The following is a 72,089-nucleotide window of genomic DNA, read 5'->3' on the forward strand; positions in this document are numbered from 1 at the left end:
GTGAGGTCTTAGACTACTCACAAGCGTTACGAGTAATTCTAGCCACGAAAACAGTAATTTTCAAGTTAAAATAGACGTGATAAAAATAATAAGAAGTTAAACCTAGAATTCAGTCATTATATTTTGCATAGTTTTTGCTAAGGTAAGCACTGCTTTCCTTGCTTTCCCTCACCGATCGTCACTGAAGGTTTATAATAACTATATAGGCTAATAAGGATATAATAACCTATCAAGGTTTTGTGAGTCCGAGGATAAAGATTCAAAATTAACCGACCAATTAATTAATCGTAAAATTCTTTATGCACAAAGTTAAGGTCCTAGATATGATTTTTTGGCTTTTGCACACTTGCAATCTTTTTATCGCCACGTCCGCTACAATAGCTCAGTTGGTTAACGCGTCACTTCTAGAACAAAGAAGCTTCAAGACCAAGCGGCGCTGGTTCGACTCTCTGGGTGTGCGCTTGAGCAACGCACGTCAAGGACTGCTCTCCATTCAGCGGCATCTAATGGATAGAATAGTTCCTCAGCAACAAGACTTCAACAATCGGAAACTTCACTCTGTCAATCTTGGTGACCGGGCCTGCGTCAGTGATTCAAAGCCTCTACAAGTAGGCTATGCGAAACTACTAGGATGAAGCTCTGCAAGAAGCTTTCCCAGTCCGAGGATAAGTTAAAGATTCAATCAATCTATTGGAAAAATAATTGAATGTTATTTTGCTTGATCAAAAAAATGAAATATCTTCTGACAGGTGTCAAACCCACAACAATGCTTGATATGAACGACTCGGTTACATGTCTTGTAATTATTTTGTTGTTATTTTGTTATTTTGTTTGAAAAACTATTTTGCTTTAATCTTCTAGCTTCTTCACTTAACTATCATACTGTATTGGCTGTGTTGTACATGCAACTGTGTGATTTTTGTTCTTTTTTATGTAAATTTTTGCTATTGCTATTACTTTTCTAACGTATTTTTAGGAGAAAATTTAGGGCGTTGGTGTAATTCTAGTTGAAATGGTGTAATTTGGAGGTTGAAATCGTGTAGTGAGCAAACTGAGTCTGGCAACACTGTTTTAGAGCTTTCTCAGTAACAAATTAACAACTTTTGAAAAAGCGACTTTTGTTCGGAACAAGAAAAAATTAATTTGTTTGGTATTTTAACTGTATTGTTGGTTGTGTAGTAAATTATCTTCAACATACCGAAAGTGTGCTGGTATAGTACGACGGTATTTCACTATGTCTAATTTTGCAATTGGGGAATTTGTATGGTAAGTTCAGTTCAATTTTTATTTTATTGTACAGTAAGTGATTTTATTTTCAACTTTGGGGACCAGTCATCATTTAAAATATGTTGTACAGGAGAATTTGCATAAAGTACATGCATATATAACAGGTATCTGGTGGGCTTGTTTGTGTAGGTTTACACGACCCGTGTTTGTTTTATTTGAACTCTTTTTTTACAGATTTATTATGGATAAGTTTTCCAGTCTCTTTGAGGCTACCTTGTATATAACTCATTTACGTACATATTTACAACTGCTGTTGCCATATGACAAAAAGGCATTATTTTTACAGTCAGCATATAGAAAATGGGAGCTGGTATACAAGTCCCCCCCCCCCCCCCCCTGGTAACTCATGACAAAGACAGGACTCGGCCAAACATATAGGGTGAAACTACTTTATCGTTGCTTTACTGTTCACACACTTCAATCCACATGTTTTGGTCAATTCCTTTTTGTCATGAGTTACCAAGCGGGGAGACTTGTATACCAGATCCAGAAAATGTGGCAATTGCTTTTTTATTTGAAAATGCTTTATGAATAACTTACGATGCATATGGTAAGAGCAGGAGAGCCAGTGGGGTGTGCCAAAGGTATTTTTTGTATTTGACAGACATTGCGTGTTCTACAATTGATGAAAATTATTTGACAGTCCTTGACTTGTAAGTTTTAAGCTGCTCGTGATTTTATTTCTTCTCTTCTCTCTTTTTTCCTCTCACACTTGACGTATGTCTCGCTTTCGTTTTTAACGGTTCATGCTGGAGGTAACCTACCGGCTTGCAGTCTGGTCTTTGTTCCATTTCCTCAAAAACATAAAGGAGATGAAACAGATATTTTAAAAGTTTTTCACTGCAAGATTCAAAGGCCTACAACTTTAATGCAAATATTCATAAAAAAATCAAATTTTGTATTTACAATTGAATAAGATGTGCATTCTAATTTACCTGTTTATTATTTGCAGGGCAAAGATGACAGGTTATCCATACTGGCCAGCAAAAGTGAGACTTTAGTTTTCTTTGCATGAACATCAATTGTTGTTTTGATGTGATACAAATATCTGTTTACAATTATATAATTATTTATTTGGTTTTAGATACAATTGTAGACTTTATATGAGTATCATATAAAAAATTAATTATAGGTTTTCTTTATACAGTATGTTTGAGATAATGCTTATGTCAAATCTTTCACTGTGTATTGCAACACATATACTTATTCATTTTGCTTTTTTTAGGTTGTTAAGCCCAGCAAAGGTGTGAAAAAGCCGAGCACGAAATCAGAGACGTTCTTTATTAAATTTTATGGAACTGGTGACTAGTAAGTATCTTCGGATCATATGCCAAATTACTAAGCCACTGAATACCTTGCATAGAAATTTGGCCAACTGGTGTAAATATCAGTTTGTATGAATTAGTTGTAAGGCCTACAGCTTGTTCCTCAATCAACTTAAAATTTTGACTACATCTAGTTAGGTTATCCAGATATAGATAATTTTGTGGACTATTGATTATTATTAGTGTTAACAAATAACAACCCTTGTTGCTCAATAAATGTGCCAATAAACATCTTTTGTTCGATATCCTGAAATTTATGTTGCATCTTGTGGCATCTAGACATTTTTAAACTAAGAGCATATGCCAGATCGTGATAATGAACTTTAAGATGTGGCACAATGGTGTACTAAATTTTTTAAAAGCTTTCACATGTTTTTAAGAAGCAGTAGCGAAGTAGTTATACTATATTCTCTTACAAGCGTACTCTCAGAGTGTCACCCTTTCATATACTTTTGGTGCTAAAAATAGGCTATTCATGTATTTTCACATATTTTAGCTATTTCATAAAATCTTTCCATACTAATTGTAAATGCAGGATTGGCTTCTGTATAACGTTTTTGTGTAATCTCAGTTCATATTTCAATGTTTCACTCAATTCATTTGAACAAACATCTCACTGATTTGCCATCACAGCGCTTGGACCAAAGCAGATCTCATTCACAAATATGAAGAAAACAAAGAAAAGTATTCACAAGCAAGCAAAAGGTCGATATTTATTGATGCTGTAAAGAGCATCGAGGAGGCAGTGCAGAGACAGAAGGAAGGTGTGCATTATTGTTGTTTTGTAATGATAAGATTAGAGATGTGAGTTGTTTTTTTAAAACAAAAATAAAAATAAATCGTTTTTTTTTTTGCACCAACAATCTGTTTAAAATTGAAATGTTGGAACAAAATTTGTACTTTTGCTTCCCTGAAAGATTTTTTCTGAAATAATTAAATCATCAATAAGTTACCATTTACCAAAATACAATTCTGTCTTTAAACTTTTCATTAAAATCTCCTTTTGGCTTCACCGATGATCCAAAAGGATTCGTAGTGTGATAAAATAATCAAAAAAAGTATAGCGTATCACACTAAAATTGGAAAATTCAAGTCTGTTACATTTAAATTAAAAGCAGTTGAATTTGCCAAGGTACTGTCTACTTTTTTTATCAATAAGTTAACATGTATCCGTTGACTAAACTTAGAATCACCGATTAGACTTTGAAAAACATTATAATATGCTATAAAATAGGCTATGTAAACGATGCAATCAAAGAAATAAACGAAGTGATAAAAGAAATTAAGACAGGCAACCAAGGAGGTTGGCTGTTAACATGATAACCGCTGGGTCCGAACAGTCCTCATCTTCGATGGCACTTGAAGTTGAGTGGTCCATTGGTATCATTTGCTCTGCATGTGACCACACTTCTGACTTACAGAACTTGTCAAAACTGCAGCAAACTAAATTATAATAAGTTATTAAGCAGCTGTAATTCAACACTTTCTTTTGCAGTTTTTTGTTATGATAAATAAAAACAATTGTTACTTGATAAAAAATGTATGAAACGATAGGAAATACAGGTAGTACAAAAAAACGAAAAAACACACAATTAAATAAAACGGATAAAAAAAACGATCAAAAAAGCGACGACTAAAAAGCCGTTTTTAACTATCTCTAGGTAAGATTAGAGATTTACGTATTGTAATCCCAAGGTGTGATCAGGCAAACACCTTGGAGAGTTGTATTGTAAGGTTATAATATACACATTTTATTATCAAAAACAATAAAAACTATTAATACAACAAAAAATATTTGATTTACATTTTATTATCAGTACTTCACATAAACCTGCAAAGTTTTTTGCTTTTTAGGCAAACCGTCTGATGCTGAAGATGGAGCATCATCAGATGTTGATTCTGATGAAAGCGACGATCAGCCCTTGGCCACAAAGGCAAAGACTTGTAGAACAGGTCCAACTGATGTAAGACATTTGCGATTTTATAGCCTTATGTTGTGGAATAGATAAAGCTTGATAAGTTATAGAGCTAACCATGCTGGTTTAAATTGAAAAACTGTCTATTTTTTGTGTAGCATATGCTGTACTTTGTACTGGATACCCTCCCTGTGATCAAAACATCTAATTGTGGCACCTGAAATGTTTTTTGATAATCAAGTTAATTTTATTTGTAATAAAACTTGTGTGTCTGCACTCTGCAATTGCAACAAAGTCGGTGCAAACACTGTGTCAAGTTTGGCCATCATTCTTAAGCTTGTAACATAAAATATGTTTTACTTCAATTCATGCTACTATTTGCCTGCAACTAAACTAATTTATTAGTTGTTGCCGATGCAATAATAATATAATAATTTATTTGCATCAGACAAAGCTGTCCATATCCAAAACAAAACAACAAAATAATACACAAACTGCAAATGCACAAATAACGAACAACAACAACGAAATAACATCAAAAAATAACAAAATAATACACAAACTGCAAATGCACAAAATCTCAATAAATAGGCTATCTACTGTTACAAGTTTACAGACAATGGTACGGTAGCGTTACAAGTTAGAAGAACTGAAAGTATTGAGAACGATAAAAACAATCAGATGACATGGCAGCCATCAAAACTAGTTAATAGCATACATAGAATTATTATAATGAAGACGGTAATTTGATATACGATGGCAATCAGACCTCATCAGGGAGGCAACAATAGAGTTAGACGATACTTCGCATCTTCCAACAAAAGAAAAAACATATTTACATGAAAACATTAATAAATCAAGCTTGTGGTATCAACCTCACGAGTTTGGTTATTGTGTTGCTGGCCTCCATATGATTTACCTTTATGTTGCAGTCCGTTACTTCGCCACTACCCCCTATGAAGAAAAGAAGGAAAATTGCACAGAGACCTTTACCTACCAGAGAAGAAGTGAGTGGTCCTAGCATGTATGTTAACGGCAGAAGTCAGCTTTGATTGTAGAACTGATTTTCCTGGTGTAACTTCAAAATGCAGAAACGTTCAACATGTGCAGGTTTTTTTTTGCTTTCTTACTTCAGTTGTTCAAGTTTAACTGATTTGTTCTATTCGTTATCGGATTATGTACCGTTCAGTGCTATTTCAACACCACTCCAAAATAAGGGGATCGCAGTTCGACATGTCATTTGCTTTCTTGGCAATTTACGCATGATTGTTGTAGCTACAGTATTGTGGATGAGAGACAATTTTCTTGAATGGAAAAAGTGGTATAGCTATAAAATTAGGTTAAACTGGAATTGGTTTTACAAGAATCAGAAGCATCAAATTTCTATTTGCTTCCGAGTATATGTTTAGTAGCAAAACTAACAAAATAAACTTATGCAAGAGTATAATGATAATCCAAAATTTATTTCACACCGCATTTTTGAAAGTTTTGGTTTGAACAAAATGTCATCATTTTAATTCTAAGTTTCCGCAAACCTGGAGCTTTTAAACTTTTGTTTAACAGCTTTCAATTGTATTGGATTTACATAAAATATGTTTTCAATCTTGGATAGAAAGTCGACACCTTTGATGATTACGTTAAGTCGAGTTTCATCTCTTCTATATCAAAAGTTACAATAACATATAAAAAGGTATATATGACCGGTTTGATTCCATTTCACGCCAATGCAGGGGCTACTATGCACAACTGCACACCCTGTTTTTATCTATACGGAGGTTTTAAAACAATTTTTCAATTTCCACAGAAGCTTTTTTCAGCCCACCCTTTTTCAGTATTTATTACTTGACTTGGTTAGGTCAAACGTTTGTTAACATGCGTCATGTTTAGTTAACTCTGAAGCATCAGAACATGTCTCACTATCTTCTTACTCAAACCACGCTTTCATCAACTACCTCACAATCTATTAGATCAGTGAGTACCTGTAAAACCTTGCTTCAGCGTCACTGTATCGAGATTATGCAAGAACTTTTTACATGGTGAATATTTTTCACTATACCCGAGGAAAGTGCCGTTGTTTGGACTTGGTCTTTTGCATAACTAGTATGTATAGAGTATACAACATTTTTGCTTTTATTCTTGTGGCGAGACTTCTGCCCAACCATTTTTAAGGAATATAGGGTTTGTAAATTGAAATATTTTTTCCTACTTACAAAACTTGCCTGTATTATTGATGCTTGTTGTCACTTTATCAGCACTTTTTTTTTGTCGTATCCAGGCTTACACACGGTGGTTAAAGATTTAGATTAAGTGGACGGGAAGGCAAGGAAGCCAATCTTCGTGTCCACCTTCAGGCATGCCTTTAGGTGTCCTGCCAAAGACACTGCCGCATGCTCTTGAGCGGTGTCGAACCGGCGCCCTTTCGATTGCCGTTCCAGGGTTCTCACCACTCGGCTATGCAGCCGACATAATATCAGCACTGAATTACGTTTATTGTGAAAATGGGAAACTCCGTACGTAGGAAAAGCGCATATTTAACATCGACACAACAGATTTTGTTTCGCTTTGATTTTAAGTTGCTGCATCAACAATTTTGTTTCGATCAAAACGTTTCGTATGGCCCTGTTGATCGTAGCCGCTTGGTGGTTCAATATTCGGTAACTTGACGGAAGTCATACGTATCGTGTAGCATACGAACTGCATTACCACTCACGCCTTGATTCATTATTACAAAAAAATGCGCTTGGAATCTTGAGTTAATGCGGATGTTAAGCGCTAAGAGCCCAAATTATTTTTTTCCATGCAGATACCCACGGCTGAAGATCAGCAGCCATCTTCAATACCTCATTCACGGCTATCTCCCGATACAACTGCAGATGCCGACAGCACCACTAACATCATCACCAGAGACATAATTCCCACTGATAAAAAGTAAGTACCGTACTTTATGTTATGATATAACTTAACGTTGTCATTTTCATGGCGTCATTGGTCATGGATCGGGATTGGGTAACTAGTTTTAATGAAAAAGACGATTTTTTTTAGTTTGTGAGCAATCTTTTAACCCATGTATAAGACTAATATGCAACCCTTCTTATAGATAATTTACAAAATTCTTGACAGTCCGGGTCTGTCCTTAAATACCTTACCAACAAAACAATAATTCCACTTCCCGAAAATGACTCAACAGAGTATTTAGTTTTTGTAGGGTACACACATGTGCAATACCAGTATTGTTATCTTTGGAACGTAATGTCCTGGTCATTTTTTCTAAGTTTTTCCGAATAGACCAAGGGTTTGAAGGTGGTCCCATACTTTATTCAAGTGTTGGGTATGAGAAGATAAGGTTCTCATTGTACTAAGCCTTCGGCACTAACGAGAGTAGGGTGGACAGTTTCTTTCTCTCGGCTGCCTTTCCTGCATCAATTATGCCCACCCAATTTATTACACCCTAGGTGGAGGTGAGTGGTGTTTTCAACAACCAGCTGAAGCCGGGAGTCAGACCAAGGGTATCAACCTCAAATTGCTCTGAGCGCCAAATGAACACTTGTGAATCAAGCCGAAGGCCGCAATAGGCCTACACAATAAGAAATCAATAATCAAAATAACAACACAGTTAAAACGCAATAAAAATGGTAGTAAGAACATATAAAGAACGTTAGATTGCAAGAAAAAGTAGTAAAAACAAAGAGATGGAAAAACATTGTACGAACGCAGAAGAACTTAAATGAAACGACGGACCTGGGGAGTAAAAATCTAGCAATCAACTTTCGAAAGCTCGGAAAAACTAAACTCTTGAAGAACTGACTTCAGCAAATACCAAGGTTACTGTTGTGATAAGGACACTATAAGTGAATAGGCAATGCGATTGTGATGTAACAATACGAGTTTCTCGCAAGCAATAAAATGGCGCGACTGTAATGCTAAAAGGTCTTGTAAAGTTTGATGGGGATTTTCAGCTTTTTTGAGCAATTTTAAAGTGAATTTTATCTTTCTAAATTTATAGAAAAAATGTGTACCGTACTCTAATTATTTCAAAGTTTAAAAATGCATCGCTGGCCGCGTGTTTGAAAGCCTTGATACAGACCGACGAAATATTGAATCAGCAAAGTTTATAGTCGACTAAGTTTTTTGTTATTTTTATGGATACCCGTAACCACCTTCATTTGTTGTTTTAACCGATGAAACATTAAATTCAACTTATGTTTTTGCTTTTTACAGAATCGGGTTTCTAGGTCTAGGAATTATGGGAGTTCCGATGGCTTTCAACCTTCTCAAAGTCGGCCATGACGTCACTGTGTGGAATAGAAATCAACAAAGGTGGTGTTTGTCTTTTTGGCATTTCTCTTTTCTCCAGATGCAACCAATCTTTGCCTAGCCAAAGAAAAGCTATATTTCTTTTGAGTACAGTGTGTGAGTCTGTCACAGCAGACAACTGCTTTGGTAGCGATTTAATTCCACTTTTAGTAAACGTGAAAACATGGAATTGGAGACACTTTAAAAGTGCCTTTTAACCATACCAATTTTCGTCACCCAAATTTTCTTAGTCTAATGGGTAAGGTTACGTGGACAGCTATATGGTAACATAGTAGGTCCATGTTTGTGTGTGGCTTCAATCAAGTTTCTAGCATTTCTGTTATCGATGAGATCCTCCAGCTATCCCACGTTTTGTCTTCTAGAAGTTCCAATGATTTGAGCTCGAACTAAATTTATGCTAAGCAATTCTTTTAACAATCAGGTGCAAAGCGTTGGTAGAAGCCGGTGCGAAGCAGGGCATATCACCTGTCGATGTTGTGCAACAATGTGATATCACATTTTCGTGCGTTTCTGATTCAGATGCTGTCAGAGATGTAAGTTTGCAAACGTTTTTGATAAGAATGAAATTAATCAATGGCTTCCCCTAATTACTGTGGAATGCAATACGTTTTATAAAAAACAGCTCTCTAGCTGAATTATTTATAAACATACTTTTTGTTGAATTTCTAGCTGGTGGTGGGAAACAGCGGCGTATTACAAGGCATTTGTGCTGGAAAGGGTTACGTTGAAATGTCAACAGTGGACACAGAAACCATCACAGAAATATCTGAAGTACGTTCTGATAAATGAATCCATTTGCCGATGCCTTGACAATGTACACTTGCTGTGTGATCAAACTCTTCCATTTAGCAAACAGACCTAAAGTTTTATTGGTATTTTAAAGTATGATTGTTTAAGGAAGTTTGAGACATCACAAAATCTGATAGCTCGAATATGTTTAAATGAAGAGTTTGTGCGGTAAAATAAGTGAAATTTTATTTGGTATTACACGTTGGAAATCTTGCTGTTTACAGGCATATTTATTTAAGGCTATTACCATGCGTGGAGGGAGATTTTTAGAAGCGCCTGTATCAGGGAATAAGAAATCTGCGGAACTCGGAAAAATATTGATTTTAGCTGCTGGTGACAGATCTCTTTACATGGATGCTCATTCTTGCTTTGAAGCAATGGGAAAGAAAACTTTTTTTCTTGGTAGGTAATGGTTCATTCGCAATTCTAAATGCTGCCAGTCTTTGTCAGTCCTGCCCATAGAAGACGATTGGTACTTATTGCTTCCAGGTGAGCTTGGAAGTGGAAGTCATACCAAACTAATTGTGAACATGCTTATGGGAACATTCATGACGTCGTTAGCCGAAGGCTTGTCATTGGCGGAGAAAGCCGGTCTTGACCAGTACATGCTACTTGACGTTCTTAATCTCAGTGATCTTTCTTGCGCTTTGGTTAAAACAAAAGGAGCGGCCATATTGGAGGTAGGAAAGTGTTTAATGTTTGTGCACTGCTAGAATTCTCATAAGCGAACCACAAATTTATAAATTTGTGTATGGTACGACAAAGGTGTGAATCTTGAAATATTGTATGACGCCCTGTGTGTGGAGGATCAAATTTATCTTTTTCCATGTCTTCACAGGTTGATCTAATGTACCGCAGTGTTTTACATAATCAATCTAGTTTGATCCAGATGAAAAATATTTTAATCGTGTTCAACAAGTCGCTAAATAGATTAAATTTCTTAGGGCCATTTCCCGGCGAATTTTCCACTAAAGCATCAACAGAAAGACATGCAGCTCAGTTTACAAATGGGTGAAACTCTGGAACAGCCGCTACATGTCGCTGGCGCTGCAAACGAGGTAGGCTAGGATAAGATTGATCGGTTTTATCTTTATCCTCGAACTGGGAAAGCTTCTTTGAGAGCTTAACCCTGGTAGTTCGCATACTTGTAGAGGCCTTGAACCAATGACGCAGGCCCGATTGCGAATCTTTTCCCATGAACTTTCTGTCTCATTTACATCTTTCGGTAAGTGTAGCCATTATTGGTTACTGCATGCGGTAAATTTATCTGTCGGTTACTTCGCATAGAATTTGTATTACATCCTGTAAATGCAAACATTGGCATGTTTGGTTCAGTGGTTTCGTTTTGTGCCTAATGTTCGTGAGAACAACGGTTCGACGCCCATCGAAGTCATTTTTTTTCTTTAAATTTATTTTTGCGGTACACAAAAGTTTTTCAAAAAACGTAGGGCTAGAGTTAATTCTTAATCAATTCGGAAAATCTTACTTTTAGAGTGACCTGAATCAATTTCTTAACTTTTTTAAACTTGACGACTAGGTGTGTCTTCAGGCTTCGTTTTTTTTTTTCAAGTTCACTGTTTAGATTTGGACCTGGAGGGCAAAAATAGGCTGCTGACTATGAAAATCGCACGAAAAAAATGAATCGGTAAAAACAGTTACCGCGCGCGGCAACTGGTACTGGTAGGCCTAACACTTATAGAAATAGGCTATGCAAATGAAACAGAAGGTTCATGAAGAAAAAAGTTTTGCGACCCCGTCACCGAGTGTGTTCAGATTGGACACGTGTGTTTTTTACTGATACATAACTTCTACATTCTACAAATTAAACTATGTAGAATGTTTTCCCGCACCCTATTGTCTAAAGTAAACTCTATAAATCACAAAATTGAACATTTTATCTTCGCCTTCTAGCTTGCATTTCACACATTGGTGATCCATACCGAACAGTGCGTCGCCTAATCATTCTGAATTTTATATTTTCAGCTGTTCAAAAGGACGAAGGCGATCGGATTTGGTGATCGTGACATGTCGTGCGTATACAGAGCAGTCAATCCCTGACAAAATTACAATCATGTTTTTCAACTTCTGTACCCGCTCCAAGAGAATGCAAATCAATCGTGATGTCACTTTAATATGCGGTGATGCAAGCTGAAATTTTCTTTTGTTGAAATACAAAGAAATTGAATTTCGCAGTAAATTATTTTACACGATATGAAAAGTACCCAACCAAGACAAAATATGAAAGAGTAATCTACAAGGCACAAAGTAACAACCAATACTGCACAACTTGAACCGTACACATAATTAAATACACAGCATAGTAAAAAAATGGGATGGAAATGTCTCCTGCATATTGAAGTCATCACCTATATTCGTCGAATCGGTAAAATGATGATGGTCGCTGGGGAGGGGCGGGGGCAGACCGGTGCTGAAAATGGAACAGGGTGTAAACTTAAGTTAGTGCCGCAATAAAGTCTTGACTACTTGGTAATATTACGATCAAAGGAAAAACGCGATTCTGTACTCACAGGTTTCACTTTCAGTTGGGGGCTCATTGATGGCGAGGGAGCGGATTTGGCCCTTTCATGGTGAACCTCGTACGTTCGCAAAATAGAATTCCCATTGACGGCTGTGTTGGCTTCATATGTGCCTCCCCAAGATGTATTTCGGGGCAATCCCAAATTAGGACGTTTCGTTGTTCCATCAGTGGGTGGTGGTGGGGGTCGTATGCTTGGGGGAGGAGGGGTACACGTCGGTGATTCGTCGTTGGAATTATCATCCTAAACATGCGGTTTGTTTCAATGTAAGTTAATGACAGAACTACACTACAGTAAACGACGAAATAAAGCACAATCAAGATATGAGCGTCAGAAGTAAGCCTAGTGCATTCATACCGTTTGTTTTCACAAAAATTATACCGGCTACGGTATGAAAGGAATGATGTGGAAACAAAACAATTCTTGTCCTGTATGAGGTCTATGCATTCTGATAAACAAATGTTATAGGCTACTGCGTGCTTTGCACCGCGTGTATAAAAATCAGGTGCGATACACTACTTTACAATAAAGGTTAACCAATAGAACCATTCAAATTGACACTTTAAGCATGATGCCATTCTTGAAGAGATGCATCATAACATTTTTAAGAAATGTATAGTGTATACCAGTGTTGAATTTGCTTGGTTGACTTGGGCATCGAATGCTTCCACGACCAAGCCTGGAAAGACACCGACATTTCCATTCAGCTCGCCTTTCCACCAGCCATCGTCGACACCACCGTCATCTTTTGTCAGCACATTAATAATCGCACCCTCCGGAAAAGACAGTTCCTCTTCAGTGCAAGCTTCATATTCGTAGATAGCTTTGGCAAGACAAACTGTACAAGAAATAAATTCATGTTTTAAACGATTGTAACGAAAAATAATGACGTCTTATGAGGTCATGGCGCGAGATAATTCCAAGCATTTGCTTTGTTATGCTGAATCATTGCAGGAGTATTGAGGCCTACTGACTAAATGCGAAAGCTAGCCGAATTTAAAGATAATGTAAAAAATCAGACCACATTTTAAAGCATTGGCTACGATCGTGACTATTGGAAATATTGAACATGTTTCTGTCATCAAGTGGCAAGATTGATCGGCATCAAAGTGTTCGTGCAGCTCGCACTGCAGTCTGTTTCTTTCAGAGCCGTTTCAGCCATTAACTGGGCTAATTATCCCCAGTTTCTGGTCATGTATAAAAATAAATTCTTCATCTCACGAAGTGCGTTGCACATGTAAACGAATATGGTGTGATGATCAAACATTCCAGTCAGCAAATCAGTCCTTATTTATATGGTTTCAACGCCTGACATTGAAAATGACGTCTTTTACAGACGCCGTGTGATATTGCAAAGTATGAGACGACGACGAAATATCGGACTGAGACGTTCACACAAACGAATATGCTTTAGTAGTCTGCAGAAGTTGAACCCATGCAAAATGGGACCGATTTGCGAGCGTTGAAACGATAACAATTGGTTATGGGACGTAGGCCATCAATGCAATTACTATAAATTGCAGTAGACTGTGTTCATGAGTCACACAGTACTTCGCTTAACCGTTTTTCCACACACCGCTCACATTGAAAGGTTTATTTTTGTTGCTACTTTACTTACTTTATTTTAAAAGTGGGTGGGGAGAATGTTAATTTTCTAAGATAAGATATTTCGTAAGATATAATTTTTGATATTAAATTAACTTAGTAATATATTAATTTTCTAGGATCTTATACTAGAAAATTAACATTCCCCCACCCACTTTTAGAATAAAGTGAGAAAAGTAGCAACAAAAATAAACCTTTCAATAAGTCATTGCTAATCTTCAACGACTTACAATACACAGATCATTCGCTTCAGAATAAGTAAGGTTCCAGTTTCACAGAATGTTTGATAAGATTCCCTACTGGTAAGCTTAAAATGTTCCAAAGTATAAGCAGAATTGCTGGAATACTGTTGGCTAATTGAAAATATCCACAGTAGGATTGTTCAATTATTCTTTTATTCGTACTGATTTCATCATTTATATAATAGAAATTCGCTTAAAAGTTTTAAACAACTTCACAACAATGCAAAAGAATCATTCCTGGAATTCTATTCGAGGTAAACGAAGCCTAACAACAGTATGGCCGTAAACGACCTTTGGTAAGCCCCAACCAACAACGTGAGATGACATCAAAACATTAATTAAATAGTTCACCAGATAAAAGCATTTTAAACTTCGACACATTAAAAAATCTAAGGTTCACTTTCAGATTATTTAACATTCCTGATGGAAAGTAATGAACCGAAAACAGGAACTTACTTCCATGTTGAACAGGGGCATTGGTTTCACGAGCTGGATCAACATTATTAGTTTCTGCACCGTGTAGGGATGTTGTAGATGACGAATCCAAAGAACTAAGGTAATCCTCTCCTGGAGGTTGAGCGTAGTGGTGGTGGGACACATTTGATGAGTTCACGGGGAATTCGAGATAATATTCCGGGACGTAACCGACTTTTCCGTTCTCATCTTTCGCCTTCACCCACTGGTCTAAGTCCCCGTCTTCAATCACTTCTATTTGAGCACCGACTTCTATGGTTAGTTCGTCAGCACGTGCTGCCTGAAATTGACAATGCTATGATGTCGGAGGGAAGCCGAAAACAAGAAGCTCCAAAGAAAAGTGTACACTGTACAGTCAGAAAACTAAGAGTGTGTAAGAGAAATATACATACACGAGAAATAAACACATTGCACATATGTCCAGTGATCACTGCACATGCACAACTACAGTATGTCCAATAATCACTTTTACTTTGGTCTAAATATGAATGCAAGTTTCGAGTAAGCAACAAACTATCGAGCGCAAATTACCTGGTAAGCATAATTGACAGTACAAGTGACAGGGTAAGTCCGGCTATGATCGCTGGATGGGATGGATAAGTTATCTTTCTCTATTTCAATGGGGTCTTCGTCGAACGTTTCTTCAAAATCATCGCCGGAATCTTCTATAAAACTGTTTTCATCCGCACTGGCAATGAAACTTCCTCCGTTCACGCGAGGAACCTCACTACTGGGTGTACGAGATTTCCTTCTGGACGAAAAACCACCAGAAACTGATAGCGTTGCTGCAGTTTCCTTGGCAATCTGAGCTTGTGCGCTTTCCACCCAAGTGTCAACATCCACGTTGGCTGAACGCAGCAAAGCTAGTCGTGCTTCGCCTTGCGCGCGACAAGTCTCTAGTTTCCTCATGTCTTGTTTGCACTTTTCCAATCGCACTTCGGTTTCTTGTGCAGTGACATCCGATCGCTCACGGTTCTAGAAGAGTGAATACAAAGCAGGGTGAGTACAGAAATAAAACAACAAGTGGGAAGTTTTTCAAGAGTATTTAAAGCCACCCACCTGTGTGTTCTTCGACGTTAAAGTTTCTAAGCCTTCTCGAATTTTGCGGAGTCGAATTAATATTTTAGCGTCTCTTTCAACGCGATATGTCCATCTGGAAAAAGAGTATTTTGTGTTTAGAATAAGGTTAGACTAACAACTCCATTAGACTAAGTGGTAGCCTAACTGAAATATATAAGCAAGTTATCACACGTTTGATTTTGAGTGTATCAAAAGTTTCTTATAGTTTACAGACTAAGTTTCTAATTAAAATGCTACAAAAGGTACAAAAATTTGTCCCTAAAATTCCATGACACGTCATCGCAAGTCAGGCTTGCTGGACTCGATCGACGTGAAAAAAACGTCTTCAACTATTATAACCAAAAAGATAGAGAAAATATTCATTATAACTTAAAAGGTGTTTTTACACACGTTGACATTAAATTTCCGTGCAGAACTAACATGGGCCTCGTTCAATGCAGCCATTCTTTAAAGTTAGGTTTGTCAACGCCAGAAAAATCGAAAGATATCAATGTTAGATTTATCTAGTGGGCTGTGAATCCAACATCTTACTTTCTTGCCTCCCTGTTAAGAGAGTTGTCGTTTCCGGGTTGCTCTTCGATCAGTTCGCCTCCGTGTTTGTCTTCACCACAAGCCTCGAACTCATATCGAGAGCTCCCTTCAAAAATGGGATTTTCTCTTAAAAAACATTGGGTGTTGTATTCGCGAGATATCTGAAAAAATAAAGAAAAGATGAAAAACAAAATTAATAACGTGGCCACTTCAAACGGTTATGCTTCCAACCAAGCTAGAAAGCGTTTAAACGCAAAATACTACTAATACACATGACTTTTCAGCGTTTATGCTGCGTAATCAACTTGGCAGTAGCAAGAAATGGAATGAAACTGTTTACCAGACGTATGATATATAGTTCCGTTCCGTAATACGCTCTTCTGGTGTAAAACAAGCTAAACTATCACAAAGTGTTTCGGAATAAATGCAGATTACTATCCGAAACCCCGAAACACTTTGGGATAGTTTAACATATTTTACACCAGAAGAGCGTATCAGTCATGTTATTGAATTTACAGTTGCAAACATTAATTTCATTCCGTAACAAAAAACGATAGAAAAAACATAACTGGTAGTTTTTTCGAAGTTAATCACCGCAAAAAATAAACCAAAGAACAACAAACTGGTACCCCAACCGCATTGATTTAATGTCTGCAGACGTTGAATCAATGTAAAAACAACCAATTTTGCTAGTTGGAAAACAACTGCCATAAGACTTCGACCAAGACGTAACGTCAGTGTCATTCTAAGAAATCGTGCTATCTTACATGTGTGATTTGTTGCGAAGGATATACGAAGGCTTCTTCAGTGGCCCGGCAACCATCAAGTTCGTACTGGCTCAATAACGTCAGATATTCTTGAAACTTGCTGAATATGTTGCCATCCAAAACCTTTAAATTAATCATTCACTAGATATTGAAGACAGACCAGAATATACCAAGGAAGCTAAATCATGCTTTTGCACACTTCAGTAGTCTACCAAGACGGAATGAACAACATGTCACACAAAAGGTTTATGCCAACACTGCATGTTACGGAAGTAGGTATTGCATGGTACAATGTTAAAAAGCATTTTACATTGTGAATTTACTGATATACATGAAAATACAGCTCCATCAGCCTTAACAAGCAACGTATACACAACTGTGCAATGTGCGTGTGTTAAACTGTACAGGCCCAATTTTCATACGCGTATTTTGAGCTCGTGTATCCTTTGAATGGTGAATTACAACAAATACGATATAACTATGAGGCCTGACAGGACTTATTAACGAACACTTTCTATTTGATGCAACGGTACAACACAGGAAGTAATAAAGATGGAATGAGGAGCAGTTCGGGAAATGACAGGTAAATTCTAAGGACCATGTAAGAGCCATACCAATACCCTTCAGGCGTACTAAGTTGGCTAAGCGTAGTTTAATTTAAACGTATTTTCAACAATTGGTGACATGCTACCACCAATGTCATTATACAGTAGATTTAATTAGCTGGTTCTGGGTACAGTAGTGCTCTTAGTATTTTCTACTATAACCTAGATAGCAAAATCCGTCATTTCTAGATTGCTTCAACGTTCTAGATTCAACGTCTGCAGACGTTGAATCTATGCAAAAATGACGGATTTTGCTGTCAGGGAAAGTATGTTCGGTTTGTGCGATGTCATACTGAACATAATAATCACCCCTATTTACTCATGCTCGTATTATTATTACGTATGCGTCAACACGAAAGCAAAGCTAAAGCGATGATGCAATATCACAACATTACTGCATTGGACACATAACAAAAGTACAGTTTTGCTAATCAGCGAGCAAATGTGCTACACAAATCATTCAAACTTATTCCTCATTTAAGAAAAGTACTTAATCACCCAAAAAAGGCAATCCAGAAACCATCACTTCACTCACTCGCATTGCTTCAGGCATGTCCACGTAGTGGTATCTCCGCTGATGTGAATTGGCGGCGCTTAGCATCAATATATATTCGTTTCTGGCTATCGTTGAGGCTTTGTTGCTTTCATCGCATTTTAATTGAAGCTGAAACGACAAGGCGGCGACTAAGTAAACAAAATATCTGCACAGCCAACCGCATAAATAATTTGTTGAAGATAAATCGGTAAAAAACAATAACAGCCTATCAGAGCTGTCATTTCAATAGACAGCTGGCTTTGCTTAGCCAGTTTTGCGAACAGCAACACATTCAATACGTATGCATATCACTTTAGGTATTTCTGTCGTTCCAGATGACGAATCATTCATTCATCACATGATGCAAATCCAGGTAATGGTCAGCTAAAAATAAGTTGCCAATGTTGAAAAATATCAGGTGACTTACACTTTTATATCAAGAAATTGTTCGTTGTCGTGCACAGTCTGACCACCTCACGAATATAGTCACGTGATGTAAATTAAAGGCAACATCGTCACAAAGAAAGGGTGTGTCGCCACAATCGTGCTCAAAGCCACGCCCACAACAAAGTTAAAAGTAAACATTCATAACCAAGACACTGGAAATGGTTCGAATAAAGTGATAAAAATAAGCAACGCTTCTATCTATGATCGCAAAATAGTTTTAAAAAAATGCTATGAAAGGAACTGACAAAGCATATCATTCAATCCAGACTATGATTTCAAAAGGTGATTTTAACTGTCGTTAGTAACACTCTATTAATAGTATTCGTGCCTGTGTAGACATACTACATCAGTGGAAAACTACTAAATGTTGAATTTTATGAGAAAATCTTACAAAAAAATATTGAATGTTTTGCGCCAACGCTAGAATAAGCTATAAGAACGGCCACTGTGTACAAATCGCCAATGTCATAGTGTGCTTAGGTAGACAATAACTTACTTTATAGTTTATACCAAACAAGAAACATCAAAAATAGATTTACAAGCCTTCATTAAATATTCAATTTTGCTTCTCAAATGTAAACATTTGACTAAGTTTCAGTCGCACCACGAACTGCTAACTAACAACTTTCTTTTCTAATCTTTGAAGCACAAGATTAAAAAACAAAATAAAGTAAACAAAGTCTGAAAACTAGTCACAAGCTGAATGCATAGATTCAATGACAAACAAGCCATAAAGCTTGTGGGATTCAGTTGGGTCGGTAAGTAGCTATGAAGCACATTGTTTTTACAACGAACATATTTTTGTACCACGCAATAATTGATATGCAGTAAGAACTTTGCAATGGGACTTCCGAAAGCTCTTTATATGAACAAAATCTCAATTACCCACCAGGCCATATTGAAATAGTAATGTTGTTGAAACATATTTTTATCAACAAGGATTATATTAGAGTATTTTTTCAGATGCAAGTTATTACTTCATGAAACGAGAAGGTATTAGTTTCCAAGTACCTATGAAAACCTAGTATTTATGAAAGCGAGATTTACTGTTGTTTTACATATTCTTCTGCTCACCTTTTGAAAAGCCTTTTCAAGACCTGCTTTCGACTTGAAGATGCTGGTTTGGTTTTTCCGTAATCTAAAGCACACATTTATAGTGAAGTACAATATGTAATAAGTTGCAATACAACGACTCTTAACAATTCTGAACAAATGTGGAGTCGCTTCTTTGCAATTTGCACAGTTTTTCAGGAAAAAAATTGAAGGAGCAAATTTTGTAATTAATTTCCAATGTAAATGTTTTATAGAAGAAATTTAAATAAAATTTTAAGTCCAAAAATTTGTAACTCATTAGACACTTTGTTGTGACGTGTCAAACGACACAAAAATACAAAATTCATAGTTGCAAAACTCAAAACATATAGCGTCCAAAAAAATCCCTTTTGTATCCTTCACGGTAAGATCCTATTCGTGTAATACTAATAGCCGCATTATTCGCATTCCTTTTAACATATCTGATGTTGTACCCAGCTAGCATAATCCGTACTTTTAACCCGCGTTTTAATTAAGAGATATAGTTTCTCAGTAAACTATGCCTACCACCCACACTTCCGAAAGTGCACGCCACACATTACAAAACTACAGTGTAGAAAAGTAACGAAAACGATTGGTGAACTCAATTCAAAACATTCATCAGTGTTTTTCTAGTGGCCGAATGGTGACTATTTTTCGAAGATTTTAAAGTTTGCGCAAACTGTTTTTCTTTCTGTTTTCGAAACAAAATTAACAAGACTTGCCAATCATAGGAACATAAAACGTCAAGTTTCACCAATACGAAATGCTGTGAGATTCTGTTTCCTTCAAATTGGCCTCCACCATGCTGCCAAATGCTAGAAACTGGCCTGACGTCACCTTAATGGTTATTACGAAACTTGACACGGAGTCACGGACTACAGTTACAAAGTTTCGTATTTATAGCTTTAGTGGGCTGAAAAAATGTATGCGTTGTAAAAATAGCTCACATTGTTCCCCTGTCTTTGTTAAATCAAGGAGCTATGAAAGATCCCCCAGATGATCAGCCTGTGCTTATCCCAAAAAGGGAATTTTTAACTGAGATCGTTGCACAAATCAGACAAATTTGATTCAAGCGATAACCACCATTTCAGAAATGTTAATTGCACTTTTGTGGTAAAGCCAACTTTTTAATGATGAAAAGGCTTTGGTATGCAATGAATACAAGCACAGTTTATTTTACTTACAACAGTATTTTAATTTAAGATTGAATAAAAATTTTCCAAGGACATAGCAGCACAAACCTGTCATCAACGTCTTGGTATTTATCTCGTGCCATAGTCGCAATTTGTTCCAACTCAAAGTATTTCTTCTTTGCCTTTGTCAATTCTTTTATGGTTTCCGTCGTTTCATTGTGTAAAGTATTGAGAAGTTCTTGGCACTGGAAATAATGAACTTCAAATTACGGGACGTTAAATGATTTAGCATACGTATATTATACACATTATACAGTAAGCTAGTGAAAAGACGTAAAGTCTGACACATCTAAGAATCCCCTGTGGGTGAAGAACAAGGGCAACAGGAATTACATTGCTCTGCACGAGACATCTCTAATCTCTATTTATGAAGTACTTTCGGTACATGTTTCACTAAAAGATGTAAAAATGGTAAATCACACAATGAAAACAAAATCAGCAGCCAGGTTCTTACTTTCTTAAGCTGCATATCTTTCTGAGTTCTGCAATACTTGGCCGCTTCGTAAATATTGTTTTTGTAATTTTCTGCTCCAGATATTCTTGCTTGAGCAGTTTTTTCAGTTGCATCTAGAACTGATTTCCAAACTGCCAAGACGTGCCTGTAAACACAAACACAGGAACAGTAAATTCTAAGCTTCTGACAAACATGATGTAGCAACTGCCGATGCTTCGCTTTACAAATTACAAAATGATAACTTTTTGTGAGAATGGTAAACTACAGCAACTACACAACTGAAAACGGAAAATAATTGTGCGTATTTTGATACCCAATCAACAAATCCCATTGAGTAACTCAACTGGAAACGTAAAATATATACGTCATGGCGGTTTGTAAACCGTTTGGTTGGTTCACAATCACATCAACAAAAACATGAATCACAGTTTCGACCTAACATGCATGCAAATAGGCTAGTGCAGACAAAACTGTTTATCAAGCAGGCAATTTTGAAACTAATTTTGAAAAGCATATAGGCCTACGTCTACGTGAAGGGGCAATGGGGCATGCTTTTAGAAACGCTTTTTATTCATTTTTTCTTCAAGTTAATCCAACCACATGTGGTTCAGAGAACATGTTGCGTTCTAACTAGCCTATTGGAGTGCGTTCCATAGAATGTAGCAAAACTTTAACAAAAAGAAAAGCTATTCATGAGATAAATATAGTTGCTCACAATAAAAACATAATGACAAGAAAACGAGTGCGTTGGAAAAACACGATTTCTCTGATCACAAGAACCACGTGTTACAAAATTGTCAACTTGGCCATACAGTATCACGAATTTTACACTCCATCTCACATGGCGTCTGACCCAGCCGGCAACAACTAAATCATACCAAGGTGGCTTGAGTAGCCTACCACGCGTTACGGCTTCGCGTTAATGATCATGAAACTATCGCAAAGGTGTGACGAAGCACTTTCACCGCATCTTATCTCAGCCAATAATTTACATTGGTTCAACGTCTGCAGATGTTGAATCTGTGTAAAAAGGACTGATTTAATGGTTAGGATGGCGCTTAACACAGGCGCACCCAATAATTGCATGCAAGGCCATGAAGTGCGTGGTTTAGCGGTTGGCTAAGCGAGTGGCAATTTGGCAACTGAGCCGTAACGAAAACAATTGATATAAATTCCATTCTTTCATCAGGAACCAATGATCCAGCTAAAACAAGACTACTGCTACTGCCGCTACAAAAAGCAAGCAACTCAGTTCAATTGTTTTCATTTCTGATCATCTCAGCAAAAACAATACACAAGTCAACATAGCAAAGGTGAAGAAAAAGGTAGAAGCGAAAAAAACGCGAACGCTAAAACGTGCTTGAGACCGAAATTAATAAGTTATTAAGTTGAAATTTGGTACGATCGCAACATCTTCAGAAAATTTTAAGAAAAAAAAGGATATAATATAGCTTTGGTAGAGAGGTATATACTTTTTAAAAACCATAGACAGACAATCGATAACAACTTAATAATATTGAATTGCATAATTCAAAATTAATACAGAAATGAAACAGATACATAATTTCAAACGTTTTCGGCAAAACTTTCTGCCCTCTTCAGGAAAATATCTTAATTCATCTAAACAAAACAAAATTATTCGTGAAATGTTAATAATAAATGACTGAAATTCAATAAAACTGCACTGACCTGCGTACAAGCAACAACTGACGAACAAACACAAAAGGTGGTAGCAATCTGTCATAATTATGCGGGAGTGTGGTCATGAGACAAGATAGTGAGCGGACAACATAACATAAAATAAACGTAAGCTAATACAAATTCAACAAAAAAGATGCCCCTTTAGCGAATAATTGTTTGTTGAGCCTGGGGTTGTGCTGCTTTATTTGGAGTGCCGCAGAAAGTTTTGCCGAAAACGTTTGAAATTATGTATCTGTTTCATTTCTGTATTAATTTTGAATTATGCAATTCAATGTTATTAAAAGGATATAAAATAAAGAAAAAGTTACAAACAAAAATAAAAACAACAACATTCATTCAGGCAATAGCTTTATTCACCCCATAAGCTGTAGCGATTTGTATAATGAGTTACCGCTTTACTGCTTTACCGCTTTACGCGTTAGACTAAAATAAATTATTATTTCTCATTGACAAGGTTGGAATAATAATCATGTACATTTGCAAAACAAAATCAACAAATACCGCAGTGTCTCACAAAGACAAGTTGAGTAATTATCCTCCTTTTCCGCAAGTCTATATTTCCTGGCGCTAAGAACATTGAACATGTTTTATTCCTCTACTCTACATGATTTTTTTACCTTTGCGAGTGGTAATCTAACAAATGGAGCAATTTGGTGATTTCACTTTGCAATGACAACCCAATAAACTGGACCTGGTCAAAACCACAGTTTCAATCAAGGGAGCAAGTCTTTTAGGCGCAGGCAGTTAGGCGCGCACTCTGTGGCGTTTGGATATTTAGGTACGGAGCACTTTGGCTGTGTGGCGCCCGTTCATTTAGGTGCTACTCCTAGTAAGGTCTGCAGATTGTATCAGCTTGGCAGGTAGGGCAATGCTTTTCACACAAAATGTTATATTATATTGAACAAAAAAATATGTCATGGCTTCCGTGAGTGAAGCTGCTTAAACCGGCAATGCTTTTAACACAAAATGTTATATTGAACAGAAAAATATATTGTGTTTTAATGCGGGTGTTCGGCATTTATTTGTTGCTAGTCCAGGTTTGCGTCGGCGAAAGATTTATCAATAAATTATTCAAGTTTCCGAACATGACTAAGTTAACTTTTAGTGAGTTAAATAATGACTACACAAAACATCAGTAAAAAATATACCGTAGCCTATATTCAAGGAAGCGGGAAGTAAGCTTGAGTGAAGAGTAACTTAGTTTTCCGTCAAAACCCCGACTAGGTTTAATAACGAGCAAAGTCGCACGATTATGCTTGCAACTTGTAGCCAGGGTTCTATGCCCTATAGAAATGTATTCATGTAGTAGAGCGTTGTTTCATACGTACTCGCCACACGACCAATCCATCCCGAGTAGAAGTAATTGCGAAAGATAACAGATTAAGCAAGGTTCCATCTGGCTGCAACCTGTGTTCAGGATGCATAGCAAATGTCCTACGGAGATGTGGTAGTATCAAGAGTAGTAGAACGTTGTCTCGCACCTCATCTCCACACACGCATTAACAAACCAACATATGTTTCAGTTCAATATAACATTTTGTGAGAAAAACATTGCCCTACCTGCCAAGCTGATACAATCTGCAGACTTTACTAGGAATAGCACCTAAATGAACAGGCGCCACAATGCTCCGCACCTAAATATCCAGACGCCACAAAGTGCGCGCCTATTTGACCAGCGCCTAACTGTCTGCGCCTAAAAGACGTGGACAACGATGTTGGTTTAATTTCTAAAAAGCCTGTAAGCAGATACTATACAAGTCTCCTACAACTCAGCAGTTGTGAACTCAGCACATTGTTGCGAGCTGAATTGTTGCGCTGATTTGTTGCTGAATTGTTGCGCAACAGCTGAATTGTTGCGAGCTCAATTATCACTTGCAGTTGAGCAAGTGATAATTGAGCTCGCAACAATTCAGCAAGTGGCTGAAATAGGTAAATGATGAACCTAAGCAAGCAAAAGGGACCAAGACGATATTTGGTTTGGTTGGCATGAAACAAGTCAGCAAATTCAGTTTAGAAAGCTATGACCAAGAAAGTCCGATGCTAGATGAAAATTTAATTAGCTGTTTTGGGCAGTAACTGAAATGTACTTGCTGAGTTGTCGCATGCCCAGTGGTTCGACTACCAACTATAAATACAGAAAATATTATACGTCCTTCACTCCTTGGCACTCCTCCTTCAAACTGTTTTTTGATTTTAATACTATCTCTCTGACCAGTTCCAATATGGCAAACTAGAATAACGATGTCAATACATTTATATTTTGATTCTAGGTCTAGTCTAGACAAAACAAATTAAAATATACAATAACTTGTCATGTACTTACACTTGCCCTGTATCTTCGGTATTTGGCAAAGAAGGCCAGTCTTTCTTTTGGTATTGTAATATTAACTTTTGCAGTGCTTGCCCATAGTCTTTTTCAATTTGTGATCTTTGCTTCCCAAAATTTCTGCAAACAAAACAATGCTGAACAAAATTTCCATTTTCCATACAATCTGAGATATCAATGTCACAACCAGATTTAATATTACTGTACTTTACATATGGGCACTTGGGCAGTGATGTAAAAAGAACAAAATGTTGCAAGTTCAAAGTAAGGCGGGCAACCACAATAGATCCTTTAACTGGTTTCAGTGAAAAGATCTTAAAACTTGGTCGCAAAAGTTGTAAATATTTATTGTTGTGACTATATCTGTCTATACAATTTAACGTCTCTTGTTTTCCATGTTGGCTGTTGCGGGGATTGTCAAGATCATTAAATATTCAAGCAAGGAGTCTATCAAGTTTCTGTTGTTTGTTTGACAACCATAACATAGGTTACCACAAGGTGTTCATAAACTGTACTGAGGCTTCTTTACAACAATGGTATAAGATGGGTCTGCTATTCGGTGAGTCCGATTCGGTGAGTCTGATTCGGTGAGTTCCTAACCTCTAACCCTAGCCCCAAACCCCTAACCCTAAAACGGCAATGATAATTAGGCTACAGTACCCAATAATTAAAAAAAAAATTGAAAAAATCCCCCGTTAAGGGATCGGACTCACCGAATCGGACTCACCGAAACGGGCCATTCCGGTATAAGATATGCTGCTAATTATTGTGATTTATGAACCAGGAGATGACTGCAAGTGTAATAGATTTTTTTGACACTTGACAAACCTGATGTCATCCAACAGATCACACTCTTGCTGATGTTTGTTTTGAAGCTTCAAAAGCTGTTCAAGTTGAGTTGTTTTCAATACTTGTGTCAACTTTGTCTGCAAACAATACAATTATATATATAGTTTTACACTAAGACTATGCTTGGCATGTATTGGCATAGACCTTTTCTCTATGTATAACTTGTATATATATATAATTATATAGTTTTTGTTGTGATGGTCAGAAAGCAAAATAAATCGAACTGATATCCTCTTTCTACAATATTATTGATTTTTAAGTGAATTAAATCAACTCTCATGTTCCAGAATAATAATAATACATTTTTACTAATGGAAAACTTTTTGTATTTCTTGGGAATAACTCGACTGCAGTATAAGCATCAGTCAAATAAAGCACATAAAATGGCTGTTTGACAATTGCAAGAATAAAACATTTAAAGCCAGTGGTGCTAATTTTGCTGCAATGCATAACATATAATTTATTCAATTCATAGTTTAACAATAACTTACTAATTAGATTTATCATACTAATATGCATGGACACTTGGACAGCTAGATAGTAATAATACATTTTTATAGGCTAGCTTACAAAAAACTCACTGATTAGATTCATCACACTAATATTCATGAACAGCTAGACGGTAATAATACAATATTTTGATACGCTACCGTACAAAAAATAATACTTCACTTATATATTAGAGATGATTAACACAATAACACTGATTAAATATTATATATATATACCTTTCTTGGAGGTGGTTCACGCATTGCTAAATAAGAAAATACTCAACATGTATCGGAATATATGAATTCAGAAATAACTAGATCTTTACTTGAATTCAGAAATAAATATTTAAAATTTAGAAAAATATTGTGATACAAAATAGACACCTAAAACGACAGGTCTGTATCAAGAGATGTGATTTTTCTATGTGAGTACATGCTACCTACTGTTGATAGTATGCTGCACAATGCCAACGAGTAGACTAAGGTTTTTGAGTACTGTACAAATAGAAATATTTAAGGTGTAGATTTCATAATGCAAGCAACCTGGTTGTTAATAATATATTAAACATTTTACACAGTTTGACTGTCACCATTGATAGGGCAATTAAGTTTTTCTTAACAAAACTAATGTGAAAAAATAGAAGCTTTGACTTTCAATGATTAGCCTACAGCAGACAAAACACTCAATAATTAATTTAAGGGGATCATGTTTGACATAACTTGCAAGGCAACCTAGAGTAAGATGGTATGGACATGTGTTAAGGTTTGACAAACTGTACGCCTACTAGCCTATTTGAATAACAATTGATACCGTTTCAAAGTGGGAGAAATTGCGTTTCTCAGTTGGATAGTTATTATTTCCTATAAGATTTAGTCTTTGTAACAAAAGTTTAATAGCAACCTTATCTGCTGGAATGAGACTTCCAGCAGACAGCTTGCTTCAGTTGAACTCTGAGTACCAAGAAAGCTTTTATTGGGCCATCAAATAAACCAAAGTTTAAAACAAACGTAATCTGTTTGCGGCAATAAACATTAAAAATTATTAGCCTAAGTTGGTAAACACTTGACTGCCTAAGTGTTGGCACACAAGACTGCAACAGTAAATTTAAGTTAACTTCATAAACTTCTGCTGACAGTATCTTTTGCTGAAGCCAATGAATTCTCAGGCTTTGTTGTTTGAGAACAGAGTTAAGGGAATGTGAGGATTTGTAAAGTCATAAAAACCACAATCAAACAAAAAAGGAATATGCCATACTCATTACTCAAGCATGTTAAAGCATTGTGTATGTATTTTTCGTGTACATATGATCGTATTTTTTTCATTTTCTGCTCCCACTAATATGTCTTCTAAAAGTTTATATATGTTATCAGATGTTATTATTGATGGTTAGAGTTATTAGTTATGAAACTTGCTGTTAACCTAATTAACAGCAAATGCGTTATGTATATCAGAATGATGAAAAAGCACCTCCTCGGTGCTTACAACATCAAATATTTATTATTATATTATTATTATGTTACAACAAAGTTGTATATAAATGAATTTTTTTTTTCTTCCTCTAAGAACTAGACACAAAACTGCAGCACTATATTATAAACAGTAACATAACCACTTTAAGTTTACAGGGGGGAAAGGCTTTTGCTAGAAAGGGCAACATTTTTAGTATCGTCATAAACGAAGGCGATATACAGTCGCGCTCAAAAGTTTAAGACCATCTGTCAAACTTTTGGATTCATACAATAATCTATGGAAATCATTTTCAATGTTATGTCATATTGGGTTTTATGCCATTATTGCAGTGTTATGTAACAGAGCCTTCTGTTTAAGCCATTCTGAATGAGCTATTTCTTTCAGAAATAAAAAATTTAAACTCTTTTTCAAGATTTTTTGCTAAAAAAATGGGCAAAAAAAGGAGCTTTTCAGCTGTGGAGAGGTCAAAAATTGTTATGTTAAAGGAAGAAGGGTACTCAGAAAGAAAAATATCCGAAAGACTAAAGTTCAGCAAGACAGCAGTCCATCACGCAATAGTTAAATTTAAAAAATTTGGAAGTTCAGTGGACTTGAAAAAGGGTGGTAGACCCAGGGTTACCAGTCCAAGAGATGACCATGTGATGAGGAGGATGGTAGTGCGCTCACCCACGTGTTCCAGTAAAAAAATTAGATCGTCTTTGTTGTGTAAAGGTACAAATATAAGTACATCTACCATAAAACGCCGTCTTAGCAATGAATTTGGCCTCAAAGCACGTGGGTGAGTGCACTACCATCCTCCTCATCACATGGTCATCTCTTGGACTGGTAACCCTGGGTCTACCACTCTTTTTCAAGTCCACTAAACTTCCAAATTTTTTAAATTTAACTATTGCCTGATGGACTGCTGTCTTGCTGAACTTTAGTCTTTCGGATATTTTTCTTTCTGAGTACCCTTCTTCCTTTAATATAACAATTTTTGACCTCTCCACAGCTGAAAAGCTCCTTTTTTTGCCCATTTTTTTAGCAAAAAATCTTGAAAAAGAGTTTAAATTTTTTATTTCTGAAAGAAATAGCTCATTCAGAATGGCTTAAACAGAAGGCTCTGTTACATAACACTGCAATAATGGCATAAAACCCAATATGACATAACATTGAAAATGATTTCCATAGATTATTGTAAGAATCCAAAATTTTGACAGGTGGTCTTAAACTTTTGAGCGCGACTGTAAGTTAATTTAATATTGAGGTTAACATTAAGCTTTAATTGATGATGGAAGCTTCACTTTAGAAGGCCTTTTTGACTCATAATGTGTAGGGTAGCCAGCAAAAAATCCTAGTTAGGGCAAATGAGTAGCCATGATGGTCTGTCCTCGTGAAGTTTTTCAAAAAAATGTCTTAAAATTCCGCATTCTAAAGGTAATTTCAAAATGTCAAGCAACAAAATTGTATATCACTGCCTCTGACTAACTGTTAGCAACAAAAGTGTTACATGACTAAATGATGAATAAATTTGATAAAAGAAATACCTACCGGTATATCTTTTTTAACAAAATTTTCTACAGCTTTTAAATGGCTTACAAGTTTGTTGGTCGAAAATAATATTTAAGGGGAGCAATGCCAATTACCCCATATCTGGTTATACTATACTGATATATATCTGATTCAAGATAACACATCATCAATTGTGACATATATGCTACAATAAGCTACTGTTTTCAGCTGGATCAAAGAAAACGAATGTGTTCAACTGAATCTGGGTAAATTAGGCGAGTCACGGCGTGGGCAAGTTAATGTAAGATGCTGCACTATGAGATTACAGAAATCCAATCAAAAACTGTTTACCTTGATTAACGTTTTATTAGCTGCATATTTACAGTGAGGGCAAGAAGTTTTGGGGCAATTGCCCCTCCCCCCTTGGTTGTGCCACTGACTATAAACCTAGCCTACTTGTTTTGCTTTCACTAATCTGGGTTGAGAATCTATGTCAAGCAAGCAGTAATATTTTAGAGTTAGGATTACATTTTAATATACTTCATTAAAAACTTTATGACAAATTTAGAAACATGACAAGATTTTGCAAACATGACCGATCTTTTCGTGCGTTTGTCAGCCCTATTATGAGTGTTTTGGAAAAAAATCATGAGCCAAACCAATGACCACAAGGATGTCATTAAAGCTGTTTTCATGCACTTTATGAAAAATGTCAACTTCACGATATACTACCGTATGCCACATCAGTGACGATCGGTGAGGGAAAGCAAGGAAAGCAGTGCTTACCTGAGAGAAAACTATGCAAAGTAGGTTATAATGATTGAATTCTAGGTTTAACTTCTTATTATTTTTATCATGTCTATTTTAACTTGAAAATTACTGTATTCGTGACTAGAATTACTCGTAACGCTTGTGAGTAGTCTAAATCCTCACCAAACCGCATGTCTTGCCTATAAATGCCAATTAACGCAAACGCTTCTGTCAGAAACAATCACTGAGGCTCTAGGTAAGCAACTATCAAACTTGCTTACCCAGATTCAAAAATGTCAAAAAACGCCTTCGTTTTATCCAATCATCACTCGTTTTGCAAAACGTCACCAGCTGCTTAGCCAATCAGATGTGTTATGGTGAGACCAGGTGAGTCTTGCTTTCCCAGTGACGTCAATGCATACATTCGCTAGAGCGGCTAGACTAACTCGTCAGAATGGTGCTCGTCACGGTACACAGCACAAGCATCATAATGCCGAAATAATTGTTGCTGTTTTTTGATGTCTCCTCTCCATGTACTGTACTTTAGCCTACTAACTTTCATAGTCATGCCTTTGCCCTTTTTACAGCGTTGATATAACGTTACTTCGCCAATGAACGTTCAGGTGCGGCTGCAATATTTAGTTTGTTAAGCTTCTATACTCAGGAGGCAAACTTATCCAGCTTTTTGTACAAATTGCTTGCGGTTGTAATGTTTAGACCTAAGTGTTAGTTTTTGTAGTGTAGGCCTAACTGAATATCTGAGAATGAATGAACATTCATGACGAATTAAATATTTAGACAACTATTATTCCATGTTTAACACTGGATTTTGGTCCTGCAATGCTAAAATTAAGATTGTTCATGACTTCTAAACATTAAATGGATGTATGATCACGACATAGGCGAAGCACAATTTGACAGATTTTTATGTTTGATTTGTTTTGAAAATGCTCTCAGAGCGCACCAAATTGGAAGTGTTTTTCAAAAATTTCTGGGGGAGGCCCCCCAGACCCCCCGCTGGAGGTGTTGCCTTCGGCAACACGCCTTCGGGCTTCGCCCGACGGTTACGCCCTTCGTGCCTAGGCCTAGCCTACTACCTTGCTGCAGCATATTTACAAGTTGCTTTCCCAACGGTTTAAGCCACCGAACGTCACTGCCACATATAAAGAGAAAGTAAACCTATTCCACCTAGACTACGATTCCACTAACAGCACGCCAGCAACCTGCTGCGCTGTAAGGCTGTAACGACAACTTCATAGTTTTACAATGACAACAAACCACAGCTTCTCACGCTTTTAAAGCGATTATTTTTTCTCTGCTCATGAGCAATCGCTTAGTTTCTTTTATTATTACGCCCCCATTCACAAATGGATTGGGCGCTCAACTCGGTAGGCACTTTTACGTATTACACTGCCTGAAGAGGCAACCGCAACCATGCGTATCGTATATGACATTACTAGTACGCAAAAAGGTCCGAAGTCATTTTGCGGTAGCTGTATGTTTGTCATATATTGTTTTTTCGTTGTGATGGTCAGAAATAAAAACAAACTGAACTGAACTGGTGTTTTAGTCACAACTTTTCTCATAAACTCCATTGTTTGCAGTCACTACGATTCTTCTTGCACTCAGTTCAGTTGAAGAAAAAATAGCATTAGCAGAGGGTGGGAATCGAACCCATGCAATCGAATTTACTACTCCTCTGTCCTAACCATTAGGCAACGTTGGTTGTGGCGATGCATTCAGTTAAATTTCTTTGTATCAAAATCTTTCGATAAAGACGACCAGTTAATCACGTGTTGAGTCATGTCACGCATGATAGCGCTACCAACATCAGCGATGTCGTATGTCACGCATGGTTGCGGTTACCTTTTCGGGCAGTGTAATACGTAAAAGTGCCTACCGCTCAACTCAAGCGTTTAGTGCAAAAAATAGCTAGATCGCTGTTCATCAGTTCAGTTTGCTTTTGTTTCTGACTTCCACAACGAAAAACAATGTACAGTTAGATTGTACTGTACCACCGAAACCAGTCGGTAGTGGCCGAGTGGTTAGCGCGTTTGGCTCGCAGTCGAGAGCCTGCATGTTCGACTCCAGCCACCCGCACTTGCTGTTGTTTCTCTGGGCAAGAAACTTTACGATAATTGCCTCTACCCAGTGATCGATTTCGAGTAATGGGTAGTACCAAATTTAAGTCAAAAGTAGAGTAGACAACCGGAAACAGACATTGCAGTCGGCTGCAGCGTGGGTCAGGTGTACGTCGGAAGGCGTACACCGATGCATAGCGCTCAAGTCCGCTTTCCCGCAATGCAGGATAAAGATAATAATAAAAAAATAAAAAAATTAACAAACGGAAGAGCAGAAAAAAGAGCAATTTTGGTAACATTGACTTGTAGTTGGTCGATTGCCTACTACTCGAGTCGTTTGATTTAGGCTACACTATTTATCGCGTTTCATCTCTGAACATCGCAGTAAAAAAATGCATGCCAAAACAGCAACTGACACTCTGACAGAGAAACAAAAACAAGGGGACTAAAAAAAGTAGAAACGACAAAACGCAAACGTTTGAAAAAATGTTCCCGTTCAGTTGTTTTTTTTCTTACAAAAATGTTCCAGACGCAAAGGTGGCAGATCTTAGATTTTATTTGGATTCTGATCTAATCCGGTTTTTGCTTTTTGAGATCCGGATCTGACTATTTTTCAATGCTTCAGATTAGGATCGAAAAAAGACCGAATTAGTTTTCCTCTAAAAATTCATCAAAAAACGTTTTACTGCATGACAGTTAACACAGAATATGGCATCGCTGTGAAATAGCAAAGTGCAAATATTTTGAAAACTTCATGGGCTCAAGGAAAAAACGAGCGTAGATTTGGAATCATCGCAGAAAATTCATCAACAAAAGTTTTCTTGTTTGTAGCCTATCTCTGATTTAAAAAAATAGTTTGAATTTGTTGACCAGTGTAGGCTAATAGGCTACTTAGCGTACCGTTGTTGAACAGCTACAGCTGTTGAACAACAATAAGTTGAACAATCTGGCCCAGGGATTTCTGAAGATTTCTTCAGAGATCTCTGATCTGGCCAAGCATTTTTCACCGATCGAAAGGGTCTATAACTTACAAAACCTTCTTTAATTGTCTCAAAAGTCAAAATGATATGGTTCTTTTGAGGTAAAAATGGAAATCCGCTGTTTGTAAGAAACGGAAGAAAATTTTGGCTGTAGTCCTACCATGGTCCTACTTATCCTAATAGATCTAAACGAAATTTTTGAACAAATCTTTAAATTGAATAATGATAATTTATGTTGCAACAGCCTATTTCTGACAAAACTGACATCGAAAAGTTTCTACCATGTAACCTCTGATGTAACAGTGGGAGTTTTATTTCAATAAAAGCTTTTCGGCTAAAATAAAATTTATTTGGAGGCTCTAAAACGTTATAGCCTAGGTCTATCATCTGATACGAGAAGAAGATCTGATACCCAACGATGTTTACTTTTGTAAACGCATTTATAGCTGCCTAACATATCCTACTTGCTTCAGTTTGACTGTAGGCTATTAGCCTAAAATAATTGTGATGGCGAAGTTATTTTTTCAATCATTTTTTTAAATTTACGATTTTTCCAAATTTATTTTGTTTAACTTAATTTCGTCTCTAACAAACGTTATCCCAATATTGGCGTGTTATGGAAAAAAAACAAGATCAAAGGATCTAGTTTTTAACAGTCCTCTTTTCACAAAGTTCATTGACAGCAGTGATGTACGCGCATACAAAAAATATTGACGCCGTCAGCGTAAACGCAAACGTTCGAAAAAACATACGCCGTATGCGTCAACGCAACTTGTAAAAAAAAGTTGGCGGCGTCAACGTCAGCGCATACTCTAGCGTAAACTAATTTTGTTTGCTAGGTGCCAAACATTCACACGGTACAAACCACTCGAAACAAACAAGTTTTATTTCGAATTTCCACGAAGAAACACAAGCATCTGAAAGTGTTCATCTGACATTTTGCTGTGTTGTAGTTCCAATATGTCTTTTCCCATTGAAAACATTCTTTCAGCTGCAGTGCTGGAAGGTATTGGCGTGTTGTAGAGAAAAAAAAAATACATTAAAAAGTATGCGTTGACGCTATGCGCTAAAAAACGCGAAAACTTTACGGCGTAGCCTCAAGCGCAAACCATCCAAAAAAATGTGGCCGCAAAGCGTTAGCAAACAATAAGTCTACGCCGCAAGTATACGACGTAAAATTAGCGGCGTATACGTACATCTCTGATTGACGGTAACTTGCAACGAATCCTTTACATTTCTTTCTTCGATTGGATTTGTTGCCAAATGGGGTTTGTGAACTTTGAAACAAAACTTTGATACGTGTGTAAAATAGGCTATTGTCATCTTTAATGATTCTATTGTCATGAGATCACCCATGTCTTAAAGGGGGGGAAGTGAAATTTCAGTCAAGTTCATAAGCCACATTCCGGCGACGCTAGCCTACTGACCGCATATAAGCGACCATGATAAATGTCCACATAAATTTATTTTAACAACTGCTTCAACTGAAATAATTTCAACGTAGGGCCTATGAGCTTCGTGAGGTTTGTTTTTAGTAGTCTATCTCGCTGCGGGTTTCGAATCAGGTTTTCATGATTGGAAGCCAAGTGCTTTTTTAATCATTAATTGTTAATGTGGGTCGCTACTCGCATGTGACAGTGATCCAATTTGATAAACGGGTCTTCTTAACTCTGACACTTGCTGCGACAGCAAAGTAGCCTACTCTAATTAAAAATGAAGAAAATTGAACTAACAGGATGTAGTCGACGAGTGATTTATTACTTCCCATTCGCAACTAAGTATACGAAGGGTTTGCAAGTTTTCTGCCAAACACGTCTATAGTGCAAATTATTATTTCTGGAAATCACCACACCACCACATTGCTTGCATAATATTACATACCCTCAATTAAACTTTCGATTACTTTACTTTGATGACCCCAGAACAATCAACTTGTGTAGGAAAACTGTAATTTTTTTTTGCTTTCTTTTGGTGAATGTGGCCTAAAAACAGAGGACAATAAGTTATATTAAAATGGGCATTATTTCAAATGATTTGTCAGTCATTTATTTTGAACGTTTTTTGACGAGAAAAAGCAGGTAAAGGTTTTTAGCAGTAGTCTATCTTTTGCATAAAATTTTAAGCAGTGACTTCATTGGCAAGGCAGGCTATTTGTTGCTAGGCATTAATTCCTGACTGGGTTACGGGTTAACCAAGCCCTAGGTAATTTATATTTCACTCGCATCATCAACCAGAAACGACATGAGCCCAATTTAAAAATAGCCTATGGATGCTTTTCACTTTTGTACATTGTTATTCTTGTACAAGTTTTGTGGATTTTGCACATTTGCAGCGTAAATATTCGTAAATCGTAATCATTAGAATAAATTGATAAATTAATCAGCGTCATAACATCCCTAAAATAGATAACATTTTATAAATGAATTTAGTATCGGCCTTCGTTGGTGAAATGGAATGACCAAATAAAGCAACTTTTATTTATCTGAAACGTTGCTGTTGCTTTGACGGAAGCAATTACTTAACACATGCCATTATAGTCAAATATGTGTTAAAAAAAATTTATTCATGCAAGAAGTTCCAAATTTGAAAAACAATACAGTATTTACAAATGATGAATTCAAAAGTCAAAACAATTTGTAGCGAAAATCTAAATTGAAATAGATTTGACCAATTTCACTACGGAGGCCAAATATTTCCACTGTGCAACTGTAGTTTATACAGGGATATCTATAACTACGGGATTGGAAACTCTATAGAACTGTAAACCATCTTATACACCAGTAGGGTCATTTTTCTTTGTGCGCTGCTGTGATAAACAATCACATAAACTGACCTCAAAGGGCAGCAAGTAGTAGGCTAAACGAACAACCAAAAGTGTAACAATCAATTCATCTTGTGGAAACTGTAAGGTCTACGCTTGCTTGGTTTGTTTATTTGTTTGTATTCTATTAGTGCAGTCATGTTGTATTTTGTTCGCTCCTTAAAAAATTTTCCAGAATGACTATTGGTGTAGTTCTGATGACATCGTGAACGGATTGGTTTCGTACTGGATTGGTATGTGAACAAGTTGTAGATACAACAGCATATTTTACTGATTGCTGAACACTCCTCATTTACTTGTGATCCGATTTGCAGTACGCAAATTGCTAAAGAGCAACAGTAGGCGGTTTTTGGACTTGTTACATTCATTCATTTTTCGGATTTGTTGTTTTTTTTCTAACAGCGTAAATGTACTTTTAGTTTTATACATCAATTAAATTTCAATGTGAGTGTACATTTTGTATTATTATTGTAAAATCGAATTTTGTATATCTTTTTGTCGGTGTTTTGTTAATCTTTGTATAGTCATAGTAATGTGATGACCCTACTGATGTATAGCACTGAATAGAGCTTCCAATCCCGTAGTTATAGATATCCCTGAGTTTATAGCCTATTCGTTTTGAAAGACCCTTTTCTATTTTACTAACACTATGTGACGTCTAGTCCATGTGTTAATTTATTTCATTGTGATTTGCGTTGACCACCTGTATTTCTAATAAACTACAGACATGCGAATTAATTACACTCAGTAGCGGATCTAGAAAAATATTTTTTGGTAGCCACCAAAGTTTTAATGAAGCAAAGTTTTGTAATAGACTGGGGTAAAAGAGGATGGGCAATGCGCTATTCAAAATGAAATTTCAATACTTTGTGTTTTGCTTCATGCTGTCACCATGCGGAAATGTTTGAAACTGTTTTCTTTGTTGTCATCTATGGGCAGCAAATTATTATTTTTCTAGACAGAATTTCCGTGCCGGCCACAGGGCCACACCACAAGTGTGCTGTGAAAATCTGGTAATTTGAATGTTGCAGCCGTAGCACAAAGCTACAAAGTGTCAAATTAGTTTGCAGGGATCATTTGCTTTCGTGTTAAGCTGCAGTATGCGAGGCTACGATAAATTGTAGTCGACAACTAACTGTGTAAATCTCTTGATCAACAGACCACCTCCAACTCTGAGGTGCGTTATAAAAGTTTTTGTGTAACTTCTTTCGATAATAGATGACATATCAATAATTCTATCTGACTAAGGACCTTCTGATGATCCCCCTTTTAGGGTGAAACAGGTTGTAGAAGTTTTAGAAAGTAGGCTAATAACTATCCTATATTTGATGACATGGCATGTCAATAATATACGTTCAATGGCGGATCCATGGGAGCGCTTGGTCATGTACTCTCCCAAAAATCGAGAAAAAACGTGCTAATTTTCTTTTTTGATGCGAAATTTTTCCGCTCGCTTTTCTTGTCTTAATCACATTTCATTGACCTAACTAGCGGCGTAAGAGCACGCGTGTTTTCCGCAGTGGCAAGGAAAGGAGTAGAATTATGCGTATGTTTCTTAAAAAGTAATAAAACAACACAATCTTCCAACGCAAACACAATTATTCTGGAAGCATAACACAATAGGCAGCACCTAGACTGGGAAACCGTAAGGTATTTGGCCCTCATAGAGAAAAGCTTTGACACCCCTGGCCTACACCAAAATTTTAAGAGAAGTTTTACTGTAACATTGATTGATTAAATCTTTATCCTCGGACTGGGAAAGCTTCTTGCAGAGCTTAATCCTGGCAGTTTCGCATACTTGTAGAGGCTTTGAATCACTGACGCAGGCCCGGTCGCGAATTTTTTTTTTCCACGAGATTTCTGTCTCATTGATTCTAGTCACTCTAAAAGTAAGATTTTTCGAAAGTGTTTTGATTTATAGGGGGGGGACTTAGACCAAAAGTTCTGCTCTAACCCCCTGAAAATATGGAGAAACATGTAAAAACACCAACCATCTTGCTTTTAACGCTTAAAAATAACGTTTACCCCCTTGATCATAGGGGTTGAAAGTTTTGGAATTTTTTAAAATTTTTACTGTTTGTGGTACGTAAACACTACTTTTTTGATTCAGTCACAATTGTTGTGATTGCTTCACTGAAGTCTTCCATTGTCACATCAGTCTTTGATACAATATTTTCAAGGTATAGTTTCAAGTTTGTTACGTATGTGTGAAGTGGAAGCTTCTTGTGTCCTTTTTTCAGCTTAAAAATATCGCTAGTTTTGGGAATGGATAACGATGTGTCCCTGGCGTAACGTATTTTCCTGTACAATCTGTCTGTCTTGGTTCTTTCTGCTTGAATTGAATTTGCGTAATTGTAGAGTTCCATTGGTGAAGTAAACGGTCCACCTAAGGATTTGAGAGCTGCAAGATCTTTGTGGCGTCTTTGGTCTAGTGCAATATTAGCGGACATTTTGTTTTCTGATATCGTTTTCTGCAAGTTATCTTGAAGTTTTCTCCACTCTAGCTGCAATTCGGGAATAAGGATGGTTTTTTTGGTATAACTTTTGAAAGATCCAGAAGGCATATACTTTCAATTAGATCTTGGGATTTATGTTTTACTTGTCATGAAGAGGTTGCTGGTAGTTCTCTGGCCCCTCTGCGAGATAGTTCATAGTTAATGAAGCCAACACTTCTCTCAGAGTCAATGTTGTGGATAGGCACTTTTTCCAGTTTTTCCTCATCCATGTGGGCTAAGGATATATTTGCCTTTGGGTTATGATCTCCGAATCCAAAAATGTTTCCTTTTTGTCTCTGGAATGCTTCAGCGATAGCTGGAAGAAGAACTTGTAACATGCTTTTAAGTTGTGCTTTGTATGTGGATGTCACTTGTGCAATGCTTGCACATATTTCTGGGCTGTACTTAGTGGCATGAAAACGATCGGATGACACGAATTGAAATACAGGGTTATCAAGATCGAATAGCTTTTCAGGATTTGTGTTGTTCAGATCCTCATAAAGTTGATGGAATGCAGGTGTTAGTTTGGGACAGAGTGAGTGACAAAAAAGGTTCAACCAGATGTAAACCCAGAAGAGCTCCAATACAAAACATAACCTCTAAAAATTTGATGTCAAGGAAAGACCTAACAATGCATGCTAGCTGATTTGAAACATGACAAAATTTACACAAAAAATCAGCTACGTCTTCCATATGATACAATACAATAGCGCAGGACAAAGTCAAACGATTAAATCTTTCATCTTTGAGGCTTACTGATAGATTTTTTCTTGGGGCAATGTGAAGGTCAAAGTCTCTGGCTTTATTCCATGGTTTGTGATCAAAATCATGATTAATTAGCCTTGTTATGCAATTAAGAGCTTGTTCAGTGACACTTCTTGCTGATGAGGTTGCATTAACAAGAAAGTTTGCATAAATTTTGTCTCTTCCAATTGCGTTTTCCAAACTTGCCCAGTGCTTACTTATTTCACGATTGAACATCAAGCTTGGATGAACATTGCAGAAGACATGATCTGGTAGTTTTTTTGTTTGAAACTTTTCAGTCCACTTGAAAATTATGTGAAGTTTGATCAGTCAACACAAGTCAATCTTTTCATATATATCTTTAGCCTCCACATCACTAGCCACAGAGAGGATTCGTAGTGTATTCATTTTCAAGTCTGCCAAATTAGCTCTGCTTTCTGAAACAATGGACAAGGTAGGCAGTGCTCTATATTTTCCATTTATTATTATTCCCAGTAGGCTACAATGAAAGAACCAGCTCCTTGTTTTTTTGATCCGTCATTAGCATATGTAATGGCTGCAGTATTCTCAGAAGACATAATTTCTTGAACAATGGAATCAAGAGCCATTGTTTCGATGCTTTTGCCGGTTTTCCTTGTAATATGTCTGTCCGGCAAAGTGTCCAAATCGAGTTGATCCGTGTCACTACCATGAAACTTCCAAGTTTTTCCAAACATCTTGTTTGCTGTTTCCGTGATAGTTGCCTCTGCTTGGAGCTGAGGCATATGATAAACACTTTTTAGTTTGTCCAAGGTTTCATAAAATTCACTGCGAACATTTCGCAAAGTAAGTCGAACATGCTGGTATTGCTTGCCATAGTGTCATCAACCACATGATTAATAGCTACTTTCCTCCTCTTTGGCTTAGGCTCTTCATCATCAGTTGGAATGTCGTCTGAAGTGACCTCAACAGCACTAGATTGTTCAGAGTCTGAAAGCATCTCATTTAATTCAGTTAAACCTTCATTATATTTTTCCGTGATTCTTTTTTCGGAGCACCTCAATCGTTCAAGAGCATGAAGATCTTGCTTTCGCCTTTCCATTGTTTTACACCACTGTTTGTCAATGTAATCCTCACAATACATTTTTCGTTCTGAGCGTTGATCTTTCAGAAAGTCCCATTCCATACTGGTCATCGTTACTCCATGGAGAGCTTCAAGTTTTTTTCTTTGTACGTTATTTTCACAAAATATATCAAAAACACCACTGGACCTGTCAATGAAGTCATTCACTCGTTTCTGATGCCGATTGTTTTGACGAGATTTTCTTATTCTCAAAAGATACATAAATTCATCATAAATCTTAACAACACGATTTTTAATTGCAATAGTGGAAACTGTATACAAATTGCAGAACAACCAATGTTCTTGCAACATCATTGCTATCATACCAGCAGCATCCAATTTACTTCTCTCATGTGCACCTGCTCTCTTAGGCTGTAACAAGTAGGCCTACAACATATTTTCAAGGACTGCCTTTTCTACAGGAAGGGTTCCTGCTGGAAAGCCAGCTGCTTCAGTGTAAACAACATCACCCAATTTCTTTTTTGCTTTGGACCGAGTTTCAAAAGCAGACATTATTAGGTGAAAGTAGACTGCTAACTGTCCAAAGGGTATAATAGTACACTTTCAGATTTCTGTATCTTCAATATGATATAGGTTTATAGTACATCTGAAAAACAATAAAAATCAATGCTTGCTCTGGGTCTGTTTTTGTTATGGTATACTTGACTGCAATATTACAACACACCATCAAGGTGTTGGCAAAACAAAAGTTGTTTCAAAGAGCAAATTAAAACTTATCCGCAAAATAAATCAAAAAATCCAAATAAGGTTAAGGGGCAGTGGCCCCTGCTCCATCCCTCTCTACACCATAGTAAAACTCTGTAGATTTGAAACTGAACCAAAATAATCATTTCATTGCAACTATTGTACTGATAGTCACCAATGGCTAGGTTGGTTTCGCCACAAGCTATAGCCTAGTCTTCTACAAGATTGTAGGCTAAGAACTGTCAGGTATTAGCCTAATATTGCCTACTACAACTTTGAATTGTATCTAAATCAGTACTCTCTTCTCAATTGGAAAGGCTTTATACTCATTGATCAGGCAATATTCCAATATAAAGTAGCCTAGCTGCCTTGCACTATCACTCATACTAACGTGTACCAACAATCAAAAGGCACACGCTTTTATTACATAGTCTCCAAAGCAGAACACATGTTGCCATTCACAAAAAAAACAAACTATTTTTTAACTTAAATTCAATAAAGTGTGTCACTAAACAATTAAAATATCTTTCTACATACTGGTAAATTATCAAAAACTGCTTAAAACTACAAAAAAACAAGTTTTGCGAGATAAAATGTGTTAAGACTTGATCGTATTGTTTTATATGGCAACACTGCAAGAAAATATCCAAAATCTCAAAGTGGTCATCTTCAAGGGGTATGTTCAAGGGGGTAAACGATCTTCCAGAGGCATAAATTTGGGCTTGTTGGAGTTTTTAGATCTCGGTCCATATTTTTAGCCCATTAGAGAACCTTTTTTCGCCAAAAAGCGTTCTAAGTCCCCCCCCCTATTTTGAAAGATTGGTTGATTCAGATTGTGAAATAACTATTTGCCAATGAAACTCTGCAATGATAATAAAATATAAGCTTTCCCTAACCCTACTTTTTTTGAAAAGCTTTTGTGCACCGCAAAAATTAATTTAAAGAAGAAAACAAAGTTTGACTTCGACGGGCGTCGAACCCTTGTTTTCAGGATCACTAGGCAGAGGTGAAACCACTGAACCAATAGTGCCAACGAGAAAATGTTGCATTCACACGGTTTTAATACAAACTTTTACCAAAATATGTAAATGAGACAGAAATCTCGTGGGAAAAAAAATTGGCGGCCCGGTCACCGAGATTGGCAGAGTGAAGATTCCGATTGTTGAAGTCTTGTTGCCGGGTAACTATTCCATCCATTAGATGCCGCTGAATGGAGAGCAGTCCTTAACGTGCGTTGCTCAAGCGCACACCCAGAGAGTCGAACCAGCGCCGCTTGATCTTGAAGCTTTTTCGTTACAGAATTCACGCGCTAACCAACTGAGCTATCGAGATTGGACTCCAATAGCACAGCCTGGATTGCTAAAATGCTTCTACCAGTGTCGTAGCTTAAGCCAGACTTGCGGTGAATTTCCGTTAGAATGAAAAGTTTTGGTCTTGATAGGATAAGTTCATTCAGTGCCGGTCTTTGGGGTGTGCAAACCGTGCGATCGCACAGGGCCCGCAAATTAGGGGGCCCGCAATTTACTCAGAAAATGCAGTAATTTTGTCATTTCCAATGGAAAAATTCAACAAGTGAATTCAACAAAGGAATTTAGCAACAAAAAAAACATGGAGACTCAACGGGTGCAACCTATTTCGTCCCCTGAACATTTCGTACCCTGAAAACATCAAGAAATAAACAACAGATCCGAAGTCATTGATCGGAGTTGCTGCAAACATTTCAAAATTTCTCTCGATCTTTTCAAGGGACGAAATAGGTCGAAATTTGATTTTGTTACTCTGATTTGAGGGTACGAATTTTTCAGGGGACGAAATAGGTTGCATCCAGACTCAACATAGAGACATAGCTTTATTTCCGAAAAATACCTAAAAGCATGATCTTATCCTTTTGCTATGCCACCGGACAGCACCATTTTACAGTAATATTCATACCCAAATTTTTGTTGAACATGCTCTCAGAATGCCCCAAATTCAAAGTAATTTTTCAAAATTTTGTGGGGGAGGTCCCCCAGACCCCGGCCGCTGGGTGTCGCCTTCGCCGATTACGCTGGCAGGCTTCGCCCGCCGACCGTCAAACCCCCCTCCTCTTTCAAAATACCTAGCTATACGCTGTACTGAATTGGATCATTTACATTGGGGCCCGCAAAAGCATATTCCGCACAGGGCCCGAAATACCCTAAGACCGGCACCAGTTCATTGAACACAGTTTGTACGAATATTATGCCACCTACATTTTACGCAAAACATATAAACTTTCACAAAACGTGGTTCAAGTTTTTAATTTGGCTTGCCTCACTACACCAGCTGATATCCCTAACTTTAGCATCTTTTCAATAGATACTGCCAGTCTTACCATACGGTATTGTAATTAAAATTTAACTGACCTTGTCTGGTGCCGCTTTGCTTGGTAGAGTCCATGTTCGTTCGTCGAAGCTAACACTCCACATGCTTTTCGAGCGACCCAAATTTGAACCGGATGAAGACAAAGTCGATTTTTTCATAGCTACTTCTTCTTGTGAAACATATGCAAGCTATATTCCAAGTTTTCTTTACCAATCTTGTTATTCAATAGAGACCGATATCTTGTTGATCTGTTGTTTCGACTTCTTCTACGATTTGCTTTCCTAATAAAGGCATTTTAAACTACCATACATTTAAAAATGCTTTCACCAGCAGTTACATTTCTGGTATTGGAACCATTGATTTATTTTACTTTATTGCCTATTTGTAACCAAACAGATTAATTCAGCAAATTGAATTGCAACATGCATGGTTGACTATTGCCATTTAATAAAAAAAGATTTTGAATCAAATCAACACAGACACTATATATAGCCTACTGCAGGGCTACTCAACTGGCGGACCGCGGTCCAAGTCCGGACCTTCCGGGTGTTGATGGTGGACCTTGAGCTTTTGCAAGAATAACCTCACTGTTACGTTTCAAGGCTTCTTTAAACTGATTTCTACCGGAAGGAAGCAATTTTTACTGTGATTGTCTTAGTTGCTTGGGGGCTTCGACCCCCGGACTCCCAAACACTTTCTCAAAAATCCAAGTCGAGTTATCCTTTACCAGTTTACCTAAAAAGCGGTTTGGTAGCCTACAGATAATTTAACTTTTGTGGTTGCGTGTGAAATAACTTATTCACCGGACCGCTAAAAATATTCCATTGGTCAAACCGGACCTTTGTTAACATCAGTTGAGTAACCCTGGACTCCTATATACATCTAGGCTACAAGCTTTGATAAATGTTCACGGTATTTTGGTTTTAAAAAATGTTGAAAATGTCGTGATCTATCGAAGGCACAGAGCCAATGAGAAAATAGTCTAGTTTGTTTCTAAATCTAAGCTATATTCCGCTGCAAGGGTTATTGGATTGAACAATATAGTAATTAAGACATTCATTTTTGACTCCTCGCAAATGTAAAAATTTTGTCAAAATCGTTTTTTCTACGTTAGAAAAAAATTTGTGAAAGGTGTTTAGAGCGTCCTGCTCTGTCACGGTTTCGCAGAGATTGTTGAGTCAGTGAAACTTTTGAATATTTTGATTAGCCTAACTTGTTTTTGTTTTTTTTATTCCGTTTAGAATTCAATTTTTCTTGAAGAATTTTGCATTACTTTCCTCTTATCATTAACACATTGTGTGTCACCAGGTAAGAGCGTAGTCATGGGGCGCAAAAGGGACAATTGCTCCCCACTCAAAAAAATTGTAGCCTACAATAGGCAATATGTAACCCACTAACATACTTGTACGTAATTGAAAAGCTGTAGAAAAGTTAATCAAAAGAAGATGTAGTTCTTTGATCAAACTTATGAGGCGTTCTTTAGAGTCTAAAAATTTTGTCTAAAGTTTAAACAAAACTTTCACTGCTAACGGCTTTTTTAATAAGCCGTCTGTTGATTATGACGTCACATTACCAAGCTACATTAGTGATTTACGACATATTCCAACATATTGTATTTTGATGGAAAAGCAAGTTGGAAAAACAACCACGGAATTCTTCCCTACGTGAGAACGGGTAGTTCACACTAGAAAATGTAGTTTACAAAAGTAGGGATAGTACAAGTAGGGGATTGTTTAACTGAAAAAGTAAACAACTGGAGGAGGGTAACTAACTTTGTTGCTGCTATGGAGTGAGATGTACCCAGGGTTGCATTCCTGGGGGGCTCGGGGGAGCTCAGCCCCCGAAATATAAAAAAGCCTGATGTAGGGGGGCTCCGGGGGGCTCGTTCAAAGTTTCACTTTTCAGCTCTTCTGGCTGAACAATAACTTATCGACTGAACAAGTAACACTTTAACAGCTTTCAAACAACATAACTGCAAAAATACACTAACATAAGTTGGCAGTAAACGCCGTTTTCCATGATTAGGTATGGTTAGTTTAATTCTATCATGCAATCTACATGTATAGTAAATCAAGCTTTTTGCAAATAGGGCAATAAAGAGTGACATAGCAAATTTTGTGGCTCTTTTGACATTCTAGATGTCTGCGTGTGATGTGACTCTTGCATTGAATAGCCTTTCCCACCCATGTGCCTTAAAATTTAGGAAAGTAGGTAAAATTTTCAGTGTGCATTGTGTTGCGTCCTCACATCGTGGTATCAATGCTGTGTGGAATAGTTTCTCAGCATTGTATAAACACTTCACAGCCCTCGCAGAAAGGAAGAATATTAGAGAAACAGATCGGGCCATGTTCAGAAGTCTCTGCATCAAAATGACTACCAAGGAATTCGTAGAAGATCGAGCGCTTTTAAAAGATTGTCTTCGGCAATTATCGCTTTTGTCAGAAACTCTCCAGACTGAGAATATCAACTTCGTAGTAGCTAATCGTCATGTCAAATGGACTAGTAATTCTCTATTTCAAATAAAGCTGTTCAAGAAGGAAAGTATTCGTTTTATGAAGTTGTTAACTTGAGTCCTGAAAGTACAAAAACTACTCCTTTATTAAAGACATAACGTTGGACCAGTTTAAAGCTCGACGAAGAGACTATCCTTCTTTTGATCGGAATCGGTTTATTCAAGCTTCAGTTGACAACATTGGAAGCAGGATGGTGGACACCAACAATGAAAATTCTGTGAAGAGCTTGGAAATTACTGTACCAGAGTTGTGGCCTGCTGTAATCGAAGTTCCATGGCAAGAAGGAGAGTAGATATTACGGGAAATAGAGGAGAGATTTCATGTCACCACTCCTATTTCCGATTGTACGTTAACAATCCTTACCATATACCAGATACTATAAAGTTGCTCAAGAACGTAGTACTAAACATGATTACATGATTCATGATGATTGCTATAAGTTCTGCTGAAGCCGAACGTGGATTTTCGCAAATGAACTTGGTCATCACACCGCTACGATCACGGCTGACCAATTCACTTGTTTCAGTAATGTTGTTCATCAGCATCAATGGACCACCTCCTCATATATGCAATGGCACTGCGGCAACTCAGAAGTGATTGCGGACTCATCGATCAGCTGTGGATACTCAGGTTAAGCACTCTAAGCCGCCCACATTGAATGAACTCAGATGTGTGCAAAAACTGTTTGCTGGCTAAAATCAAAGCCTGTCGTGGTGCTTATATAACTTAGCCCATAAAACCAAAGACCTTGCAGACAGGCTATTAGTTTTGTATAATCTCGTTTGCACCAACTTCAACTTGGAATATGTTTTTGTTGTATTTGAAGTTGTACTGTTCGTTAATAACTAAATGAGATTTTAGTGTAACTGTCACATTGGCAGCTTATGCTTATTGGTTCTTACTAGCAAAGCTGCTAACACAAGCGCTCATTTCAAGAGATGCATTTCCTCACTTTCCTACAGTCAATTTTTTTTTGCAAGTTTGCTTAGAATTGGCTCATACATATACAAGGGCGTCAGCAGGTTTTCGGTTAGGGGGGGTCAAGGTGAGTTTACTCTGCCCTTTCGGCCGGATGCAAAATTTTTTTGAAAATTTGACCATTACACCATCCAGACACTTTATCATTTTTATCAGTGTTTACATTTCTACGAATTTTTATCAAAATTGGCCAGAGCAATAATTATCAGAGTTATATAATCGTTTTATTGCATACTATATATCGTGCTCAAGTGAACCTTGCGTAAGGTGTAATATATACATTTGGGGTAATAATGCACTTTGTTTTGTCATAACTGTGTGGTTTCCGCAGCGACCGACTGCTAATAGCTAGTAGTTCCAAGAAGAGATAGTAAAGGAAGGTAAGAACAGAAAAAAAGAAGCATTTCAATTACGCGATGGTATTTGGAGTCTATAACCTTTAAAACCATACACAGAAAAAAGTTATGAGTTGTGATTATATTAACAGTAAATTTGAAAATTAGCGTCAAGTATTCAGAGCAAATACTGGTGGCAGTGGCACCAGTGAGGAATACTATCGCCGCTCCATTTACGTTCCTTACATGGACTCTTTAATCCAGTCTCTGAAAAGCCGCTTCTCAGAGACGAACATGCCGGCATTCATGTTATACCGACTGCATCCAGCGCAGATAGAGAAAATTGACCGTTCAGACTACAAAGCCCTGGTCAAAACCATACACCAGTTCTACAACTTTGACAATTTTCAGCAAGACGCCATGTCGTGGTATGACATAAATAACCATAAAAGGAAAATTTTCTCAGTCCGAAGACCAGGAAGAATTGGAATTTGTGGACTTGGTGAAAACTATGGAACTTTTTCCAGCTGTACGTCAAGCGATGATAACATTACTGACCCTCCCCGCCACTACTCGTACGGTATAAAGATCATTCAGCACAATGAGGCGGGTCAAAACATGGGTCAGATCAACCATGTCTGACGACAGGCTATCCGGGCTGTATATGATGAGTGTCCACAGAAGCTGAATAAACTCGGACAAAAATTCGTTCATTCAAAAAGTCATCGAAAAATTCGGCAAAGACCCACGTCGACTTCACTTCTTATTCAAGAATTGATTAACTAAACTGGTGGCTGATTGTTCTTTTCTGTATGATTTAATGTTACAAACAGCTTCATTGAATTCACGAAATACGAGATGATTTTATCTGAAACTGAATTCTCCTTCTTCAGATTTATGTGAGATAAAGCCAGTGCCCGCACTAGTAATGTAGTTCTGAGAGTACAGGAGCTCAAGTTGTCGAATTTTGCGATTACGGGTAGCTCGTAGGTATCTTCGTAAATTAATAGAGGAAGTGGGATACTCCCGAAGAAGGGTCATGATCACAATCGGAGAGCTTGACCAGCCAGTCATCACTCGTATCACCTTCATCCCTCTCCCCCTTTCAGTAAATTGCCTACTTTTGCATGTTCTCGCTTTTTCATTTTTCATCCAACAATTTTCCAGGGGGGGTCAGCTGACCCCATTTGCCCCTATGTGCGGACACCCATGTACATATAAGTAGCCTACGATTGAGTTAAGAGATTGGAATTAGCTCATGCAAAGCGAGTTTCAAGTGTAAGCCTACGCAGTAAAGAAAAAGCAAAGGAGATTGCACTGTAGCAACCAAGCCAAATTTCAAACTTATAATTTTATTTCGGATTCAACCACGTTTTCAGGTTTTGTTGCTTCTATCTTTTTCTGTACTTCAAACTATGTTTTAGCATGGGTTGTTTTTCGACATAATGTTCAGAAATAAAAACAAACTAAACATTGTTTCATTTTAAAAAAGGTAAAGATTGTTGGCTCACCTACACCGATTACTTATACATACTTTGTTTATAACAACACAGGTAGGTGTTAATAGACCCCCCCCCAAATAAAATGCTAGGAATACACCCCTGAGTGTACCGCCTTCATCTGTTGCCTACCCACGTGTAGCTTAATTACGTGACCTGTCCATGTACAATATGCACAAAGTGTCAATATATGTATGAAAATGTGTGATAACATACTCATTTTAACTAATAGCCTAATAAGTCATGATAATGCAGCGATAAACCTGACTATAATAGTGGTTACAAAGAGAGATCCCACGCTATAGTGTAGCAGCCGCACGCAATAGTAGCATCCAAAATTTGAAACAAAGTCTAGCAATATGTTTGATGAGAATTTATTTATAAAAAGTCGAAAAAAAATGCAGTTCTTACAATTTTGTATTTTTGTGATGACTGATGACTCTTTAGTGGCCCATATCTTAAGAAAAATCAGTGAAGCGAATCAGCAGAAAATAATTTGTTCTTCGAATAAAAAGCCTATGCTTTTTCTACAACAAAATGTGTCATTTTTTACTTTTTAACAAAAATTTTTAAGCCAAAAAAAAATAATTACACTGATAACGTAGCCTATGGTAGCTCTCTAATGATAGCCTATTAGCCGAGGCTACCAATGACGATAAATTGTTTCACTATGCAGGTTTGCTGTACAGTTTTCATAAGTTGTTGGCTCATTAAAAAACAAGTTATATCGCTATAAAATATATACTGTAAAGTACTATTTTATGCCTCAAGTAGGCTACGACTACTTGACTACGATGGCTTGAACTTAACTGATTGTTTCCTATTTTCATACAGGCTATCCTGTTAGTAATCCCGTTTGTCTACATTTCTACAATAACTGATTCGACGCAACGACATAATATAGCAGATCTTCAACATCAGTAGACTTTTGTGCCTATTACAATTGCTGAAACAAATCGAGCATAGCTGAAACTACGAGTTCACTGAGCTTTGACAAAAGAATCTTTTTCCCTTTTCTTATCCAACCATAACGAGATGATATCAGTATTTGACGCCAAAAATAAACACACCTTGGCTCAGCTTTCACATTTTTGTTCGCACCAAACAAAAGGTTGAAATTAAAAGATATAGGCTAACCATCCGCTCTCGTAATTAGTTTGCCTTTGCGCTCCATGCCAGTTTCTAAAACTCTATTCGCAAATAGAAGCCAGGAAAAATTCTTTGTTTACTTTAACAAATGCAAACATCAAACAAGGAGAAGGATTCAATGCCATAGGTACGTTTAAAACCTTTTACAGACGTTACTAACAAGTTGTCTTAGCTCAAGCCGAATAGCTCAATCGCTTATTTAAACAAAGGCTGACGTTTAGTTATTTGACCATGTTACAATACAACCAGCTAATTGCAAAAGAAGACTGACAACCAGTTCTATGTTAAGCCCTTTATGGGCCCTCTACAGGCAAGAAAATGTCTGACAATATAGTGTGTATTTTCACTGCATCGATATGGAAAAGTGATTCACTTTAATGGACTTTCTGACCAGTTTGGAAAACAACACAAAAGTAGGCTAGGCTGAGTGATAGCAAAGGCAGATCTATTATGTCGTAGCTACACGTCTTTTTGCTCGAAATGAAAGCCAAAAGCATTAAAAATTTTTAATCAAAAAGACTGGAAATGATGATGAACATTGAGGTCATTCAACCCAGAACTTATATCACACAATAGAAGCTGGCATGAAAATTTGGCCTGCTCATTAAATTGATTTAATTTCTATTTAAACTTGGACAAGAATTGACAAATTAAGGTATTTAATTTGCTTAGCTACATTGGAAAGCGATTTTCCCCTAAAATTACACTTATTCCAAAATTTACTAACCTATCATTCTTAAATACGTAGACGTAACAGAGGAAAACACTTTGGGAGAGCAACAAAAATTGGCTTTAACAAAAAGAACATTTCAACACTTTTACCAAGTGGTTATTATGGCTGGTAGGTTCAAACCACTCCATTGTAAGCTGGTGCACAAATAAATCTACCTGACTGCCAAATAGGCTACTACAGGAGCAGGGCCGGATTTAGCTGATGGAGGGCCCGGGGCACTTTTAGATCGGGGGCTCCCGTGCAAAAAAATTTTTCGCGCCAAGGCGCGAAAAACCACCTCTACGTCTACAGTAGCATCAATCCAGTACTGCACAGCATTTTGCAGAAACTTTAAAGGCCAAAAGGAAAAAAATAGCACAAAATCACATTTTTTCCACATGGGGGGGCCCTTCAAAAGTCGGGAGGCCCGGGGCAAGTTCCCCCTCTGCCCCCCCCCCTAAATCCGGGCCTGTAGGCTACAGGAGTACAGCAATTAGCACAAGGCTACCGATTTCACTTATCAACACTGTCCCAACTGTCCTTGCTAGCATTCAGTGTTGTACGCGTCAATGAAATAAATTGACCGCGTCAGCGTCAGCGCAAATTGCCTAAAACCTTTACGGCGTAAAGTAGCCTACTGCGTAAGCTCTTAAAGAAATTGACGGCGTCAGCGTTAATTTGTAGCGCTATTTTAGCCAGGGTCTCACAAAACGGAAGTATTTCAACCAAATTTAGGCTAACAATAGCTATAAATAAAGAACAGGTTTTATGTTTTGAGACTGTATTGTAACCCGCACAGCAAACAATGTTGGCTGATCGGTGGCCAACGGTCGCGAACGTCGCGGTTGGCTTTTCGTCGCAAAACAACCATTTGCCAACTAACATTATTTTTTTAACTGAACAAAGAATCACTAAAAAAGTGTAAATCATGTTTTAATTTGGTGATATAAACCACGTAAAATATTTTTTTCACCAAATATATATTGTGTACAACTTGGTTGTTGACACAACGTTAAGACAATGGTGGGCCAACGTCGCATTTGTCGTCGTGGGCATTCGGTTGAAAACCAACCTTCAGCCACCGATTGTTTATTTTTATATTCCCGGTGAAATAATCTTACATAATGAAAAGTACCCATTACACTTCTGTGCACTGAAGCTTTTACAAATTTTTTTTCAACAAACGTCAATATAATAAATAGGTTGTTAACATAACGTTAAACCAACGAAGAGCCAACGTCGCGTACGTTACCGTGGGCATTCGGTTGTCAGCCAACCTTTTGAGAATAAATCCTAATTTTGGTGTTTCTGGCAAACGAATTAAGAATTATGGTAAGTGTGTATTATAATTCTGTAAAATGAAGAATTTTTAAAGCTTTATTTCAACAAAAATTTAATATGAATAATGGTTGTTGACGCGACGTTGAGCCAATGGTGGGCCCCACCTAGCGCGTTCGTCGCCGTGGGCATTCGATTGTGAACCAACCTTTCTACAACAAATATCATTTTTTGTATTTACAACAAAATAATTCTAACTATTGGCCAGTATGTGTTACAATTTGACGAAATTAAAGTGAACGAAAGTTTATTGCAACAAAAACGCTATATAAAAAGTAGTTTGTTGACGCGACGTTTAGCCAATGGTGGGCCCCACAGCGCATTCGTCGCCGTGGGCATTCGGTTGTGAACCAACCTTTCTACAACAAATATCATTTTTTGTATTTACAACAAAATAATTCTAACTATTGGCCAGTATGTGTTACAATTTGACGAAATTAAAGTGAACGAAGGTTTATTGCAACAAAAACGCTATATAAAAAGTAGTTTGTTGACGCGACGTTTAGCCAATGGTGGACCCCACAGCGCGTTCGTCACCGTGGGCATTCGGTTGTCAGCCAACCTTTTGAAAATAAATCTTAATTTTGGTATTTCTGGCAAACGAATTAAGAATTATGTCAAGTATGTATTACAATTCTGTGAAATAAAAAATTTTAAAGCTTTATTTCAACAAACATTTAATATGAATGATAGTTGTTGATGCGACGTTGAGCCAATGGTGGGCCCCACAGCGCGTTCGTTGCCGTGGGCATTCGGTTGTGAACCAACCTTTCTACAACAAATATCATTTTTTGTATTTACAACAAAATAATTCTAACTATTGGCCAGTATGTGTTACAATTTGACGAAATTAAAGTGAACGAAGGTTTATTGCAACAAAAACGCTATATAAAAAGTAGTTTGTTGACGCGACGTTTAGCCAATGGTGGGCCCCACAGCGCGTTCGTCGCCGTGGGCATTCGGTTGTGAACCAACCTTTTGCCAACAAATCTTAATGCGTATGCAATTGAATCAAATAGTTTTCAATTAAAGAAAACAAAAGTCTCAAGAAACAAAATGTTACAATCACTCATATATTAAATACTTTATTTGATTGAGAGGTAGCATCATATTCACATGGCATGCTTTATTTTTTGCGGCTAGTCGTATTGCTATAGTACGTAGCCTATAAAGTAAACGATTGTTTACAATAGGAAAGCTTTTTTGGAAGCGCAATCCTGATAGTTTTGCGTTTGGTACCCGGGGAAGCTTTGATCGAAACTGACAAAGTGAAGTTTCGGCTTGTTGTTAAGTGTTGTTTCTCCAAAATTTTGGCATCCACTAGGTGCCACTAAGTAGAGAGTTTGCTTTGGTAGAGAGGATCTAGTTTTTCCATTTCTTTTCTGAGCAAAATTAATTATTTTTTTTGTTTTTAATATGTTTAGTTCGTTTTGTTTTGCTGCGTAATCTAGTGTCTACACCAGCTCAGTGGCCAAGTGGTTTCATTTTTGGCTCTGGTACTGGTAGATTTTAGATCGATTCCAGGTCGGGTCATACCAAAGACTTACGGGTAAAAACAGTACCAACTGTATTCTTTATTGCATAACGCAGTGAGAATAAACCAGGTAATAATATGATAACATCGTAAACCTGATATAAAATAAAAACGAGTCCTGTTGCTAAAAGACCTTAGCTGTTGCTGAGCGACAATAAGTAAAAACCATAACATTATTATTATTATCTAGTCTCAATCTAACCACAGTGACCGAGTGGTTATCGCTCAGCAAAAAATGGAAAAACGGATCGATGCCTTCGAGCTCTGGTCATACAGGCAAATGTTAAAAATTTCATGAAAACAAAAGATCACTAACGATGAAGTATTATCCACATTTAATTCAAGCAAAATTCTCTTACAAATAGTCAAATAAAGAAAATTGAAGTATTTCGGACACACAATAAGGCAAAACTCGTTACAAAAATCATTAATAGAAAGGAGATAAACGGTAAAAGAAACAAAGGCAGACCAAGAATGATTTGGACATCAAACATCACTAAATGGACAAAATTAAGTTATGAAACTGCAGTATGGTCGAGAACAATGGTGCATTGTATCCAACCCTCAATACGAGAAAGGAATGTAATGATAATGATCACCAGATGTATACAGTGACAATCTGCTTTTATTTCGACGTTTCGTCAATCAGACACGACTGACTTCTTCAGGGGGCTAGACCAGGTAGTGACTACCAGTCTAGCATGGCAAAACACAGGACCATGTTGCTGAAATCAACTAAACATGCAAAATGAAAATTCAACTTCTAGACAAAAAATTATCGCGCGCAAAGTTTGAAATAACTTAGAAGAAGGGACTTAAATGTTAACGATCAACAAGAAGCTTAAATAACAACAGGAGAGGAGAGTGAACGGCATGAGTCATCATGATGAATCGAGTTTTGTACGCACTACTGCACAGTTTTACAATCAGCATGAAACCAATTTAAACAACGTAAAATAAGATCTTACAATAGTTTTTTGTAGATCGCAGGAAAAGAGATGCCATCATTGCGATTCATCACATGAGGCTTTTGATTGATGAACCAACTTTCAGAACACATTCGCTTTTTATAATCACTTTCAACTTTTAGAATTTTAGAATTGGTACCGGTATATAATAAACTTGAATATGTTAAACTTGATAACGTTGCTCGGCTTCGTATGCCCATGGTTCAACAAGACAAATTCTCTACCGAAGCTCTATAATTTTAGAATCGCTCCAAGTTATTTTATGATCTGAAGTTATGACATGCATGCAAGGAGCAGAATGTTCCTGGCGTTGATATTTGAAAGCTCTTTTGTGTTCATTAATGCAAGATTTAAGATCTCGTTTGGTTTGGCCAACATAAATTAAATTGCAATCATCACAAGAAACTTGGCACACTAAACCTGAGATTTCGCTTTGTCTTTTAAAAACGGCAAAAATTTACTTCTTGTCAAGAAAGGTTTCAAAGCGACTTTTACACTAATTTTATTTAAGATACGCCGAACTTTTCAGAAACTCCCTTAAAATAAGGTAAAGAAACAAAAAACTTATACTGGGTATAGATAGAGGTACAGTATTAAACTTTTTGGTTGTCGTTGGCAAGCATGCTTTCTTGGAAATCCATTGAGGAACAACGTAGGCCTATTGTGTATGCTTTGTTCTGTCGTGAAAGTTCATGCGAAACTGCGACATGTGTGTCAATGCTGTCATACAAAGTTTTAGCTGCAGTAAGTTTTTGATGTTTGGGGTGGTGTGAATTAAAATTTAAATATCTGTCAGTGTGTGTGGGTTCGTAGTAGTCAAAGTGTTTGTGGTATAGTGAGGAATAACTAAGACGTCTAAAAATGGTATGAAGTTGTTTTTTTCATGTTCTGTTGCGAATTGAATTGAAGAAGATATGCTGTTCAAATGTTGATGGAATTGGTTGACCGCAGACTTTTTATAATGTAAAAAGTGTCATCTACATATCTCACCCAAACTTGCGGTGGTGTATGCAGGGCCGGATTTAGCTGATGGGGGGCCCGGGGCACTTTTAGATCGGGAGGGCCCCGTGCAAAAAAATTTTTTGCGCCTACGGCGCGAAAACCCATCTCTACGTCGACAGTAGCATCAGTCCAGTACCGCACAGCATTTTTCAGAAACTTTAAAGGCCAAAAGGAAAAAAATAACACAAAATCACATTTTTTCCACATAGGGGGGCCCTTCAAAAGTCGGTGGGCCCGGGGCAACTGCCCCCTCTGCCCCCCTCCTAAATCCGGGCCTGGGTGTATGGAATGAAGCGATGGCAGTGCGCTCAGTGTATTTCATGAAAATGTTAGCCACGACCGGGAAAATGCAAGAACCTATCGGCGTACCATAAATTTGGCGATTAAGAACGTTATTATAACAAAATGCAATGGACTCAAAACACATTATCAAAGCTTCTATGACGTCATTCATAGAAAGTTTAGTGCGTTCGTGTGAAGACTTATCTTGTGAAAGTAATTGAGAGATAATCTGCAAACATTCTTTGAGAGGAACGTAAGTAAATAAGCTCACAACATCAAAAGAAACAAAGCAATTATTGTAATCAACAGAGGTGTTTTTGATTAATTGTACAAACTCAAAAGATTTTTTTACGGTGTATCCTTGGTTCAACAATGGCGATTCAACAAATTCAGGTTCAACAATGACAATGGCGAAAACCACGCTGAGATATCCACCAAAGCAGCGGCTAAAATCAAGAAAGCCATTTGTACGCGCTGCACAAGACCTTCTGGCAGCCTCTGGTGGAAATCCTAGCAAACAGTGGTGCCACGCGGCGTGGTGTGAACAATGGTCAAGCAGCACATCCCCACTTCGCCAAGTATTCAGATCCACGCCCGAGAACCAGCTGGGCCATGGTCTCTCTAGACTTGCCTCATCAAGGCGTAACCGTTTGCTCACTGGTGTTGGACGCTATGGTGCAGACATGTTGCGCTGGGGCTTGGCAGAAAGTGCTACTTGTGAGTGTGGTGAAATGCAGACGGCAGCCCACATTATCAAGGATTGCCGGCTATTCAGACCACCTCATGGTATGGAAGGCCTAGATTCTATCGACGACACCAGGCAGTGACTAACCAACGGATGTCTTGACATATAGCGACAACACGAGAAAAGAACAACGGCGATGAAATGTCAATTAAAAATTTCAATAAATTATAAGTAGGCGAACCGATAAAGGACAAACAATAAAACAAAAGATATTCATGAAAAAAAGTTAGCTGCTTTACGACAATCACAGCTCTCAGAAAGAAATGACACCTCATAGTTGACAAACCGATGGGTGAAAAATCTAAGCCAGAAAGAAATCACTAAACGTCAAGTCAAAGTGTTGAAAAAGGGTCACAATTTTGCCATTTAGCCCAAATTGATTCCGAAATTGGATATTGTAGCAGCAACAGAGAAAGGATACAGGTTACAGAGGTGTGAATGACGCAGCTGGTGTTGCAACGGTCAGATTAAAGATTACTCAAATTCTGAATTCGGCAAGACCCCCTCCACCCAATCTTCTTCCAGAAGAAATGACAGCTTTAAAAGAACAGAAATTTGACAGCTCCATCAAAATAATAAAAGCCGATAAAGGGAACGCTACGGTAATTATGGACAGTTCTGAGTATCATAACAAACTCTCTGAACTTTTAAATGACAATACTACATACAAAATTTTAAGACGTCAACCTAATCCTATTGCATCTATTGAAAAATCTGTAAACAAATTAGTTTGGCGATTTGCAACTAAACGAAAAATCACTATGCCAGTTTATCATCGTCTTAAGTGTAATAAGAGTGTAACTCCGAAAATTTATAGATTGCCCAAAATTCATAAAAACCACACCCCTCTTCGACCTATCGTGTCCTTTATCGGTTCGCCTACTTATAATTTATCGAAGTTTTTAATTGACATTTTATCGCCATTGTTGAACCAAGAATACACCGTAAAAAATTCTTTTGAGTTTGTACAATTAATCAAAAACACCTCTATTGATTGCAATAATTGCTTTGTTTCTTTTGATGTTGTAAGCTTATTTACTTCCGTCCCTCTCAAAGAATGTTTGCAGACTAAACTTTCTATGAATGACGTGACAGAAGCTTTGAAATTGTGTTTTGAGTCCATTGTATTTTGTTATAATAACGTTCTTTTTGGTCAAATTTATGGTACGCCGATGGGTTCTTGCATTTCCCCGGTCGTGGCTAACATTTTCATGAAATACATTGAGCGCACTGCCATCGCTTCATTCCATACATACACCACCGCAAGTTTGGGTGATTGCCATATTACTTTAGGTCGTCTGTCAGGGGACACCCACCATCAAATTTGTCTGTCAGATACATTTTTGTGAAGCTTAACACTCATACATTAATTTTCAATTGGTTTTATCCGGTAACTATTTCAGCTGACCTAGCTCAAGTTAGGGGGGGGCACCTACTTTAGGTCGTCTGTTAGGGGACACCCACCATCAAATTTGTCTGTCACATATATTTTTGTGAAGCGTGACACCCACAGATTAATAATCAGTTGGTTTTATTTGGTAACTTTTTCAGCTGACCTAGCGCAAATTTTTTAGAGGGTATAAAACTTGTCTGTCAGAGTCCCCCCACCACCGAAAATGTCTGTCACATACCAGACAATCATGTAGAAACAATTTACTGTACAACCAACTAAGTTTCAAGCGGTCACTTTTTCAGCTAACCTAGCGCAATTTTTTGGGCCATGAAAATTGCCCCCCATTCCCATACCCACCACCGGCGGCCCGGCAAACTTCCAGATTATGAGTACCCACATACCACCGGACATCGCTGTATGAATAGAAATTGGTAACTTTTTCACCTAGAGTGAAGGTCGCGGGCTCCTGGTCTAGTAAGCGCAGAAAACCCCCTCTCTCACACAGGTAGTAACAAATGGCTGGAGAGCTTTTACTGCGTGCGTGCAGTGGTGCCAAAGTAAGGGGGATGGGGGGATATATCCCCCCAATATTTTGACAGCATCCCCCCCAATAATTCAGAAAAAAAATAGTTGCTATGAAGTTGTACTTCGATTTAGTTGTTTGCAAGCATCTCAAATTGCTGTTGCTTTTCTTTTATTGATGTTTGATCACAGTTCTAAATTGTCTTGGATTTGACGCTAGACAATGAAGGACCTTCATTGAAGGTATTAAGGACGAGTTGGACCAGGCCACTGGCCACGGCACTGCAGTAATGAAGAAACTGCAGAAACGTATTTGGGACTTGTGCTGATTTTGCAGCCTTTGGCACTTATAGAGCAATTTAGTATCACGCTGCAAGGAGAAAAGCTCGACATTGACTCTTGTGAAGAGCTGTTTCAGACCCTGAAAATCACTCGAGAGAAATATTGTGATTTGGAGTTTGAGAACAATTACAAAAATACAGTTTCACTTCCGGAAAAAATTTGCTACTAATTTTATCACGCCTTTGCAAGCACCACGGCAAAGAAGAGTCTCTGAAAGATTGGGTGAAGGCTCGATGGCAGCTCCTGCAGACACTCAACTGCATTAAGTTATAAAATACTTTACAATCAGTTCATGGATAGAGTTATCTCTGAACTGACCGAACGGTTTGAAAGTAGCCTGAATTCCGATTCTGCAAAGTATAAAGAACTTGCACGAATTTTCAAGACCGCTTAGTTCCTGAAATGGTCAAAAATTATCCAGAGCTGAATAGACAATCGATGAGTTATCAAATTGATTCATTCAGCAAGGCAACAGGAGCAAAATCTCTGTAGGCTACGATGCTAAAAAAGCTTACCAGGCATTGTCCGAGTTGGAAAAACCTCTCTTTATTCTCAAATTTAATACTCCAGCTGATTAAGATTCTCTTTTTGCCTGGTAACTCTGCTGCTTGTGAGAGGTCATTTTCCAATCTTCGTAGATTGAAAACCTGGCTGAGAAATACTTTGGGACATGAAAGGTTAAATGCTAGCATTGTTTGCAACATTCACCAAAATATTTTAAATGACATCAGCATAAATGACAGTGCTAATGTATTTTCAATGTGCACTACCGTAAGACGCAATTCGGTTGTAACAAGTTCTTGTGATGTGTTTGAAAGTTAGCATTTTTGTCATAAATTTGCAGATGTTCTTCTGTAGCTTCGATTATTTTCAATCTCCTGACTACTAGTGACTTTGTCCTATAGCGCACTAAGTGTAGTGATTCTAGTGAAGGAGAGCGCAAGAAGAAAAGTATAACTTCTGTTTTTTTTGGAAAAACTAAGTATTCATTGTAAGTTCATAGGTTCGAATCCCGCTGGAGGTACCAATTTTTCTTTGCTTGTTTCTTAATCTTGCAGCAGTCATTCACAAGAGCACTGGTAGCGCTTTTATCTCCACGATTTCTTGTCTGTATATTATTATTAGGCTGTTAGCAGCTAATTTACCGAGGTCTGGTGATTGTTTAATAAACTTAATACCAGAACCACTAAAATTGTGTATAAAGGTATGCATCCTCCCCAATGTTCAAAATCGTCTAAACTTTGATAAAATTTTGATTTATCCCCCCAATCCTCCACTAACTTCGGCACCACTGCGGGCGTGCCAACAACAGTTTTTTCATTTGTGACTTTTGTCCAAAATTGACCAATGGTTTCTTTCTTAAAATATTTCATCAATACACTGTCGCACTGAATGTCAATAAACTCCTCTTGAAACTCAAAAATGCATAGGTAGCCTTCCTGTAGGGTATCTACATCAATAGCAAATGGATTGCGCACCCATTCCAAGGCAAATCCTTTGCATTTTTAGGGATAATCAAATCAAATTATCGCATCAATGAACCCAAATGCCTTTCTATGACAAGCTGAACATCGTCAAAGCCAAACTCCGTCTTGCAGTAACTGTTTCAAAACAGTAGCCTAAATGATGCTGTTTTCTGGGACACGATCTTCTTCCACAAATTCAGCTTTTCTGTAAAAGCAATCAGTTTTTCAAATACATCGACCAACATTATGTTTGGTCCTTGCAAAGATTTATTCAAGATAATCAGCTGCGAAAATATATCAGAAAGATACACCACAAACAAAAGCCACTTTTGATCAGCAAACTTTTCTACCAAGCTATACTTCTTGTTTATTAAAAATTCATTCACCTCCTTGCGCACCTTTTTCCTTCTTTGAAGAGGATGTGGGAAATGCATTAATTTTTCATTTGATAAGGTTTAAAACAATTAATTGTCCAAGTTTAGCAATTATTTGTATTTGTTTGGGGTGGTTTTTGAAGCAACTAATTGTTACAATTCCCTAGTCTAGTGTTACTGTAGGCTACTGTTGTGCAGGGAATGGGATGGAATGGAATGGAAGACGTTTTTTCCATCTTCCATCCTGAGATTTTCTTCCATTCCATCTCCATTCCATCTTAGAAATCTTCCATTCCATCTTTCATTCCATCTCAGAAATCTCTTCCATCTTCCATTCCATCTTCCATCTTCACATTTTGTGATCTCCGCGTTGAATATGTCACAAATAAACCTAAAAACCATAGGCTAAATTTAAGCTAAAAATTTAACAGCAGTATTTTCCTGAGGATTACGTACCATTTGGTGTTATAACTAGAAACGTAGATTGATTCTATAAATACAGAAAGAAACAACACCTAGCAAAGTTAAAGAAACTGTTGTAGTAGTCTACGTTGGCAGGCCCTGATTTAGAGGGGAGGGGGGGAGCAGAGAGTGCAGGTGCGCCGGGCCCCCGACTTTTGAAGGGCCCCCCTACGTGGAAAAAATGTGATTTTGTGTTATTATTATTTTATTCTTTCAGCCTTTGAAGTTTCTGCAAAGTGCTGTGTAGAGCAGTATCGGATTAATGCTACTGTAGTTGTAGAGGTGGTTTTTCGCGCCGTAGGCGCGAAAAATTTTTTTTTGCACGGGGGCCCCCGATCTGAAAGTGCCCCAGGCCCCCCATCAGCTAAATCCGGCCCTGTACGTTGGAGAAGATAACAAAGTACCTAACGAAAATACTTGAGAAGCATCGCAGACAATTGGTGTAATAAAATGCATGTCTTGATAAAGCGTTAGAAAGTTAATGATGGAATTGGGATGGAATGATGGAAAATTGTCTTCCATCCCATCATCAAGATCTTCCATTCCTTTCCATCCTTGACATTTTCCATCTTTCATCCCAAAATCTGTCTTCCATTCCATTCCATCTTCCATTCCATTCCATCCCATCCCATTCCCTGCTGTTGTGTACACTTCACCGCAAAATGCGTGTGGCAAAATCATCGAGTGAAACCCGCAGCGTAGATAGAATAGCAGAAATTACGAAAACTAAATTAGTGGTAGGCAGTTTTAACTTTGCTCAAGAGACATTATTTTTTATCATCACATCTTACAGCGACCCAGCCAAATGAAACGGCGAACCAGTTTTGGGTCGGGACCCAGGAGTTGAGAAGCACTGCCTTATGGGGAGTTTCTGAAAAAATTCGGCGTATCTTAAATAAAATTGGTGTAAAAGTCGCTTTGAAACCTTTCTTGACAATAAGTAAATTTTTGCCGTCTTTAAAAGACAAAGCGAAATCTCAAGTTTGGTGTACCAAGTTTCTTGTGATGATTGCAATTTAATTTATGTTGGCCAAACCAAACGAGATCTTAAATCTCGCATTAATGAACACAAAAGAGCTTTCAAATATCAACGCCCGGAACATTCTGCTCCTTGCATGCATGCCATAACTTCAGATCATAAAATAACTTGGAGCAATTCTAAAAGTTGAAAGTGATTATAAAAAGCGATTGTGTTCTGAAAGTTGTTTCATCAATCAAAAGCCTCATGTGATGAATCGCAATGATGGCATCTCTTTTCCTGCGATCTACAAAAAACTATTGTAAGATCTTATTTTACGTTGTTTAAATTGGTTTCATGCTGATTGTAAAACTGTGCAGCAGTGCGTACAAAACTCGATTCATCATGATGACTCATGCCGTTCACTCTCCTCTCCTGTTGTTATTTAAGTTTCTTGTTGATGGTTAACAATCAAGACCCTTCTTCTAAGTTATTTCAAACTTTGCGCGCGATAATTTTTTGTCTAGATGCTGAATTTTCTTTTTGCATGTTTAGTTGATTTCAGCAACATGATCCTGTGTTTTGCCATGCTAGACTGGTAGTCACTACCTGGTCTAGCCCCCTGAAGAAGTCAGTCGTGTCTGATTGACGAAACGTCGAAATAAAAGCAGATTGTCACTGTATACATCTGGTGATAGTTTAGCTTAATTTGCACCAGAAGAACACATATTATTTAATTAAATGCCTGGAGAACAGCCTCATTCAATTTTCAGCAGAGTCCAGAGACTGGAGTCGCATGGAAAAGCATTGGTGAGTACCATTGTTGTTAGCATTTTTGATAAAGCATTAGATCAGGGGTGGGGAACCTGCGGCCCGCGGGCCGAATGCGGCCCGCGTAATTGTTCTATGTGGCCCGCGTCAAAATTTCGTAAAAATTTTTTTTTTTCTTTTGGAAAAGTGAAATCATTTGAAGCTAAATTACCTGTGGAAAGTACAACTTGAAAACAATAATACCGCACATTTTCCTACCTTGCAAGAGCAAAAGCTTTCTACAACAGCCAAATATAGGCTACCCATTGCCTATGTATGTGTCAATCTTATGGAGACATTTAATGCAAGATTTTTGGACATAAAGAGTAAAGAAATGGAGTTAGATATTTTTGCCTCTCCTTTCAATGTGGTTGCAACTGATGTTCCTAGTAACTTCCAACATGAAACAGTAGAGCTCACAGAGTGACGGTACGTTGAAAGCGATGTACCAAAACATTCCACTGCTCAACTTTTATCAACGCTACATAAATGCTGATGATTTTCCAGTCATGCGGAAACATGCTTTGAAATATGTGTCTCTGTTTGGAAGCACCTACCGTTGCGAGCAGTTTTTTTCCAAATTGAATCTAACAAAAAGTCGGCTTCGCTCCAGAGTCTCCAGACTGACTGATAAAAACGTGGAGATGTAGTTAAGAGTTGCAACATCTTCCGTGTCAGCAGACATCACACGACTCACCAAAAATAAAAACTTTCAGCCATCCCACTAGCTGTGAAAGTGAAATAAATCATTGTCTACTTCGCTGCATTTTTTATCTGTAAATAAAATTTCGAAATTTTAGTGGCCCGCCTGTGTTATTTCTCATTTTATGTGGCCCGCATTACTAAAAAGGTTCCCCACCCCTGCATTAGATGATTCAATTAGTCCGATGTAGTACTATTAAATGCAATATATAATTATTCATAAAGTTAGATTTTAGGACACACCTGGGCATTGGCGTAGCCAAGGGGGGCGAAAGGGGCCATGCACCCCCAAATTTTCAAAGTTTGGATTCAGAAGTTGAGCCCTTTGTTGAAAATATAATAAAATTTATATCGTTTTCCAAGACGTCTGGCTATTAACACCCCCCAGGACTTGTTTTTTTAGACACACAGAAAGACACCAATAAATTTTGCAAATCACGCAAAGTTTGCGCGATTTACGCTTTTTTTAACTAATCCATGGAAGCAATTTCAGAATCGCTTGCTCTGTTGGGTTTTTGTGTAGCTGAGTTTTTGGTGTTCTCTAACTTTAGCCGCAGTTTTTGCCCGTTTGTGTGTAAGAGTTACCTTTAATAAGTTAATAGCTGTTTATCTGCTAATAAATTTCATACAAATATTACCCTAAAAGTGTTTCCAGAAAGCGCTATAATCCATTATTTGAGTGTAATTTTGCAAAAATTTTCTGGGAAGCATGCCCCCGGACCCCCCTAGAATACGCGTGCCTGAGGCACGCTCTAACCCCCCACCACTTTTATTGCTTCCCTTGCTCAACCCACCGGAATACGCCACTGCACATCAGGTGGCAATGTCTCAAATCAAACACTTTGTCGTTCTCTTGAATTCATCAAATATTTGGTCCCCCTAATTCTTTTTCTGGCTACGCCACTGCGTGACCTGGGTGTGCAGGGTAGTGATTTTTAAGTTAGTTTCGATAATACTACATAGATAATCTACTGTCTTTTCAAGGAAGTCAACTTTTTGTAGCAAGCTTGCGCGGTGCGTTTTTTTTGTAGGGTTTATTTGTTTTGTTTTATATCGCCAGTTTTGCGGCTCAGACTGCTGTGTTGTATCGCAATTTTGCAATTGTGGTAGGCTAAGATATAATTAACCAAATCGATTAGTTTTCACATAAAATCTCAAAAACACACTAAATTATTTGGTCAAGTTTTTGTTAGGTTAATAAGGTCATTTTTACATTTTTAAAGTAAATTGTTTTGAGTTTTCAGGTCGATGAAAACTTGCTCGAGTTGTAAGGAATGGGCTACATCAAATTTTGACAATCTTTTTTTACTCCAAGCACAAGCATGGTCTGAAATTGAACAAACGATGGATTGCGTGTAAATTAAATGTGATTAAATTCAAAACGTCTATTACGAGATAATTTATTTTTTGTGGCCCGGCAGCAAATGCATCGCAAACTTGTGGTCGCTGACCTCTTCTGTACATCACTGTTAAGTTTAAGCGTTGAATGAACATGGACGTCGCCAGTGTTTTTTTTGAGGTGTTTTGGGGGACCGAAACGGTCCCCCAAATTTCTCCAGCGGTTTTCCAAAATTTGGACTTGCAACTACAGTAGAAAAGTAATGGTTGTTTCTCGCTATGTCTTAAGCAAATATGGCTATTTTTTGATATTTAAATGAAACACTTGCGGTCTCTTAAAACTACTTAGCGGTCGCCCAAACCAAACCTTAAAAAAAACCTGGACGTCGCTATTATAACATCACGGACAGGAAGCTAAAAGCTGCCGTGCAAGATGAGGCTCAACAAGATTGTCATATTGGAGTTTTTAATGCCAAGTTTGAGAAATTTGGCGTTTTTTTTAATGCATTTTTTCTTTTTCAGTTTGGCCTTTTGACATATTTTTGGCGTTTTTGGAATTTTTTTAGCATTCTAAATAGAAGTTTAAAAAACTTCGGTAGTAAAAATTGAAAAATGATAGAAATCATGCTGTTGACAAAATCAGCTAGCTCAAAATGTAATAGGATAATGAAAAGCATTATCAGGATGCGGGCTTTTCAAACCTGATGTTTTATAATTAATCACTGCGAATTGGTAAAACAGAGTTTTTTACACTTCTATTTCAAATGTTAAAACAATTCAAAAAACGCCAATATGGCAATCCTGTTCGAGCCTGATCTTGCACGGCAGCGTTTGGCTTTCTGTCCATGATGCCAGGCGCGGATCTAGGATTTTATTTTGGGGGGGGCCAGAAAATTTAAAAATGAATTAAAAAGTAAGAAAAAGATAAAACAGATATGAACAATCAGTGGCGTAGCCAGAAATTTGGGGGTTTTGACGGCCGGCGGGCGAAGCCTGACGGCGTGTTCGCCGAAGGCGACACCCAGCGGCGGGGGGTCTGGGGGGCCTCCGCCAGAAAATTTTGAAAAATTACTTTGAATTTGGTGCATTCTGAGAGCATTTTCAACAAAAATATGGGTATAAATATTCCTGTAAAATGGTGCTGTCCGGTGGCATAGCAAAAGGATAAGATCATGTTTTCTTCGGTATTTTTTCGGTAATAAAGCTAATTGATCTCTATGTTTTCTTGGGTGTCCGACAAATTGTTCGTAAGCAATTGTTCGTAAAATTAATTCTTCGTAAAACAATTCTTCCTAAAGCATTTTTTCGTGCATGCAGTTAAAATTTGATGTATACGAAGAAATGCTTTACGAACAATTGTTTTACGAACAATTGCTTTACCAACAATTGCTTACGAACAATTTGCCTATAACCGTTTTCTTATTGCTAATTCCTGGCTGAGATGTTTGAATGTTTGGTATTGGCAAAACTCGCTCTTTTTATGCAGTTTCGCTTAAAATTAGGCAAACTTTGGTTTAGAGACATACAGTAGAGAGACTGAAAGCATCATTCTCAATATCGTGACGTCACACGCGTGCCAAAAGGGGGGTTGTAAGCCCGCTGTGGGACTAATATAAGCTGTTTAGAAGCATATCAAACCATTCAACAATTTTTCACAAAATTTCGGGGGGGGCCCGGGCCCCTTGGGCCCCCCCCCATAGATCCGCGCCTGCATGATGCTATTCAACCTTCGAATTTGGTGTCGGCAATTGTCGAGGTAAATGCTGAAGTAATCTGACAAAGTATGAATTGCGTCGGCAAAAATAGTGCGGACGCAAATTTTGAACTCGTGTTGCATACAGAAACCCAATCAGCAAATCAACCTTTTGCACACTGATTCAACGCCTGCAGACGTTGAATCAATGCAAAAAAGGGCTGATGTTCGCCAGCAATTGCTTAACTGGGTGAAAAAGCGTGTCCAGTAGAGCGAAGGGAAAACTATAACTCCTGCGTGAGCGGTGGCTAGTAAGATCAAAACCATTGAATTTAAACAAAACTAAGTCAGTAAAATATGCGATGAAGACTACCCATGACGTTCTTCAAGCAAAGATACTCGTAATGTGTGAGAATTGAATTGAAAAATGATACAAAATAAGAGGTTTTATGGCTTTGGTCGCAATTATAAATATTACCCCTTTGACGTTCTCAACATTTGCTTGTTCGATTTTCGTGCTGAAAACGTCACACAATTTGAAAATGGTAATGCAAGTTACTGTTTAACGATGAAGATTTAATATTGCCGTTGGTGGTGGGTGTCTCGCTTTCGACTTTTCGAGCATTTTTACTTAATTTTTCTGTGTTTTTATTCTGTTAAAGTTGTTTTTCTTGTGTAATCAGTTGCCTGCATTAGCGACGTCTATTACCATTATCATTACCTAGCCAACCTTACATCATTATTTTATGCGGTCGCTGAAGTTTGAGGTTGAATGCAACGATCATGGAATGTTACGTATTATTAAGAACCATTTTACACACAAAAGTCAAAAAATTGATCGCCTAAAACAGTTCTTTTTGCACTCTTGAGCAGTGAATACTATTTTCTAAAATGTAGTTATTTTGTCTCGTGAGCTGTGCTTATTGCTTGACAAGGGCATAAAGTTGTAGAATCGATAGGAAATCATTAACTTTAAAAATGCGGTTTAAATTATGGCAAATAAACGTATTCAAAGTTTTTACTTCAGCAATTGAGGACGCCATTTCGTAATTTTACGCCGGCAATGATTTTGCTGGAGTAAAAATAAGCTGATTTTGAACCTTGGCTATTATAACGACGCCCACGAATTGAGCAACCAATGAATTTGACATCTCTTCAATGTTGGTATGTCGAATTATTTTTCACGTGGCCGGTAACACTGATACCTGTTTTAAAAATAGGTTTTTGTTCGTATAGTTGTGTTTTTAAAAAAGTAAAATTTCATAATTAATGATGCCTAAAGAGAAACTACACAAACTATTGTCATCACGTACAATAAGCCTACGCCGCAATGCAATAATGCAAATGCGCCAGCATTTTGAAGATTTGTCGCAACAACGCTGTATCTGGCCCCAGTCATTCAAAACGAAGTAATGGAAAAAACTGATTTTTCCAGTAAATTTGGTGAGATTTCTAGCCGTAATAAATAAAAGCCAAGAGAGTCAGACTTCGAATATTTTTTCTCAAAAGTTTGTCAGTTATGTTTCAATCCATCGCAACATAGTCTTTCTATTATTCCTGTTTATAAGCTGTTTTCAAGAAATATAATTTATTTTATTGATGCATCTTACTATATTAAATGTTGAAGCTGTAAAAATTTTCAATTGTTTTTCAGGTCTCCAAACAGATGTTTTGCAAGATGTAAATGTCATTGATGAGGATATGTCTCTGTCAAGATTTGAAATTAAAGGTAAATCTAAAAATCTATTGCATTACTTTCTTTAGTGAGTTAAGCTGTCATATGTTGCTAGTTCCCTAAACTTATTTTGTAAAAAACCTTTATACCTAATGGCGGTGGGGTGGCGTAACGGATAAGGTGTGCGCTCTCCAATGATGCAATCCTTGTTCGATCTAGTTGTTGAAAAACACCGCTAACTTCCACCTTGGGTGCAATAAATTGGGTGGGCGTAGTTTCTGCATGGAAGGCGGCCGAAGTCTCGTCAGTGCCAAAGGTTTAATCGTTTAACTGTCACGGGCTCTTTAAAGAGCCCAAGCCCTAAAAAATAATCACTTTTTGCAATCACCATTACTCTGGTGTTTGTTTTCCAAACTGCATGGGTCTTACTTTCTTAGAAAGAGGAACCTTGTATTGTTTAAAAGTTGAAAAAAATTACTTGGTTTGTATTTGAACTTTTTCTTCAATTTTCAATCAGTTACAGAGAATTTTTATTTTTTTGTGCAAAGTGAAGTTTATGCGGCTCTTTCTTCGCATAACACATAAACATTATCATGACAACGTCGCCTGCAAAGCTTGACACTTGCCTGACGTTTAGCGGTGACGTTTACCGCAGTTTAAATGTTTTTTTTTTACATATCTAAACGGAAACAAAAAAGTCAAAAAACACAAAATTTTTGTAGTTTGTCAGAAATTTTAGTCATTTGAGGCATCTTTTTAAACGAAATACACAAAATTTGTAAACATATTGTAAAAGACTGTTGAAAATGCAACAACTGTAATGTTTTGATTTTTTTTTTCTGGCAATTACCGTTCTCAAAATACGGCAGTACAAAATCAAAGCCTTGCTCGAGCTAAATTCTGAAAAATGCATCAACGAAAGGGTGGCAGTTAAAGGGTTAGCCTAATGTGAACCTTTTTTTCTCAATATTGCCCAAACCTTAGAATCGAGAATGGAACCACCTTTACTTTTACCCCTTTACCTAATGTTTCTTTTTCAACAAACTCTCAGTTTTTAGTGAATAAGCCTCTGTTTCGGCCTTTTGGGCCTCACCAGTGCCGTTATGACTCTTTATTGAGTGCTTTCAGTTTTATTTTAAAATTTAGCAAAAAAACACCATTCAGTTGCAGTAAAATGTATTTTAGGTTTGCGACAAAAGCATTGACTGGCATCGAGGTACAAAAAATGCAGCAAGCCAAGACCCACATGTTACTTGATTCTCTGGTGAAAGCACAAGATGATCATCAACAGTGTCTAAGCGAGCCTCCTAGTGATCTTGTGCTTCCACTCAACAGCCAGGATGATGTGCTGTGCAGAACATAGAAACATTTCTAGAAGATAAAGATATAAGAAAACAGTTGGTGAGTTACTTCTAAAATATCAAGTTCCAGCTGCAGAAGGCCATTTTGTCTGTTTTTGTAGTTGTTAAGATCGTCTTGTTTAAAATAGGCAACATCTAAAATTATAATATTTTACAGGTTATGTTCTTTGGATGCATTGGAGGAAAAGATGTCTTCAGCACTGTTCAGAGGCTCATGAGCCATGTCATGACGAATACATTGGCAAGAGAGTTCAACATGACTGGAAGAAATTTTAAGCGTTCGTTTCGAAAATTAAGCCTTCTCGAAATGATCCAGGGTGAGGAGATTTAATGCAATATTGCATGAAAAAGGTTTTTATTACAGTGACGAAAAAAATCACAATTTTGTATTTGTAACAGAAGTAATTCGCAAAAACTTTGAAGAAATGATTTCAAAGTTTATTTGTAGCAGGATAATTCCCATTTTCTTTTCCAGACTGTTGTAATCAACGTAACTCTGAGTTTATCAAGCATGGAAGATGCTTTCAGAGCTTTCTTCAGTGCGATTAGTTTATTACTTTACGGGAAAAAGTTGCTTGTTACGTGGCTTTAGCAACCGACCTTTTCCACAAGACATATTGGTTTGGACCAGCTATTTGCAAATTATCCGAATGACATTATTATTTTTAGATGGAGTACGAAGAACCCACAACTTGTCCACAGCAACAAATTCAAATATCGATGCCGCTATTTCAGACTGGTTGAAATACGCAAGAGATTGGGATAGTGGGCGTTTGAGAAGAGGAAGACAGGAAATTTGATTTCAATTTGCCTCTTATGCCCTTTTCTGGACCGCTGTTATATTTAGCATGTTTTTTGTTTTTGCTGTGATGGTTAGAAATAAAAACAAACTTAACTGCCATCTGTCCTACTTTTTGCTTGTATGAATGCCTTTTCTAGCAATGTTGTACCGAGTGGAATGCTAGTATGCTAGTATGATAGGTGATAAGGTTTACTGCAAATTGAGGCCTCGATCCCACGTCTTCGTGGTCATCATTATCAGCACAGATGAACTCGAAAAAAGTGAGTTAACTACACGCCACCATGTGGTCAAAGTTTAGAAACTTTTTCGGTTTGGTAAGGTCGTTCTGTCTATCCTTTGTCAAAGTAGAATGTGAGCGTTTGATCGTAGATTAACAAATGGATGGCCAACGCTAGGCCCACGAGTAACCAAATCGTTTTCGCCACAGAGGAGATGATTGTAAATTGCGTCATTGATTCCACGTCGACCCAACGAAAGCGTTTGGTCATAGGTTGTGCAACAGTGCACCAACGTTGGTTCTACGATAAAACAACTCTTTTTTGCCACAGTGAGGATAGTTGTAAATTACGTCGTGGATCCCACGTCGACCCAACGAAAGCGTTTGGTCGTCAGGTTGGCCACCAGTGCACCAACGTTGGTTCTACGATTAAACAACTCTTTTTCGCCACAGTGAGTTAGTTGTAAATTGCGTCGTGGATCCCACGTTGAACCAACGGAAGTGTTTGGTCGTCAGGTTAGTCGCAGGTGGCAAATGGTTGTCCAACAATGCAACAACGTTGGGTCTACGATTAGGCAAGCCTTTTTTCGCCACAGTGAGGATAGTTGTAAATTGCGTCGTGGATCCCACGTCGAACCAACGAAAGCGTTTGGTCGTCAGGTTGGTCGCAGGTGGCAAATGGTTGGGAAAGGGTTGGCCACCAGTGCGCCACCGTGGGATCGACGTTTAGCCAACCGATTTTTGTGACTGACGATTCGCCCACGTTGGACCGCTGGCCAAATATCTTACGCGCCAACGTCGGAAACCAACGGAGGGCCCACGGAACGTTTCCGATGGTCCAACGTTGGGCCAACGACACGTTGTTGTGCGGGAACTAGCTGCTTTAGCTTATTAGTTATTTCCTTGTAGAAACACAAGCATTTCAAAACGTTTGTCTGACAATCTGCTGCGTTTGGAACGCATGTGTCCTTTCCAAGTGAAAACATGCGTTCCACAGCAGCGTTGAATGGTATTGGTGTGTTGTATTTCAAAAACAAGTCTTGAAAACGTTTACTCGGAAAGGTATCACTGTTCCAAGCGTGCTGTGATGGCTTAGCATATATAAATCTTTTAACGAGGTCCATTGCATCAACATCGCTCTTTTCAAGGGCATAGAGCTCTTGAAATAAAGTATCTTCAACCTCCGCGATGACATTCATTGATTTTTCGCTTTCTCTCTCTGATCCCTCGTTCTCGATGCTGATCACGATATGATTGATCACCATTTGGCGAACTTCTTTCGCTTATATTCCAGGTAGCTATTCCAACCAACGCGAAATCGGGTAATTCGGATGAGTCGCGCTGGCCAGAATACATTGTGAAACTCTTATTGTGAAACGAGATTTTCCATGAAA

The 72,089-nt window shown here is 37.6% G+C and overlaps 2 protein-coding genes across 4 annotated transcripts; one reads left to right on the forward strand and one right to left on the reverse strand.

The window, feature by feature from the left end:
- The first annotated feature begins 1,096 nt into the window (after positions 1-1,096).
- On the forward strand, positions 1,097-11,901 carry LOC145779841 (uncharacterized). Of its 2 annotated transcripts, XM_082591498.1 has the most exons (15): positions 1,097-1,266; positions 2,240-2,276; positions 2,513-2,595; positions 3,246-3,376; positions 4,467-4,576; positions 5,461-5,535; positions 6,416-6,499; positions 7,332-7,456; positions 8,747-8,845; positions 9,264-9,375; positions 9,512-9,613; positions 9,871-10,033; positions 10,121-10,311; positions 10,576-10,689; positions 11,615-11,901. In XM_082591498.1, exons 1-15 carry the CDS (start codon positions 1,235-1,237, stop codon positions 11,687-11,689), a joined length of 1,533 nt encoding a protein of 510 aa, XP_082447624.1. In that variant the 5' UTR covers positions 1,097-1,234; the 3' UTR covers positions 11,690-11,901. The 2 variants fall into 2 exon arrangements, with proteins under 2 accessions (XP_082447624.1, XP_082447625.1); XM_082591499.1 differs by lacking the exon at positions 6,416-6,499 and having other exon boundaries at positions 11,615-11,899.
- Positions 11,743-43,878, reverse strand: LOC145779840 (F-BAR and double SH3 domains protein 2-like). Of its 2 annotated transcripts, none has more exons than XM_082591496.1 (15): positions 43,567-43,878; positions 26,031-26,128; positions 25,200-25,322; positions 21,176-21,320; positions 20,770-20,906; positions 19,529-19,592; positions 18,008-18,136; positions 16,868-16,990; positions 16,101-16,261; positions 15,549-15,642; positions 15,021-15,464; positions 14,472-14,769; positions 12,795-13,006; positions 12,160-12,411; positions 11,743-12,059 (listed from the first exon to the last, which is right to left on the reverse strand). In XM_082591496.1, exons 1-15 carry the CDS (start codon positions 43,681-43,683, stop codon positions 11,994-11,996), a joined length of 2,463 nt encoding a protein of 820 aa, XP_082447622.1. In that variant the 5' UTR covers positions 43,684-43,878; the 3' UTR covers positions 11,743-11,993. The 2 variants fall into 2 exon arrangements, with proteins under 2 accessions (XP_082447622.1, XP_082447623.1); XM_082591497.1 differs by lacking the exon at positions 43,567-43,878 and adding an exon at positions 26,780-26,886.
- Positions 43,879-72,089: the final 28,211 nt, after the last annotated feature.

Source organism: Aplidium turbinatum, chromosome 11, assembly GCF_918807975.1.
Source record: "Aplidium turbinatum chromosome 11, kaAplTurb1.1, whole genome shotgun sequence".
In the NCBI taxonomy this organism is placed as follows: domain Eukaryota; kingdom Metazoa; phylum Chordata; class Ascidiacea; order Aplousobranchia; family Polyclinidae; genus Aplidium; species Aplidium turbinatum.

Coding starts and splice junctions, on each gene's coding strand:
- LOC145779841 (XM_082591498.1), top strand. CDS start 1,235: ATGTCTAATTTTGCAATTGGGGAATTTGTATG. Junction 1,267..2,239: donor GCAATTGGGGAATTTGTATG/GTAAGTTCAGTT, acceptor TATTATTTGCAG/GGCAAAGATGACAGGTTATC. Junction 9,614..9,870: donor CCATCACAGAAATATCTGAA/GTACGTTCTGAT, acceptor TATTTATTTAAG/GCTATTACCATGCGTGGAGG.
- LOC145779840 (XM_082591496.1), bottom strand. CDS start 43,683: ATGAAAAAATCGACTTTGTCTTCATCCGGTTCAAATTTGGGTCGCTCG. Junction 19,593..20,769: donor TACCAAGACGTTGATGACAG/GTTTGTGCTGCT, acceptor TGTGTGCTTTAG/ATTACGGAAAAACCAAACCA. Junction 13,007..14,471: donor TGCCCCTGTTCAACATGGAA/GTAAGTTCCTGT, acceptor TTTCTTGTACAG/TTTGTCTTGCCAAAGCTATC.